Source organism: Hydra viridissima, unplaced genomic scaffold, assembly GCF_058129835.1.
Source record: "Hydra viridissima isolate aposymbiotic clone 2 unplaced genomic scaffold, HvirCarnegie_v1 scaffold_7, whole genome shotgun sequence".
In the NCBI taxonomy this organism is placed as follows: domain Eukaryota; kingdom Metazoa; phylum Cnidaria; class Hydrozoa; order Anthoathecata; family Hydridae; genus Hydra; species Hydra viridissima.
Genome location: NW_028324306.1, coordinates 2911798 through 2982350, shown reverse-complemented (window position 1 = coordinate 2982350; position 70553 = coordinate 2911798). Strand labels below are relative to the sequence as shown.

At 30.2% G+C, this 70553-nt stretch overlaps 6 protein-coding genes, 1 long non-coding RNA gene and 1 pseudogene across 31 annotated transcripts; 5 read left to right on the top strand and 3 right to left on the bottom strand.

Moving 5' to 3' along the window:
• Nucleotides 1-6144: 6144 nt before the first annotated feature.
• Nucleotides 6145-20793, bottom strand: LOC145184854 (uncharacterized). Of its 6 annotated transcripts, none has more exons than XR_016454243.1 (6): nt 15344-15490; nt 13962-14262; nt 13754-13850; nt 12389-12981; nt 7382-8214; nt 6145-7305 (listed from the first exon to the last, which is right to left on the bottom strand). XR_016454243.1 is itself a non-coding variant. In XM_090093392.1 (5 exons), the coding sequence occupies exons 2-5, from the start codon at nt 15364-15366 to the stop codon at nt 12590-12592; spliced, it is 813 nt and encodes a 270-aa protein (XP_089949518.1). In that variant the 5' UTR covers nt 15367-15929; nt 16036-16627; the 3' UTR covers nt 12135-12589. The 6 variants fall into 6 exon arrangements, 2 of the variants coding, with proteins under 2 accessions (XP_089949518.1, XP_089949519.1); XR_016454242.1 differs by having other exon boundaries at nt 6145-7994; nt 8143-8214; XR_016454241.1 differs by having other exon boundaries at nt 6145-8214.
• A 5272-nt stretch (nt 20794-26065) lies between these two features.
• Nucleotides 26066-27558, bottom strand: LOC149885632 (uncharacterized). The gene is made up of 6 exons (XM_090094228.1): nt 27462-27558; nt 27194-27349; nt 26867-27055; nt 26418-26741; nt 26229-26331; nt 26066-26142 (listed from the first exon to the last, which is right to left on the bottom strand). The coding sequence occupies exons 1-5, from the start codon at nt 27556-27558 to the stop codon at nt 26246-26248; spliced, it is 852 nt and encodes a 283-aa protein (XP_089950354.1). The 3' UTR covers nt 26066-26142; nt 26229-26245.
• Nucleotides 27559-29315: 1757 nt separating this feature from the next.
• On the top strand, nt 29316-31431 carry LOC149885631 (zinc finger BED domain-containing protein 4-like; annotated as a pseudogene). The gene is made up of 2 exons (XR_016454299.1): nt 29316-31016; nt 31273-31431. The product of XR_016454299.1 is annotated as a zinc finger BED domain-containing protein 4-like (transcript).
• A 5238-nt stretch (nt 31432-36669) lies between these two features.
• Nucleotides 36670-41229, top strand: LOC145184376 (uncharacterized). Of its 5 annotated transcripts, XR_016454576.1 has the most exons (5): nt 36735-37865; nt 38273-38409; nt 38520-38697; nt 39174-39240; nt 40590-41229. XR_016454576.1 is itself a non-coding variant. In XM_080060032.2 (3 exons), exons 2-3 carry the CDS (start codon nt 38346-38348, stop codon nt 40976-40978), a joined length of 453 nt encoding a protein of 150 aa, XP_079916158.2. In that variant the 5' UTR covers nt 36735-37865; nt 38273-38345; the 3' UTR covers nt 40979-41229. The 5 variants fall into 5 exon arrangements, 1 of the variants encoding a protein (XP_079916158.2); XR_016454575.1 differs by lacking the exon at nt 38520-38697; XR_016454578.1 differs by lacking the exons at nt 36735-37865; nt 38273-38409; nt 38520-38697 and adding an exon at nt 36670-36728.
• A 2398-nt stretch (nt 41230-43627) lies between these two features.
• On the top strand, nt 43628-50427 carry LOC149885630 (uncharacterized). Of its 5 annotated transcripts, none has more exons than XM_090092778.1 (5): nt 43628-43755; nt 44051-44291; nt 47729-47861; nt 48309-48402; nt 48512-50363. In XM_090092778.1, exons 2-5 carry the CDS (start codon nt 44074-44076, stop codon nt 49789-49791), a joined length of 1725 nt encoding a protein of 574 aa, XP_089948904.1. In that variant the 5' UTR covers nt 43628-43755; nt 44051-44073; the 3' UTR covers nt 49792-50363. The 5 variants fall into 5 exon arrangements, with proteins under 5 accessions (XP_089948904.1, XP_089948901.1, XP_089948906.1 ...); XM_090092775.1 differs by having other exon boundaries at nt 43655-43755; nt 43946-44291; nt 48512-50360; XM_090092777.1 differs by lacking the exon at nt 43628-43755 and adding an exon at nt 43763-43841.
• Nucleotides 50428-53914: 3487 nt separating this feature from the next.
• LOC149885628 (uncharacterized) lies at nt 53915-58965 on the top strand. 8 transcript variants are annotated; one of them, XM_090092770.1, is made up of 8 exons: nt 53915-54042; nt 55216-55366; nt 55493-55536; nt 56206-56248; nt 56345-56587; nt 56712-56856; nt 57187-57280; nt 57525-58965. In XM_090092770.1, exons 5-8 carry the CDS (start codon nt 56367-56369, stop codon nt 58811-58813), a joined length of 1749 nt encoding a protein of 582 aa, XP_089948896.1. In that variant the 5' UTR covers nt 53915-54042; nt 55216-55366; nt 55493-55536; nt 56206-56248; nt 56345-56366; the 3' UTR covers nt 58814-58965. The 8 variants fall into 8 exon arrangements, with proteins under 8 accessions (XP_089948896.1, XP_089948893.1, XP_089948895.1 ...); XM_090092767.1 differs by having other exon boundaries at nt 55470-55536; XM_090092766.1 differs by having other exon boundaries at nt 53916-54042; nt 56206-56253.
• Nucleotides 54452-55183, bottom strand: LOC149885629 (uncharacterized). The gene is made up of 2 exons (XR_016454049.1): nt 55050-55183; nt 54452-54606 (listed from the first exon to the last, which is right to left on the bottom strand). It is a non-coding gene; the product is annotated as an uncharacterized LOC149885629 (long non-coding RNA).
• Nucleotides 58966-60673: 1708 nt separating the features above from the next.
• LOC145184152 (uncharacterized) lies at nt 60674-69579 on the top strand. 4 transcript variants are annotated; one of them, XM_090092771.1, is made up of 5 exons: nt 60674-60751; nt 62801-64351; nt 64909-65041; nt 65129-65222; nt 65293-69579. In XM_090092771.1, exons 2-5 carry the CDS (start codon nt 64131-64133, stop codon nt 66507-66509), a joined length of 1665 nt encoding a protein of 554 aa, XP_089948897.1. In that variant the 5' UTR covers nt 60674-60751; nt 62801-64130; the 3' UTR covers nt 66510-69579. The 4 variants fall into 4 exon arrangements, with proteins under 4 accessions (XP_089948897.1, XP_089948898.1, XP_089948900.1 ...); XM_090092772.1 differs by having other exon boundaries at nt 60701-60751; nt 62796-64351; XM_090092773.1 differs by lacking the exon at nt 60674-60751 and adding an exon at nt 62470-62703.
• Nucleotides 69580-70553: the final 974 nt, after the last annotated feature.

The window sequence follows — 70553 nt, the reverse complement described above, 5'->3', positions numbered from 1 at the left end:
TCATAGCATTGATTCCAAACATTCACGATTCGAGTTTGAAGACGTTCAACTAACTCTCAACTTCAGAAGGTAAATTACAACACCTACTAAAATGCTTATTTGATTCATTTTCATATACATTTTTATATTCCACATGGCTTTTAAATGTTAGTTTAGGAATTCCATATTTTAAACAAATGGCATTTGATTTAATACCAATATAATGATAAGCAAAAGTAGTTTTTTTATGTCACTTTTTCTCCATAACCCATATCTCTGTTTTAACTTTTCAAATTTAATTTTTTCAAGAGAAATTTTTTACACGCGTATTTCAGCGGTCAAAATTCTGCATTAAGATTTAATTTACGCAACTTATCTTAAGTTCAGTTAATTCAAATATTGAACTTCTAATAACAATGTATATTAAATTCTGGGTAATTGCCCTAGATCTTACATCCCAGGCACTTATGATCAAGAATTTTCTAATCAGACTCGCGACTTAGATTTTTTCTGAATTTAAATTGTTCTTAAAAAGTGTTCGAAACTTAAGTCATAAACGAAATTATCAAATAAAACTTGAGCAAAATTTATTTCATTTTTTCTTTCCATTTTGATTGTGTTAGCCTTCTTTTTTTTTTTTTTTTTTTATCTATGGTTGATTTTTATCGATTTGGAAGTTCTCTCCGTCCGTCATTGTTTTGGGTTTAGAAGATAAAACCAGGTGACCAAATTGAGCAAAATGATTGGATTAACGGAGTTAAGAACTTTTAACATCGAAACACTGGTCCCTAACTCTAACCCTTACCCTAAACTTCCTTTTTGTTCACAAAAGTTTGTGTTTCTTTTCTTTTGGTTTGCTTAGAAAGGAGACTTAAGTACATAATTATGCAGCAAAGTTGTAATGGTTATTTGGTTTGATTTTGACAAAAATGTAACTTATCTAATTTGGTCTCCAACATCAAACTATTTTTTAAGTTTTATTTTGTGATCATTATATTTAGAAAAAGGTATTCTTGGATTAAAAATTTTTTTTTGACGAATTTTACTTAATTCAGTGAAACTACCATGACGTACATTAACATTCATAAACATTCATAAGGGCCTGTTTATATGGTTTGTGCACTTTTATAGATGCAAAATCAGCAATCAGTTTGTTACAGTCAAGTTTGTTATTAAAGTTCTCAATGGATCAGATAATAACAACACAGCTACGTTCGCCACAAACAGAAAAGTTCGAATTTCCAATCCAATGAAAATTAAAGACAACAATAAGTTTTAACTCAAACTGAGTAATGTATTATCTTAAATCTTAAACATTACGCAAGATAACGATTTTTTTACATCAACAAAAGAGTTTTAATTGCTTTTCTTAATTCTAAGAGCTAACTATATTTCTGTCTGCAGCTTTGATACGCAGCTGCATAGCTTTTTAACGGTAATGTGCTTTAAAGTTTTGTATTACACTTTGATTTATGGGCTGAAAGACAGATACGGTGTTTAAGGGGAGAAATTGCAGGTTGATGCGCTTAACCCATCAATGTGTGTATGTGTATGACTATCATCCTCCGGGAGCACTATTTTTCTGTCATGAGCTCAGAAAGAAGACTCATGCTTCTTTAATCACTTGGTAAAACGGTCTCCGACCATCCAACCTTTTAGCTGATTTCGATATGTGGAAAGGAGTTGTTTGATATGCTTAAAAAAACTTAGGGCTTATATTTATTAATAACAAACATGGTTAATTTTTCTCGTTATATTTGCAGCTGCCATACTTGTTTGACAGAATTTTTTATTTTTCACTCAGAACATCTCAACAATAGATACTACATTTTGTTTGGTAAAACAAGGTAAAAACTCGTCAGATTTGGAAATGTTTTCAAATTAGCAATTCGAGAGAATTTAATTAATTGGAGGTTTAAAATATCATTAGGATTTTAGCTCAAACAAGTACGTAATCCCCCGATAGGTTAGGAAAAAGTTCGATGTCAAATATTCGAGATGTCGAGAGCCAGCAGTACTTATTTGTTATAATTCTTAAATTTTGTCTAAATAAATGATGTAATTTTACATTTAAAATCAAATGAATAGTATATTTTTTTAAAATTTAGTTACAAGTTCAAGAGAATGATATTAATTCAGGATTTTAGATAAGGTTTCTGAAAAATATTGTCAAACCCATTTCACTAGAAAATGATCAATAAAAATGTTTTCAGTGCGTGTCGTTCTCGATCAGCGATAATATCTCATAGTTCTCGATCGTTATTGATCAGCGATATTATCTCATAGCCATTTTCAACTAATACTTCTGCAATATAATTAATGATTTCAACAGGAATTGTTTTTCCTGACGCCCTTTCAAATAGTTCTTTTTTATCATCGTCCAAAAATTTTAAAACTGGAATTCCGATTTTGTATGCAGTTTCAAATAAACCAGCTGCAAAGTATGACAAGTAACCTTCATTCTCTTTATATAGCTTCATTAGATGTTGCTGCGATGAAACAGATATGTTCGTTGCTAGTACGTAGAAAAGGGTATTAACTCCAAACTTTTTTATGGTTACCGGTGGATGCATGGGAATAGCTATTTTCGTGGTAACTGAGTTGACGCGAACAATGAAACCTCTTTCTGTCTTCCAAGCAATTGTTTGTAGAATTATTGCAGTAACCTTACCGAGTAATGCAATCCCTTCATCAATATACGTATTTGTTTGGTCTATGTCTGTCACTCCAGCCTTTGTAATTACCCAACATATTGGTATTTCATAGCAGAACAAGTAACTCTCAAACATATAACGTATCAACTTCAAATCTGCATGCGCACCTGTCCCAACACAGAAAAGACAAAACGAAGGTAAAATGCGTTTAACGGTAAAGCGTTCTTGCCAAAAGTCATCTAATGCACTCTTGTCCCATGTTTCAAACCCTTTGGTATCCCAAAAAACAACTTCTTCATTTTGAAAACTGTATGCCTTAGCAAACTTTGTGTCCGGATTTAGACTGGCTGACGTAGGGACGTTGCAACCAGTCAATGCTTTTATAAGGCTTGATTTGCCAACTCTAGTAGGACCGCAAACAAGAAATTCAATGCGCTTGTTCACAGCGACGGCAGCATCGACGTTAATTTTGTTTTGTCCAAATTGAGTGAAAGCCAAAACAAGCTTTTGAAGAATACCGTATGGGTTCTTTAAGACCGATTCTCCTGATTTTTCGTCGTCGTATTGCACCGAAGAAATTCATAACTTCCTTTTGTAAAGTTTTGGTTTTGGTTAAACTTGAATTCTTTTTCACTCACATAACAAGCGCTTGATTCAATGTTTACACCTCGAAAAACCTTTTAGATAAGCAAGAATAACAAGCGCGTGATTAAATTTTTATTCGCAGAATCACATTTCTCAGAAACATAAAATCTTTTCAGCTGGAAAAGCTCAAGTTTTGTTTGTGTAAGAAATATGTCTTAACTTATTTAATGCATTGCGTTCTCTACTACTGGCCTATTCATTGTGCAACCGAACTTTTTTGTAAAGGCCTATTGTTTTTCGGCTTCACGGAATTATTTCTCCACGTTTAGACTAGTTTTTAAAAGAGAAACTGTAACGTCCTATATGATATATTGTAAATTGTTGTTACATGACATAATCTAAATAAATTTACATAATTTAAACGTGGAGTCTCAGAGTTAATTTAAAGCAAATAATTTATATTTTTAAATTTCAGAATAAATTTATATATCATGGCAAAAAAATGTTGTGTGTATGCTTGTCAGACGAATTATCTAAGTGAAAAAAATGGATACATCAAGTAAAGCTTGTAAAATATTAGTATCAAATTCCAAGTGATGATTCTAAGCGAGAAAAATGGATAAAAGTTTTCTTAACTCCAATGTGGTTATTACTAATAATACTGTTAATACTGGCCTACAAATTTTTAAACCCTTACAGTGCGTGGAGGAAAACGTCTACCAAAAAATGCAGCGCTATTGCAGCTTCTCCTCTCCTCTCCCCCCTATTTTTATTTTATTTTTTTGTTTTTTTATGATTGATTATTTTTTATGATAATTTATGATAATTCAAAAAAATATTAAAACACAGACATGCTGGCAATTTTTAAGTTAATTAAAAAAAAGTAAAATTTTTTAAGATAACTATTTAGCCTACAAACGAATTGTTGTTTATATGTACTATATATCTCATAAATTATTATATTTAATTTTTGACTGCAAAACGGTTTGCTATAGTTCGTTTTATAATTCCGATTTTGCAACGTACTATTTTAGCACGAAAGAATTTTTTCCTTTGCGCCAGATAAACTTTATTTAACTTACGTGAATTGCGCAAGATAAACATACTTCAGAATGTAAAAACCATGCTGTTTATGTGTTGCTTTTTTCTAAAACATGGATAATTTGTTATTCTCAAAATGGCGAATATTAGGGATTTTAGCATAGGCGCTGGAACATAGGGTGCAGGATGGGCAACTGCCCACCCAACATTTCTGCACCGGGGGCAGAGGATATTTTCTGCCCCCCCCCCTCCAAAATGTCACTATCCGCGATTCAAACAACGATAATTTTATGCACTCTGAAGAAAAAAAACTTTTGCATTCAAAAGAATGCAAAAGTTTTTGCATTCAAAAGAATGCAAAAGTTCTTTTTTTTTTGAAAGAAATTTTGCATTCGATAAGAAAGTATTTTAGCTTATCGATATTTGTATTTAAGTTCCTGATGTTGATGTGTATTACCGTGAATTTTCCTATGTTAGTTTGGAGTTCAGCTTTAAAAGTTTTAATAACAAAATATGTAGAGTCAAATACTTTTCTGTTATAAAAGAAAATATCGCCCTCATAAAAATCAGTCGCAAAAAAAATATTTTCAGTTTTGAAAATGTCAAAACGCAACTTTTGGAAATTTATTGTTTCAAATTCCATGACAAAAAAAGAGAACTAAATTAAGAATTTTTCAATAGAATTCGATTAGTAAAAAAATTTCATTGTACAGAGTATAGAGTACAGACTCCATGAAAATGAGATGAAATTTAAAAAAGCAGAATTTATTTTAATGTTTAATCGCACAATTCTTTAACAAATCAATGAAATGTCAGAAGCAAAGAAACCCCGTTTAAATACTATAGGCGTCTTCTTTTCAAGAGCGAGGTTAGTAAGCATTTAATATGTTAAATTTGAATCATGGAACAGAAGATTGTACTAAATAGTTGCCTAAGTTAGCTAGCATACGCAGTGTGATCATTTTACGGCAGCATTACATAATCGCAAGACTACTGAAAATATATTTTTTTAACAAATACTAAAAGGTGAAATGTATGTAATATCCTTATCCAAATCCATTAGGTCAGACACGGGCCATTTTGAAACTGGTGATTGTACTTGTGAAACCGCTTGTGGCACTGGTAGTTGTGTTTATCTGTTCCAATATCCGTAGCTGGTTCTGAAAGGTCTTTAAGTGCATTAAGACGGCTTAATACTTGGCTGCGGTCAATAATGTCACACAGTCGTCTCACTCACCTTGCTTTAATGCACATTAACAAAGATTACTTAGACAAGATTGACATTACAGCGCTCATGGAGGAGTTTGTGGATCCGTATCCGTGCATTTTTTACAGTAACTGTAATTGTTTTTGGTAGGTTTTGTTTTGTACCAAATGTTTTGTACCAAATAAGTGGTACATATGACTAACCGTTGTTTACCTACAACTTAGGGTTTGGAACTAAAATTGCTAAAATGAATTTATTTTTCTGATGAAAAATACATAGCAAGACCGTTCTTTTTTCTTACTGTTATTAACTTTTTATTTAATCCTATTTTATACAGGTATCATTACGCGGAATTTGTTTCAGTAAAAGGTTTTTCCCTTACAAAAAATCCATTACCGCTATTGGTTGCGAAGTGCATTTTCCGATAAACGCCCTGAATTCAACGCCTCGACTACTTTTCAAGATCGACTTTCTCAAGCAAGAACTTGAAATTTTCAAGTCTCGTTTACGCAGTCGCTCAAATCAATTTTTCAAGTCTGACTTGATAAAGTCGAACTTGAGATTTCAAGTCGAACTTTACTTAAGTTTGGTTCTTGCATTCCACCCTTCATCTACATGACAATTCAAACTTGTAAGTGTAAATATAGCTGCAAAATCTCGAGGATTGAAAACTGATCCTTTGGAGAGACTATGTATTTAAACTAATACAATTATAAGAGTGTCTATGCTGCTTCACCAACAGAATGTATAATAAAAAAGAGGTCTGTGGAGAGCACGCATCAATAAATTAACCATTAGTAAAAATAAAAATATAAGTTTACAAATGCCACATTTAACAACACCCACTCACAATAATTGAATAATAAATATCACTTTCCACATGCTCCTTTACAATAATTAAAATATTACTTTCACTTTTAACAATAACTGGTTATTTTACTGACATCATTCACTTTTAACTTTTAACTTTGTCATCTTATTAAAAAGCTAAAAATAATTTTTCAGTAATGAACTAAAGTAAAAAGACTCAACAAAATAAACAATAAATTATAAAAATATATTGTAATAAAGTGTTTTCTTACCTGATTCTTTGTAAAAAAGATGATAATATTGTTGAAAAACAAAAAAATACTCTATATTTAATATAATTTGAACTAATTTCATTAAACTTTTAAAGTTTTTTAACTTTTAGCTCTGTTTAAAACAAAACAATAACAATTCAGCTGTCGCGCGCGTCAATTGTTCCAAAAATTGCGTACTTTGTAGGGATTAACTAGTTTATCCCTTTTTTTTGACGAGCCATTACGAGAAACTCGTAATATCTCGTAATATCTCGAAATTCTCGCTCTATCTCGAAATGAAGTAAATACGAGATTCTCGTAACTAATCTCGAAAAGAATCTCGTAACTCTCGAAACAAACTCAAAAAAATCTCGAAATTTTCGAGACATTTTGGTGAATTTTCAAACCCAATCTCGTAACTTCTCGTATCATATTGTATCATCTCGAAATAAAAATGTCGATTGAAAATTCCCGAAACGTTTCGAGACGCCTGAGGTTAGTTGCGGTGATCAAATCGTCATAAAACAGTTAATGTCCCCCTGGTTAATATGTATAAATATTGCAGTAATGAAATTGTCATAAACGTAAATCATTTGGATTGGCTGCTTGTATAAAACAATTAATGTTCCCCTGGGGAATATTTATAAATAGCGTGATCATCGAAACCTCGCCTTCTTGGAGCAACCTATCAAGCAACAACGGACTCTAGCAACTTTTCTACCAATAGCTGTGATATAAGATCTCTTCTTTGTGTTTATCGCATCTTTGTATAGCAATACTATTATAATATATTAATAAATTGAACTCGTTTTACAATACGACTCTTACGTAAAAAAACAATCTCTTTAACTCACCTCTCCAGTATTTTATTACCTCTGTGCTCTAAAATGGTTTGGGTTAATATGAATTGGTTTGACTCCGAAGCTTTTAAAGTTTTGGCACTAGTAGTAATGTTTTCTTGCTTGAAGTCTACATTCAAGTATGGTTCTTATACTAAACATCAGCAGATGCGCCCAGCAATTACATTAAGATATTATAAAAACTCAAACATTATGGTGATTAAGCAAGATTGGATTACGAATGATAGATTGACTTTGTAGTACCTGGTGCAGCAACTTTTTCGCGTGAACAAGAAAAAAACAAGAACTGGATGACAACAAAATCTCTGAAGAACCAAATCCTATAAAAGGTTTACTACCAATTGATACTGAGCTTCAAGCATCTCGAACATTCTTTAATACAGCTGAATGTGTTGACAGCCTTCTTCACGCACTGGTGTAAGACTGAGCGGGATTATTATTAGAAGAACATGCGCTACCCCTAGTAAAACTAGTAAACTACGGGGGTATTGTTTATTGCAAATTTTAATATACAAAGGATGAAAAACAAAAGCTGCAAATTGTTAAATAACACCGGAAAATACTCCTCAGGCTAACAAGCCCAGAACTGCCAAAAACTTTATAGTTTCTACAAAAGACGAGTAAAAAGCTAATCATTGACCTATATTCTTACTTTATCAGAAATATGTTAAGAGTAGAGTGGCTAGATTATTTTTTTAAATATATCAATTGGAGGTATGCTGCTTAGCAATGAAGCAAATTCATCATCTACTCACCAGAGGTTTTGATTTCCTTTAGATATAGGCTGATTTTTGAAGCGTTAAATTTTTGGAGTCTCTCAAAGAACCCTAAAAAATGTTTCATATTACTTTAATAAATTTTTTTCGATAAAACAACTCAACTCTGAAAGGAAGCTTTTTAGTGAGCAGCAGACAATTGTTTAAAAAAATTTTTTTTTCTTAGACAACTTAGGATATCGCCGCATTATTTAAATCCAATTATCAATGGCCTGCTTAACTCTTTATCCAATCAATAAATATGAGTTTGCTAACAGAATGTTTTTTGCACGTGTGTTTTTCAATTAACCCAGTATCTTCTTTTAAAAGAACCATAAAAAGCAACATTAAAAGGTTGCAATAAATTGGGAAGAGTTTGGTGTTAATCAAACAAACAAAATAATATTTTCTTTAGCTAAATTAAGTTTCCTTTTTCACTAAAATGGCTGCTCAAGTTATCACTAAAACGTATCTTTGTTGCGGAAAGATGCATTTGAACAGAAGCTGAACCGCTGATCATGATAGATGTTGTACTTTTACTACTATTACGAAAACATTCAGGATATTTCATCTATTCTTTTTAAAATGTTTGGTTTTGGGGTAAAAACCTGAAAAATTCGCTCCATCATAGTGAAAAACATTTTAAATAGGTATTGTTGTAAAAATATACAAAAATCAAACATCAAATATTTATAATTTTATTCATATTTTTGTTAATCAAATATTTATGAAGTATTTATCAAATGTTAATGTGTACATCAGATATTTTTAATTATTCTATATATATATATATATATATATATATATTTATATATATATATATATATATATATATATATATATATATATATATATATATATATATATATATATATATATATATATAAGTACAATAATGTTATCTAGAACCTAAGTTTTAAATATATGAAAGGAAAACTAAATAATAGTTTTTGATTATTTCTTAACAACTATGACTAAGTATTTGTCTCTATTTTTCATGCTTAATAGTTTTATAAAAAACAGCTTCATGTGTGAGGTACAGCAAGAAAAACTTAGGTAAAAATGTGAAAATTCTTGTGAAAATTTACCAGGGAAAATTTCATTGTAAACGTTCAAGAAAAATGTTCAAATGATTGGTATGTTATATGAATAACAACAATTAAAAAATTTTAGTTAATTTAAATGTAACCCATTTTTTATACTTTTTTATTATACTTTTTTATACTTTTTATCTTTTTATATTTATTTATTTTTCAAAGTTCAGACATCAAAGAATAATGAGTAGGCTACTATTTTATAGATAAAAAGTAAGAGCTAACTATAAAAAATGGATGTTGTTTTTAGAACTCAATATATAAATATGAAAATACAAAAAATAACATTTAAAACTAAATAATCGCATAATAAAAGTATCATTTCACAAACTTTCTATAGTAACACCCAAAACACAGACTTTTAAAAGAAATAATAAGTAAAATAAATAATATAAAGTATTCATATATTTACATGTACATATCCACATATACAAAAATAAAAAATTGTAAAATGTACATACACACAAAGAAAAAGAGTTTAAAAATGAGGTCAAGTGTAACTCTTTTGGTAGAAAGGATGGAGTGACTTTGAAAACAGATTTTTGGACCAAAACATAAAATCGTTTTTTTATTTTCATTACATCCCAGTTTATTTTCTCTTAAAATCCAACACCGTTTTTTAGGGTGTTGGATGTTTTAAGAGAGAATAAACTGGTATGTAATGAAAATAATTCAATGTTTGTCTACTTCAGTGGGATAGTTATTGAAATGATTTAAACTAAATTTTAGGTAACCATAGTAACTACTAATACTTTTTGACCTTGTAAAAATATCATTTCACGATTTCATCTGATAGGAGATTTGTAGATTTCTTTTCCTGATTAAATTGGGTTTTTTTTTCGATTAGACGAGAGTTAAACTAAATATTAAACAAAAATTATTGACTCAGTAAGACAGAAGTGAAAATTGTTGACTAAGTAAGACAGGATTGACAATGATTTTATTCTAAGGAAACAATAAAAATGGAACAATAGCTATAAAGTAAATTTAGAAGATAATACTTCAAAGAAATAGTATTACATTTTAGCAATTTAATTCTTTCAAAATTAATTTTTACTTTTTCATTCGATTAAATTGTACTATAATAATATAGAAGTATAAGCAACAACGCCCAACTAAGAACCATCGAGTCAAAAAATGGTCACAAATATCAAATCAAAGTACGGAAATGAACTCCAAGTTCGTTTACGCACTCCTCCTTTGTATGCTCCTCTTTTATATCCTTAAGAATGTTAGTGAGAACATGGACCTATAAGAGATGGACGTGCAACCTATTGTTTTTTTTGCGAACCATGCTCGTTGCGCATTGTTACAAATCTTTTGTTTTAAACAATAGAAATTAAATTATATTAAAGTCTGTCGGATTCATCGAAAATATTTGGACTCGACTTGATAGATAACAGCAATTTTAAACTTAATTTTATATAGATAGACATTCTTAATATTTTAAGAAATCCCGCGGACGATGAAAAGAAATTGATATCATTTGCTTGACTTCTTTAGTACATGTATAACTTGAGATATAATAAATAATTCAAAAATCAACTAGTATTGTTGCTACCTAGAGCACAATGGTTTCATATCCAGGGAACTACTCCATCTTTTATATTGCTGTAGACCTCCAGTTTATGAATATTCTAAAATTTTCTATTTTTTATGTTTAACAACAGAAATATATACAATTAAGATAAATAACTTATACATAAAATGAATGTAAATACAATGAAGAAAAAAATAATTTTTCACAGTTTTAAAGAATTTTGCAAAACCAATATATGGCAAACCGTATGTATTTAATTTTAACATAACATGATTTACCAGCTATATATAAACTAATTTTTATTTGACAAAAAAAAAGGGTTATTATGTGCTTTTTATGACAGATGAAAAAATATATGAAATATGAAAAACGAAAATATGAAATATCTGGCCGCATTTTGCTAGATAATTGTAAATTTGAATACATTTATAAATTTATAAATTTATAAAGTTATTCAATTCATAATTTTTAATATTTATAATTTTTAAATTTGTAAATTTATAAATTTGAATAACTACTAAAAAATAATGCGTAGTGGAATATATATATTATGGATCTTCTAGAGTAGTCGAGGCAAAAAATGGCGGCATATTGGAAAAAATACTCAAAAAATACACAAAATTAAGGCTGGTGAATGAAGGACCAAGGAGTTGAATGAAACCAGACCTTGAGAAAAAATTTTATTTAAGCTTTTTTATATTTTGCGATACTTTTTTAGTCATTTTAAAATTATCCTTACAGATCCATTTTATTATTAACGGAAATTTGTTTACACGAAAAAAGTTCCAAAATTTACAATAGTTCATCTTGGAAAAATGATGAAAATCTGTTCGTGCCGACAACTAATTTTCTTTACCTTGGTGTTATTTGTTTAGTAATTTGTCAACGCATGAAGTAGTTACTTTATCCTGAACAGTTTTATTAAGCAAATGCTATAGAAGTTTAAACTAATACCACGCGATCAGAGTTTCTGTTTTAAAACTATGGGCAGCCATTTTAATAGAATTTTTTGTTGACGGAAAAAAAATTAGAGTTTGTCGAAAACTCGCATGGCTCGCTGATTTCTGCGGCCTCTTTGATGTAAAACGATAGGTTGCACGTCCATCTCTCATAGATCCATGGTGAGAAAAACGAAAACAAAATAACTGATGGTACGCGTGGTTTTTTACAGTTCATTTACGTATAAAACATATCATATACCATCAGTTTGTTTTCTTTTTTATTCGCCTCAAAAAATAATTTCAATTTTCAATTATATATTAAAAGCTTCATAGATAAGGGAATATCATCAATACGGAAATTTTGAATCAATTAATATTGCTGATGAAGAGATAAACAACTATAATGGCGCATGTATAAAAAGCAGAATGATTTTATTGCCAAATAGTACATGATAATAATGATAATTTTTATAACCGTAAAAACTCTGAAAGAAAGCTTAAAATAAATTCTAAGAAATTATTGAACAAACATTTCAGTTAAAAAAAGTCCACAAGAACAAATGACATAAATTGGAATTAAAATCAAATATTGTCAATGGATAAAATAAACCATTACGACAAGTTGTGATTACAATTTCGCCAAGTTATAAAGCATAGTACATATTACTTACAACTAGTAAAAACTGCTTCAAAGGATTTCATTTGTCCAAATGTTATCTGCTAAGTAACTTAGTTTAGGAATGTTATCAAGTGTATTTGCTTTGATAATAAGTTACTTTAATAATCATATTTCAAATATTTCTTCAATACATATTTACTTCAGCACGTCATATATAAAACTTTACAAATCAGCTTAAATTTTTAATTTGTATTTATACATAGACCTCTAATTCAGATAAATTGAGGTATTGATCTCCTGGAGTTTTTGTAATAAAAACGTATTTGACAAGATCTGTGCATTGGAAAACTTGTTTTATATCAGAATTTAATATAGCAATTTGCTTCTCGGTCTCTTTGTCTGTTGTTCCAATTAATAATCGATAGCCAACCAATCTTTCTGGTGAGCCAATACGGTTAAAGATGATAATAATCTTTACTCTAAACACGTAGCCTAAATCGAGCTTGACCCAGTTCGTAGATCCCGTATTTGTGTGAACAATTGTATTATAATCTCCATCAATAAGATCCCAATCGTTATGAGACTCAGTTGGAATCTTTGATGACAGGCTTACGACACCCTTTCGAGCGGCATTACTACTTGAACCTTGAGTAAAAATAATTTCAACTGTAAAAAATCGTTCACCTTAATATTCTTTCATTTGTTTTTGAGTGGTTGATTTTAAAACTAATATATAATAAAATTTATATCACTTTTATTTGCTGAAATTTGTTTGTAGACATTGGACGATTTTTTACAATTAATAACGATTAAAACAAAAATTTCAGCATAAGTCGTTCATAATAACTCTAATTTAAAATAATTTTTCAATTCAGACATACAAATTTACAGGATTTCAGATAAAAATTGCGATACCTCGCAATTTTTATGCTTTTTTTAAGGCATTGAGCGGAGCTGCTATTTGTTTAAAACCGATTTAACTTAATCAGATCAATTTTTAACTAGCAAATTTACTTATGAATGCATACGTCACACCAAAAATCTGACTGCGTTAAACGCAAAAAGAATTCTATTTTAATAAACATCAGAAAGTTAGATTTATTTTAAATGACTTACACAAAAAGTTTTATTTTAAACGTTATTAATCGTAGATATATCGAAAAACCAAAGTCCCGTGTCCGGTGTTTGAACAGATAAAAATTGTTATTGGTGAGATTATTTATAAGAAAGATAGCGAAAAGTTGTGTTCGAAAAGTAATTTAGCATTGTTGAGTTCGAAAAGTAATTATAAACCTTCGTTGCGTTCGATAAGTAATTTAGCAGCGGCGATCAAAAATGGTTAAATAAATTTCTGAAAGCATAACAGCTACGAGTTTGAATTGAGAGTTGTAAAAAGTTTGAAATGAATTTTGCTAACCTAAACAAACGTATGTGCGCTGATTATTTACATCACATACATCCCTGCAATAATCTTCACTGGCACAAGGATTAATTTGCTCGCAAATTGGACCAACCTATGGTTCAAATGCAAAAAAAAAAACATATTTAGTAAAAGTTTATAAAGCAGTCAGGTTTATTTTTGTTATGTCAATTACTAACATCATGAGTTGATAAAAACAGCTTACGAGTTTATCGCTGCCAGTGTTTGAATTGAGAGTGTTCCATTCGTTACTATCTGTTTCGTTAACATCAGTTGAAGATATCAGCTCACAGGAGGTTCCATCTTTTTTGAAGTTTGCTAATACACAAAGCTCATCAGTAACACATGCTAATGCGCATTCATTTTGTGTTAAAGAAGTTAAATGCTTAATAATTGAACCACTGTTATAGCGACTTTGCACCAGATTTAATTTACCGTGAATAATACACGGTAGACGAGTAATAAAACCTTTAACAGCAAGTTGACACGCAAGCAGGAGTAAAACTCTAAAATGCGACAGAAATTAATTTTTTTAAGGGCTGAGTAATATTAGTGTACAGATAAATTCAAAACTCAGAGCATGTAGTTTTTTACAATTAAGTTTAAAAACTTATTTTTGATAAAGTAAAGTGCTTCAAATCTTTTTCATCACTAAGTCTCTCCTGTAAATGTTTTTCAACTTTAACTATGAGGAATAATCTTCTTTATCAATTGTCTTCATTTTACGTGTACAAATCATTTACTATTTGGTGTAACGGTTACTAATTATCACTTTCTTAGTTTCTGTTTCTCTGCTTACTTCGTCCTACGGTTACAAAACTTCTGATTCTACATTTGCTACAGCAGGTTGTTAAACTGATGTCCTCTCACACAATAAAAATCTACTCACCGAGTAAAACCAAAAAAAAAAAAGAATTACACACTTTAACCTAAAAATTAGTTTACCTCAAACCACCCTGAATTTAAGATGCTGAACTATAGTCAATCAAATTATAAAAATCTTAAAAACACAAGACTTTATTTCCTCTGGTGTATTGTACACAACATAAAGAAGAAGAAAGACGGGGGTAACCATTGTAACATATGGAAGAAGTTTCGCGGTTGTTTCTTTGAGTAGTAAGAATTTTCTACTTTGCCTCATTTAAGAGATAGAATCTCTGGTCATAGCACTTATAAAGAGGTATTAACGAAATCTGATGCTACTGTAAGTTTCTGTTTTACTTTTATTTGCTCGATTGAGATTGAGTGACGGCCAATTATTTCTTTTTAAAAGCAATCAATTGATTTCTTTTAAAAAGAAAAAATTGGCTCAAGATAACTTTGCCCTCTAGCATTAAATTGCTTTTGCCTGAAAAATTTATTTAAAATATATTTTCAATTGCTGTTTATTTTAAAGATAAATAAGAACAAATAATTATAATGATGATTTAGTTTTTATTACACTTAATAAAAAATAGTATTAATTTTTTCATCATGCTCTTTAAACTTTCGAAATATAATCTTGTGGATCTTTAATATTCCTAGTTTAAGATAAATATAAATATTTAAAATTATGAAGAGAATTTTTGAAACACAAAATAATGTTACCTTATGAAAAATGATGTTTCCATGCTTCAAGGAATGATTGGCCAAAAGTAGTTTCATTAAAATAAACTGTTTGACTGATAATGAAAAGATTTCACGCAAAATAAAGATATAAAAATATTATAGTTAAATATTGAATAATTAAAACGAGAGCAATCCTATTGAATTTTAATTCATTGAGATGCTTTAATTTTTAATTATTTTGTAGGTTATCAAAAAATTCATTCAAGTTTTCAAAAAAAATTTCGTTAAAAAAAATTGAGTCTAAGTAAAAATAAGCCGGTAATTTCAGAAATTTATTTTGGATTTAAAGCATCATAAATTTCATAAAAATAATAAGATGAACTCCGTTTTGATATTACCAACGTTTCCACAGCAACAACTGTTTAATGATAGCGTACACATCACCGTAAGCAATCTTAATTTAGAGCAGAGTTGATAATGTCTCCCGGTGGCAAAGTAACTTTCAAATTTCAAATTTACCGAAAGGCCACCTTTTTTGAAAGCCATTGACGGCCGCCTCCCAAAGACTTTTGAACCTGTAGAATGTTTTAGCTTCTACCTCCAGTGGTTTTCGCCATCTACCCAGCTAACACAAAACGTTCGAGTACGTTTGAAGAACGTTTTTAGAACGTACCCAACTGTTTCTAACGTTCTACGAACGTTACTTGAACGTTTTGTGTTAGCTGGGTAACTAGCAGCAGCTTCTAGAATGTTTTTTTGGACGCAGAATAATTTGGAGGCTGCCGCCGCTAATCGGCAGGCAAAAGCCAATGACGGCCACCGCCAGAAAGTATTTTGGATGCGAAAGGATATGCAGCCGATTGGACAAATTACAATTACGATTTCGCCAAATTAAAACCCATAAAGAATATTATTTACAATTAGTAAAAATTACTTCAAAAGATTTCTTCGCTCAAAATGTTATCTGCTAAGTAACTTAGTTTCGGAAGGTTATCAAGTATATTTGCTTCGTTATTAAGTTACATATATCAACTTTATAAATCAGCTTCAGTTCTTAATTTGTATTTATACATAGACCTCTAATTCCGATATATTGAGATATTGATCTCCTGGAGTTTTTGTAATCAAAACGTATTTGACAAGATCTGTGCATTGGAAAACCTGTTTCATATCAGAATTTAATATAGCGATTTGCTTCTCGGTCTCTTTGTCTGTTGTTCCAATTAATAATCGATAGCCGTTCAACCTTTTTTCATAGTTAATACGGTTAAAAACATTAATAATCTTTACTCTAAACACGAAGCCTAAATCGAGCTTGATCCAGTTCGTAGGTCCTAAGTCTGTGTGAACAATTGTATTATAATTTCCATCAATAATATCCCAATTGTTATGAAATTCAGTTGGCATCTTTGATGACAGACTTACGACACCCTTTCGAGCGGCATTACTACTTGAACCTTGAGTAAAAATAATTTCAACTGTAACAAATCCGTTCACCTTAACATTCTTTCAGTTGTTGATTGAGTGGTTAATTTTAAACTTTATAACTTTATAACCAATTTATAAAAAAATTTATATCACTTTTAGTTGCTGACATTTGTTTGAAGAAACTGGACTAGGGTTTTTTGATTTTTTACAATTAAAAACGAATAAAATAAAAATTCCTGTATAAGTTGTTCATAATAGTTCTAATTTAAAATGCAAAACGCAAAAAGAGTTCTAATTTAATAAACTTCAGAAAGTTAGATTTATTTTACTGTAACTTTCACAAAAAGTTTTATTTTAATGATATGACAGAAACAGTATGTCCTAGTTGCTTCATCCAGTTGTATCAAGTTTATCATTTTAGCAGACATCTAGCTTAAAATTAAATTCCATATTTTAACTATTAGTGCAGAAAAAGTTATTCAGAATGATACGAAACTGACCATAAGAAACTGAAAGACTCTTGACCCTACACCGTTTAGCACCTTTACACAAGATTATGCATATCGGACACTGGGATATGTCCAGTAGAGAACTCAGAGATTCAGGAAGAAGGCTTAGCACCTTTCGAATTACTAAGAGGAGAGGTTTAATAACTTTATTGATCGTAAAAAATCAAAAAACCAAAGTCTGGTGTTGTTTGAACACATAAAAATCGACATTGGTGAGTTAATATTATTTATAAATTTGGGTTGGTAACAAGTAAAAACTCTTTCAAATTAATTTTTTCAACGGATAAGTAATATAGCAGCGGTGATCAAACATGGTTTAGGACCTGTTTATATGGATAAGGGAGAGCCCGTTTGCCGAGCTAGCCCGGAAAACGAGCCAGTTTTAAAATTGCGTTTAAATGAATTTTTACCAAAAAATTAAAAAATGATATCAAGGTCAGCCTGGCTTTTTCTAGCACGGCTGGCCTCTTTATCGGTAAAATAATAACTTTAAAGATGGCGGTTAGCGACAAAAAAACATTGCATTTTAACAATATGTTTAACTGGTATTATAACACAAATAATACTTCTTAAAAGCCTAATTGTATTATATAAGCTTCAAAAATTTAAATTTGATAATTTTTTAAATATTATTCTTTTACGAAAACGATCACAATCACTACAAAAGATGAAACAAGCAAGATGCCTTAAAAGAAAAAATCGTAGTTGCTGGTTTAAAACTGGAAGAACTGATTGATGTTGGCATTATATAATAACTGTTGTAGCTCCCATTGATTTATGGAAAACAAATTTTAGCCTTTCACAGTTTCTTTTCATGAATTTGGTTTTAGAGTTAAGCCCTTATTTATCTCCTGACCGTTTTCCGCCTCACTCTAGAGCTCTATCAGCAGATAAAAAAGTAGCTATTACTTTATATTACTTAAAAGATACTGGATCTTTGGTAAATAATAAAAGCAAAATAACTAAAATTTTAAGTACATGGAAGTTGCCAGTTTTATTATTAAATTTATTGTTTTAAGTTGAAGCTTTCAAACTTAAAAAATGTAAGAGTTTTTACGCGTGCGTACAAATTTATAAAAGAAATCAACCAGCCCGTTTGCCGAGATCTCGGCAAAAAACATTGAGATCTCGCTATCCGGGCCAGCTCGTTTATTCATATAAACGCAAAATGAAATTAAGTTGAAATATTGAAGATGTCGATATCTCGGCAAACGGGCTGGCTTGTTTGCCGAGCCAGCCCGCTTTCCATATAAACAGGCCCTAAATAAATTTCTGAAAGCATAACAACTATGAATTTGAACTGAGAATTAAAAAATTGTTGCAAATAGTAATTTTGGCTAACCTAAACAAACATATGTGTGCTGATTATTTGCATCACATACATCCCTGCAATAATCTTCACTGGCACAAGGATTGATTTGCTCGCAAATTGGACCAACCTATGGTTCAAATGCAAAAAAAAACATATGTAGTAAAAGTTTATAAAGCAGTCAGGTTTATTTTTGTTATGTCAATTACTAACATCATGAGTTGATAAAAACAGCGTACGAGTTTATCGCTGCTAGTGTCTGACTTGAGAGTGTTCCATTCGTTACTAATTGTTTCGCTGATACGAGTTGAAGATATCAACTCACAGGAGGTTCCATCTTTTTTGAAGTTTGCCAGTACACAAAGCTCATCAGTAATACATGCTAATGCGCATTCATTTTGTGTCAAAGAAGTTAAATACTGAACTACTGTACCACTGTTATAGCGACTTTGCACAAGATTTAATTTGCCGTGCATTATACACGGTAGACGAGTAATAAAACCTTTAACAGCAGTTTGACACGCAAACGGTAGTAAAACTCTAAAAAGAGAAAGAAAACAAATCTTTTTAGGCCTGAATATTATTAGTGCACAGATAAATACTTTTAAGTTAAAAATACGAAAAGTATTCATATTTTCGACTAAAAGATTCTCTTTGACAGAAACTTGAGTTTTAAGGAAGAAATCTAGCTATCTTTTTTTTTTGTTTTGCTTTTTTTTGTTTCTGTTAAAGTTTCAATAAGAAGTCATTTATAAATAGCATTAAATTTGCCAGAGATATTGGGCCTTTTTGGAACACTCATGAACTCAAAACTCAGAGCAGGTATTTTTAATGTTTACTCTCATGATTAGATTTAACAGCTTAGATCAGGTAAAGTAACAAAAATAAATTTAAAAAAAAAAAAAAAAATAGAAATTTTTTGCAGTGCTTCAAATCTCTTTCATCACTAATAAGTCACTTCTGCAAATGTTTTTCAACTTTAACTATGAAGAATCGTTATCTTCATCAATTGTGTCTTCATTTTACATGCGCAAATCATCAGCTAATTGGCCTGACGGTTACTTATTTTCACTTTTTTAGATTCTCTATGGGGATTATTTTAACCTTCCCTGAGACACTAATGAGTCACTGTTTTCTTTATGAACTTGATACTATTTTTCCCATCTGAATGCGAATCATACAGTTTAGAAACTTTATTCCCTTTTTATACAGTTTAACAACCGCTTCATTTTGACACATTAAATACATGAAAACCTACATGCATTACCAGCTTACATACATTAACCCGCTAATTGCATCTTGAAGACGTTATTCAAAACTTCTCTTTCTCTGCTTACTTCGTCTTACGGTTACAAAACTTCTGAATCTCTATTTGCTACAGCAGGTTGTAAAAATGACGTCCTCTCACACAGTAAAAATCTTTTCACAGCGTATAACCAAAAAAATGAATTACACATTTTAACCTAAAAATTCGTTTTCGTCAAACCTCCCTGATTTTAAGATGCTGAACTATTGTTGATCAGCTTTATAAGAATCTTAAAAATACAAGAGTTTCTTTCCTCTGGTGCATTGTACACAACATAAAGAAGAAGAAAGAGGAGACAAACTATAGTTGATCAGCTTTATAAAAATCTTAAAAATACAAGAGTTTCTTTCCTCTGGTACATTTTACACAACATAAGAAGAAGAAAGAGGAGACAACCTTTGTAACATAAAGAAGAAAATGTTTCCCGGTTGTTTCTTTGAGATATAAGACGTTTTGTCTTTTTTTTTTTTTTTTTTTCCATCTTTTAATAATCTTAGTAAAGTGACGCAATCAATTTTTTAAAATCAATCAATCTTTTAAAAAGAAAAAAATGGCTCGGGACAACTTAGCCCTCCATGGGCTTTTGCCTGAAAAATTTTCTTGAACATTTATTTTCAAATCCTTTTTTTTGTAAACATAAATAAGAACAAAGGGTTTTAAGGATGATATAGTTTTAATTGCACTCAATAAAAAATAATTTAATTTTTTTCAAAAAGCTCCTTAAAGTTTCCATATATAATCCGATGGGTTTATAATATCCCCAGTTGAGGATATATATATATTCAAAATTATGTTGAAAACATTTGAAACACAAAATTAAGTTACCTGATGAAAAATGATAATTCCATGCTTCATGAAATGATGGCCAAAAGTAGTTCCGTCAAAGTAAACTTTTTGATTAATAAGAAAAAAGAGTTCATACAAAATAAAGATAAAAAAATTATAGTTAACTATTGAATAATTAAATGGAGAGCAATTCTATTTACGTTTATTTATAGAGTTGCTTTAACTTTTAATTATTCTATGTTTGAGTTTTCAAAAAATTCATTCAAGATTTCATTTTGTTAAAAAAAATTTAGATTTTTAAGTCTTTGTAAAAAATGAGTCGTTAATTGCAGAAATTTATTTTGGACATAATGCATCATAAGTTTCATAAAAATAATGAGATGAAATTGTTTTAAACTTACTAACATCTCCACGGAAACAGCCATTTAATTATCCCAGCAGGACAAAGATGTCATTTACACCATCTAAGATAACTCTAATTTGTCACACCCTGTAAAAATGAAAATTAATACTAACTTCATGCCCTTTGGAAACTCCTTTAGGGGTAAATAGTACATAGGTATAAAGTGCACCGCAAGAAATTTCAAAATCAAATATGGCTGTCCAAGCGAGATATTCACATTCAAAGTTTTTGGTCCATAAATCTCATTTTCGCCATTTTTGGTTATTGTCAAAACTTAACACATTTTTTTGTTCTTTTTCTCTATATTGAGAAGCTCTTTATTGGTTTTAATAGAAAAAGCAAATATTTACAACATTGGCATCACAATCTACTTGGCAGAGTGGATATACAAGGGTGTAAGTTTTAACCATATCATGCATTTAAGCCAAAACATGAAACAGACAAATAAAGGTAACAAAAGGATATCTAACAACCATCTCCTTTTTTTTCAATTGAATTGCAATGTCTTTCTCTCACGTATTTTTGGTTTTACATTTTTTAGTCTGGCAGATTACATTTTTTCTTTACAACTCCTGCTTCCTGGAAAGGATGTCACCATTTTCCAGGAAAGGGCGTTCACCCTCCTTTAAATTTCTTAATAGATTAATTTTCTTTTGTGCATTGTTGGTTTTCTAATTTCAAAGTTCCAAAATTAAAATGCCAAACAAAAGCAAAACTCATGAGGACTGCAGAAAAACAGTTTTTTTTTTGTGCAATCACAAAGCCGACAGACAGCTTACTGCATTTACAATTAAAAGAGTGCATTTAGATATTGACTTCACCGATCAAACGGTACCTACGGGTGTCTGTAGTGGTTGGAGAAAAAAAAGTTGAACAACTTGACAAGGGTGCTAGTGCAAATCAAATACCCTGCATTGTTTAATTTTCATTTCATCTTAGTAAGACCTTTTACAAGGAGAAGCACTGCATGCAGTTGTTTGCTCTGTAAAATTGGAAAAATGACATCAAGAGACAGACATCCTTTGTCAGAACTCCACGATACAAAAATTCGCAGCAAAACTGATCTGGATAAAAGTGTTCAAAGTTCAAAACCCATCACGGAAAAACGCTGTGCAGGTTACCTCTCAAAAATTGGCCGAGGCCTACCACATTTCTGCACAGCAAGAACAAGGCATGAAAATCTAAGAAAACTTGCTATGGAAGAATCACAGGGTGCTGAACAAGTTGCATTTCAAGTAATTAAACTTCAGGAAGCATCCCCATGTGATTCAATCGAACTAAGCCAAGTATCTGGTGGAAGGCAAAAATAACACAATTGGTATCAATATTAATCCAATCTTCAACAGGCAAAGTCGTTGAGTCCCATTTTGAAAAACGTTTCACAGCTGTTGGTCGAGTTTTGAAAGATTTTTTTACCACCTCACAAATTAGTATCTCTACTGAGAGGACTGGCAAAGAACAGACAAAGAATGTTTGCAAAAGTCTTAAGCAACTTGCACAAAATGTTGTGAATGCAAGAAATTTGTTGAATAACTACTTTCTAAATATTGGCATGGATGGTGGTGGATCATTTTTTAAAGTCACTCTAGGAGTCATCCCATGTGAGACTAACCTAACTCAAAAAAGCTTCGGGCTTCTCACTCATCAAGCCTTTAAAGATACTGGATAAAGAAAACAGCTGCCGGTGGCAGTGGCTGAAGAGGTTCCAGAAGCTTATGAAAATATCAAAAATTTCTTAGGCGTTCTTCATGTTGACAAGGTACCTTTTTTTGTTTCTTGTGACCTGAAGGTTGCAAACATCATTTGTGAAATCCAGGCACATTCTAGTAGTCACCCTTGCTTCTGGTGTCAAATTGCATCAACAGATCTTGCCAATGTTGGTGCTCTCCGAACAATAGGCTCCATCAAGGAGTACTTCAAAGCTTTTGAGTTAACAGGATGCAAGGTGAAACAAGACCGAGAGTTCAAAAGTGTTGTTCACCTACCAATCATTCCAGTAGATGAATCATCATTGATTCTTGACCTGATTCCGCCCATGGAACTGCATCTCATGTTGAGAGTTGTAAATCACATGTTCAAGGACTTGCTTCAAGTGTGGCCAGGTGCCAAAGAGTGACCTTTAAAGCTGCATATTACCATGCAACCATACCATGGGGGTCAATTCAATGGAAATGAATGCAAGAAGGTTTTGGAAAACTTTTATCTGTTGGAGTCTCTTGCACCAATAGCTCAAGAAGTGGCAAAGCTCAAGAAGTGGCAAAGTTCACTGGTGTATTTCAAACACTTCATGCTGTTGCATCAGCCTGTTTTAGAAGCCATTTGGAAGCCAATTACAGTCAAAAGATTGAAGCATTCAAATCTTTGTACCTAAGACTTTCAATTACTGTGATACCAAAAGTTCATGCTCTTTTTCACCATGTTCCTCAGCTCATTTTTAGAAATAACTGTTCTTTGGGACTCTTTAGTGAATAAACAACCGAGGCAATGCATTCCAACTCTATGAGCAGCAATAAAGAGCTTCATAATATAGAAAAAAAAACAAAAAAGTTTGTAAAGTTTTGACAATAACCATATGGCGAAAATGAGATTTATGGACCAAAAACTTTGAATGTGAATATCTCGCTCAGACAGCCTTATTTGATTTTGAAATTTCTTGTGGTGAACTTTATACCTATATACTATTTACCCCTAAAGGCGTTACCAGGGGACATGAAGTTGGTAGTAATTGTCATTTTTACAGGGTGTGTTGTATCTATCACGAATGCATATATTTTAGACGTATATTACATTGCGTATATTTTAGACGTATATTACATTGCTTATATTTTAGACGTATATTACATTGCGTATATTTTAGACGTATATTGCATTGCGTATTTTTTAGAAGTATATTTTAGACGTATATTTTAGAGGTATATTTTAGACGTATATTTTAGACGTATATTTTAGACGTATATTTTAGACGTATATTTTAGACGTATATTTTAGACGTATATATTAGACGTATATTTTAGTCCTATATTTTAGACGTATTTTTTAGACGTATATTTTAGACGTATATTTTAGACAATTAAAAGTTGTCTGATTACAGAGATTCTTTTTATGTTCAATTGTAGACGTGGATGTAGATGTGTAAACTAGATTAACGCATAGATATATTTTTTTCGGTTCACTATCGGTGCATTTAATGTTTTTTGTAGATCAGTTATAAGTTATAACTGAAAGAAAATATTTTAACTGATGATAAAATCGATTTTAAAGACCGATTTCTATAAATGACCGCCATAATCGAATAAAGTTCACATTTATATTATAATTACATTTTAATTTACAAATAAAAATATCAACTTAAGAATAACGTTTTTATCTTTCAGATGAAGAAGTGATTTTGGTAAAATATTATGCACTGAAACCATGAAAATATTTCTTCGTTATAATAGCATGTAACTTTATTACTTAAAGCTCATTAAAAATTGTTATCATTATGATTTACGTCTTTCATAGGTTTGTATAAACTTAGCCTTGTTAAAGTTTTTATTCCTTTCTAGAAACAAGTTTCCGCCATTCAATATGCACATTTCTTTAATGGCGGTCATTTATAATGATCGTTCTGTAAAATTGATTTTGTCATCAGTTAAAATATTTTCTTTCAGTTATAACAGATCTACAAAAGACATTAAATGCACCCATAGCTAACCGAAAAAAAGATATCTAAATATTAAGCTGGAATTCATATCCTATTTGAACTTGGTGGAAGTAGTTTTAAGGTTCTATTTGGGTCAACACGTAATTGGGTCAACACGTTATTGGGTCAACATGTATTTAGGTCAGCATTAAGGATCTGCGTATCGTTTCATTTCTGTATCGTTATCAATCCGATATGATAGCGGAAAAAAAGTGTCATCGGATTGACAAGAGTTCTGGTATATACCGAGATTTAAACTAACTACAATACCGAAAAAAAATTTTTACCGGTTTTTTTGTTGTAGTTATTCCGGTGACACTTTTTTTTTCCGCTATCGTATCGGCATAATAAGAATACGGAAATGAAACGGATACGCATATCATGATACGCATATTATGCATTATGATAATGTTCTCTTAGTTGTAAATTTCTTTCTTCCTCTTGTTTTTCGAATCAAAATTCAATGCGTTAGCAACTATAGTTGGTTAGTATTTGACAATATGGTGAATTTCTTTACATGTTCCACGTTGTTTACGGAGGTTTCAGATCAGTAAAAACTGGCTTTTTAAGTTAAACACAATATTTCACAAGGAAAACATGATAGTCTTTTTTTGAAAAAAATTATTTTAGTATACTATTTATGTTTATGCTATTCTATTGCTATTAGCAACTTCAGATTTTCTTTTGCGCAGTGTTTTTATATTTATAATGAAATATTCTCTGTATTTTCCTGTTTTTTTTTTTTTTAAAAGAAAAATGTGTAAATTTTAAATGAGGAATGCCGGTAATTATTTTTAAAAATATGATGCTATAGTGAAAAATATTCAATTATACTACTTGAAATGTCATTTTACCCTCCAATTGAATACTTAGAGTAGGCAGAAACCCTTTAGAGTTTTAAAGAAGGTAGCCGTAAAAATTAAATGTATTTGTTTTTGGTTTTTGTTTTTTTTTTCCATATCGCAATTCACTGAGAATTTTCTTTTGGATTTTTTCTGTCTCCTACTTTCGTGGTTGTCAGGTGAAAAAGTCATAGAAAAAAATCATTAAAAAAATTTTAACAGCTTTTAAAGAAACTATTTTAACAATCAGTTTAGTTAATCATACAACCCAGATCAACCCAATCAAAAAACTAACAAAATTATTTTGACCGGAGTTGACATAAATACACTGAATGACATAAAACTGCTAAGTATTCTGTAATAGAGGCATATATAATCAATATTCAATACTTGGGTTCAAATAATCCCACTTTCTTTAGAAAAATTAATTTATTTTTCCACTGTAAAACATTACAAGTAAGTTTTTGTGTTCAAAAAAATCAATTAAAGATAACGATTTGCCCAAATGATGCAGATCCATTGGTTAAGAGATTTTTAAACACGTCTGTTTAAAAGCCATGCGTAGTTTTGCTATATAAAAATTTAATAAACAATTTAAACAATTTTTTCTTTTTTGTGTGAATATTTGCTTAAAAAAAGTTAAAAAAAATGAAAACCTTTATCTTTTATCCTTCTAATAACCTTTTCCTCCATACCCATAACCTTTATTGTACAAGCTTACACCATATCCCCCATATCCACCATATCCGTATCCCGTATCTGCGAAAATTTAGAAAGAAAAAAAAAATTAAGAAATCTAAATTTAAAATGACAGATAAAAAAGAAGTTTAAAATACAATTCTTACTGTATGAATTGTAATTGGGATCTGCTTTTGCTTTCATCGATTCATCGCGGTAATAGCCTTTTCCGTACCCATATCCTTTGTTATATAATCCACTGCCGTATCCGCCATACCCGCCATATCCGCCGTATCCGCCGTATCCGCTATATCTACCATATCCATAGCCTATGGGATCTTCTTTGGTTGTTTTAATTGATTCATCGCGGTAGTAGCCTTTTCCGTATCCATACCCTTTGTTATATAATCCACTACCATATCCACCATATCCACCATATCCACCAAATCCACCGTATCCGCCATACCCATTATATCCACCATATCCTTTATCTACAAAAGATTGGCAAAAATATATTAAAATATATGTTAAATGAAATCTAAAAAGTCATAAAGAAGTAATAAAGGAAGTGCAAAATGGCAAATGTTATTTATGGGAAATTAATGTTGATATTTACAGTATGAATTATAGATCGGATCTTCTTTTGTTTTTATCAATTCATCGCTGTAGTAGCCTTTTCCATATCCATATCCTCCACCATATCCACCATATCCTCCGCCGTATCCGCTGTATCCTCTGCCGTATCCACCGTATCCTCCGCCGTAACCGCCATATCCTCCGCCATATCCTCCGCCATATCCCTTTTCTGTAAGATTCGTTATAGTTGAAAATAATAAAAAGTTCCTATTGTGCACAGGTTTCTTAACATCGACTAAAAGAACTCTGACAAAAAGATATAAATTGAGATAAGAAATTTAGCAGCTTAAGCTATTGAAGTTCTTACTGTATGGGTAGAAATTTGGATCTTCTTGCGTAGATTTCACTGATTCATCTTTGTAGTAACCTTTTCCATATCCATAATTACCACCATATCCGCGATACCCACCGTATCCGCCGTATCCGCCGTATCCGCCGTATCCGCCGTATCCATATCCTTTTCCTAAGTAAATTTGTTTAAAAAAAAAGTTGAACATTTTAAAGGATATTAACAGATTTCAATCGAAGGTTCAAAATGATTACCTCATTAAACAGTTACGTTTTGAAACACTTACCATAAGCATAAATCGAAGGATCGCTGTTCTTTGCACATTTAACGTAGACAGACAAGTAAAGGAGAACTATCGAAAGAAGAATGTTCGATAGATGCATGTTGTATGCGTTCCTAAATAATGAAGAGTCTAAATGAAAAAGTGTAAATAATATTCAAGTTTAATAAGTTCTTTTATTGCAGCTAAAAGTGACCGTACTTTTTGATGCTGGCAGTATTAATATCCAACGAAGCAAGCTTTGTAATCAATTTCTCCACAGCACCTTTTTATACTGATCTTTATTTCCTCGTGAGTCATAGAAATTCCTCGTATGAAACGCATAGACACGCTCCAATGCGGAACTAAATGCCAAAAATGTTTTAAAGTAACTTTTATGCCTTTTTGTGGCTCTAAAGTACAATAAAAAACGGTTTAGAGAGAACCCGAGTGAGTAATAAATGGAGCTTAAAAAATACTTTGAACCTGTAGCCTTCTTTAATTGCTTTTAAAGTGGAATTTAATTTCACATATTATTTAAATTTGATGGCAAACTCTAGCTTTGTTTATGACTTTTAATGAGAAAAGATATCATTTGGTACCATTTATGCTTTATTTTTATACTTTTCAGAGCTTGTAGTATTAAGCACAGAGTAAAATATCTCGTTTGTATTGTTTAAAACTGGAAATGGACTTCTGTAATTTATTATAGTATTTTAAAGCATAAAAATAAAAAAAAAATCCAAAAAAAATATCCAATAAATTTAAAAAAAAAAAATCAAACTAAATAGTCAAAAACATTTTTTTAAATATTATTAAGGGCGCCATTCAACACCTTGCTGTTTTAAAATTTAATCGCTGCGACTATGAAAACCATATCCATTTGTATGATAGTTTTATTAGAACTAACAATACCCACATGTGTTGGAAAAAAGGCGAATATTTGCGTTTTGTTGACATTTTAATTCTCTTCAAGCTTAAGTTAAAGTACTTTGCGTTGGTCAGAAAATAAATTGGAAATTTCTATCATTTTGAACGACATTTTTTCATAATCTACATACTTGGACTGCAAAATATTGGGACATGCTTTAAAGTTTTATATAAAAAAGTGTTGGCAGAATCTTATGTGTTAAAAGTTTTTTGTGTTAAAACGTGTTAAAAGAGTTTTTGAAAATGATAACATGCGACAACTAAAAATCCGGAAAAACTTTGTAGCTTTAATATGTTTTACAATGTTTCGTAGTTTCATGATTTTACCAATTATATTACAAATTTAATCCTCTACAATATATCGGAGCTTTATTATTTCAGAACTTAATTAAATCTCTAAAAGCTTGATTAATCAAGAGGCACTCCGAAAACGAGTGAACACTTTTTTGGATTTGCAACCAAAAGATGGGCCGATTCCGATTCCGATTCTCCCGACTCCAACGATTCTCAAGAAATCGTAAGAATCGCGATTCTCTACCTTTTTTTAACGATTCCGATTCTTTTTAAAATGACTTTTGAACGACTTCACTTCTTTTATTAACACTCCCTTGATATTTGAAATAAAATATTTGAAAGATATTTGAAGATAATTGAAATAAAATATTCACTGTTTGCCGTTGTGACTTTTTTTTTGTTTAATTTACTTTAAATTTTCACTATTGCGTTTTATATCATTGTTGAAGTTAAGTAAACTGTGAAGGAAAACCTTAACAAAAGTAAGCGCTGCAAATACGCAAAATACTGCCACAAAATTTCAATTGATATTTAAACCGGTGATAAACACTATTATAATAATTTTATTTGCTTGTTTTATTATAACTATTATTGTTTATATTATTATCTTTTATTATTACAAATGCTGTTTTTATTTCAGAATGTTGTATCATTATCATGCCAAAACGTAAGAAAAGCAAGGTATGGGACTATTTTGCGATCGATTTAAATGACATTAACTCGAAATATGCAGCTTTTGCAAAACAGTTATATCCAGGGGTGGTGGGAGAATTTTTCAGTCATGCACAGCATCGAACATGCTAAAGCATTTAAATACTTTTCATAAATCTGATATCAAAAATCAGAAACAGGGTAAAGCTAGTATTATCGATTTTGATATATGCGCGGATAGCTCTACTGCAGGACCATCTTCTAAATCCATTCCTAACCCTGCTTGTGATACTCCGACGACCATGGCAAGGGAACCTAGATCTACTACACTCACATCCGTATTCACAAGTCTCGGGCCTAAGTCTGAGGATGCGGAGATTAATACTAGAAGCTCTTCTTCTACACTTAGTTCTGTAAAAATGAAGCCTAGATCTTCTTTTCCTAAACAACAGAAAATACACCAAGTGTTTCCAAAGACCAGGCCTTTCACATCTACTGATCCGAAGTCAATAAAAATTACAAGGCTTATTGCAGAAATAATATGCACAGATAACCAACCTGTTAGTATAGTAGAAAATCCTGGTTTCAAAAGGTTACTGCAGCTTTTGGAGCCAAGATATACAATACCAAGCAGAAAACATTTCTCGACTATTAAATTCCTAATATTTATCAGAAGGTATCAAATAAAATTCGTTTCTTGGCAAACAAAGCTGATCATGTTAGTATAACTACTAATGCTGATTACATGAGCCTAACAGCACATTTCCTCACAGAAGATATGAAACAAATTCACATTTGTCTTGACGTGTTACTTTTTCCTTACGAGTCTCACACTGCAAATAATCTTGTTAAATTTATGAATGAATCACTTGAGCGTTGAGGACTACTTGAAAAACTCAACGTAGTAGTAAGAGATAATGCCAGAAATATTGCCTCTGCTATGTAAGTAGGGAAGTTTTCAAGCATTCCTTATCTTGTCCCATACACTTCATTTGGTTGTAAAAGATGGCTGTCCTGACAATAAACGCATTTCTTTACTAACTGCTGCATGTAGAAGAAAAGTAGGACAATTTAAACATTCGGTTAAATCGTACAAACATTTGAGAAAATCTCCGGAGATTTTGCGACTTCCTAAACACAGCATCATTCAAGATGAGCCAAATAGATGGAATAGCACCTTCCACATGCTAAACCGTTTAATTGAACAAAAAGATGCGATTCTGTTAGTAACGCCACATTTCCCAAAAGCTGCTCGACAAAACAAAGAGTTGTCAACCGAAGAATTGGACAATTGGGTTTTTCTCGTTACTGCTTTAAAAGTTTTTTGAAGACGTCACGCTTACTGTAAGTTCATTAAAAGTAACCACATCAGAAATTATCCCAATAATAAATACAGTTAACATGTCACTTGATCGCATCAAGGACTACGGAAATTTCAAAGAATCTCTGTGTGAATCTTTGCATAGTCGTTAAGGTGACTGCGAGAACAAATATATATATGCTTTTGCAACAATACTAGATCCCAGATTTAAAAACAAGATTTTTAGGAGTAGGATGATGGCTGAGAAAGCTGTTACTTTATTGATCGGTGAGTTGAATGCACTAGAAATAGACGAAGGTCTTGAAACTAAAATTGCTGAACGAACCACACCTGCTCCAGGTGCTGTCTGGTCATTATATAACCAAATAATTAACACAAATTCTGTGGTAAGTATTGTATTTACTTCTATATTATTATTTTACTTTAGATATTGCAAAATATTTGACTATATTTCTCCGCGAAGCAACCTTGTTCGTCAAGGTCCGTGTTTCGGATTTAAAGAATTGAGAGAGGGCTATTACCACAATTAAGAACACAAAATAATTTTTAAAAAAATGAGTAGCCTCCTCAACTGAAGTGGCCCCCTCGGCCTTGGGTAGGTAAAAAAAATGTAAAAATTAATTTTTTTTTTTAATATTTTAGATACATACTGCGTATTGTCAGACGAAGTAGCAGTATACTTGAAAGAACCTCTACTCGCAAGTCACGAAGACGTGTTTAATTACTGGAGGAAATCCAAATTTCTTAATATGAGAAAACTAGCACAGAAATATTTAGGGACGCCTCTAAATACAGTGTTTTCGGAGCGGTTACTTAGTACTGCGGTTACTTAGTACCCTTATTTTGTAAAAAAAAAACCCTCATTTTCGAGGTCAATTTAAAAAAAAAAAAAAGTTTTCAATAAAAAGGAGTGGGGAGGGCGTGCTCCATAGAGCCTCGGTGTTATTAATGTTCAATATTTATTGTTTACTTTTAGGGAGTATGACAAGTATATAAATTTTATTTAAAATTTAAATAATCGCTTACATGATAAAGTTAATAACATTAAAAAAATTTAATAACTTTATTATTATCGTTTGCCTGCAAAAAAACGCTTAAAAATCTAAACTGGAAAATTAACACAAGCCTGGGTAAAAGAGAAGTTCATGAACTTTAAAGATTTTTTGATGGCGTAAAAAAAAAAAAAAAAAGGCCAATCATTAAAAAATTTTTTACGTCACAAAAAGTTATGACGGAAAAGTCAAACGTATTTACGTTAATGTAAAGTTGTAAATAAAGAAAATGGTTCAGTGACTCTAACTCTTTCTGGACAATTTGGTGGACAAAAATGTTTTTTTTTTTTTTTTTTTCGATTTTTGGAGTTTTTTATAGTAGATAGCCTATCTACGATAAGATAAAAAAATTGCTGATTTTTCAAACAGTTTACATTCCATTAAGGAGCTAACTTTTTTCTTGATTTAAAAGAAACGATATCTTGAAAATAATTACAGCTTGAACCATTATTCTTAGTTAGTTAATTATTAAAATAATTAACCGGGAAGCCCGCTTTCCATATAAACAGGCCCTAAATTTTTTATTTCGAAATAAGGATTGTTCTAATCGGTCTCTTATCGTTAATGTTTTCAGTTTTTAATGAAAATCTTATACTGACTAATTTATTTATTTATATAGAATTCTTTTAAAAAGTATTTTTTTGTCAAGTCATAAAATTATTTTACGTATTCTGTGTAACTGTGTAACAAGTAATATTACCGAATATATATATTTAACCGAATATATATATTTAACCGAATATATATATTTGCATAACGCATATGCAAATTTAATCTTATACCTTTGAGCTATTAAAACAAAAACAAAAAACATTCTGCGAACATTTGCGAACTAATATTATTTATTCTATTTTATAGAATGACTCCTTCAATTTCCCGGATGACTTTTTTTTTGATATATGGGTACGAACCTTGAAAATTTCAAAGTTTGATGCGTCGATGGGATATGTTCTTGAAGAAATATTGGAAAGTCTGAAGCCGCTTTAAAGTGTATAAAAAATAGAATTAGAAGTTTTTATCAAACATTTGAGAGGAAATGGACAGAAATATGGAGACATCACCAGCGTTTTCTGGACACCTATTCTTTTTGGATAAGTAAAAGTATTGCATTTACTGATCCTATATTTCAAAATGTACCACATACTTCCCAGCAGAATAGTATAATAAAGTCTTTTAGTGCTTATGGTTCTAAAGCTCTAAAGTACAAATTGCAAAATCTCCTGGAGCCAAGTAGCCCAGAGCCAAGTATGGCCAATGAAATGAAGCTAAGGAAACAAGGTAAAGGAGATTCAGCTTCAATTGTTAAAGAACTTTCGGTTGCATATAAAAAACCTCTATTTTTAATGTACGAGTACTTGTTCCGCCGACAATAACGCTGGTTGCTTTAGCAATTACTCCCATGTCTTTTTTAAAACTAGGTACAATTTTAAAAAAGACATGGGAGTCATTGCTAAAGCAACCAGCATTATTGTCGGCGGAACAAGTACTCGTACTAAAAGTGGATACTAATCTCTCCACTCAACAGTTCCAACGAATTCTTGATCTGGGAGCTTAAATTCCAATCTATATCCCTCTTACCATAAAGTTAAAGAAGCCAAAAGAAAAGAAATAAACGAACAATATCTTTCCTTAGGATTCTCACCTCTTTATACATAGAATAGAATTTTTGAATGCGTTCTTTACATTTCGCGAGGTTAGAATTATTTTGTTTTATCTCCAAGTTTAAATGTTGGGAGAAAGTTTTTGATTTTTTCTAAAAGTAAAAATTGTTTAAAGTTTTAGGTTTTGTTTTTAAAAAATATTAACTTTTGCTTTAAATAATTTATGTTTAACCAAATCATTTAGAAAAAAATTATAAAATAATGTGTATTTTAAAAGTTATTATTACTAACTAAAATTAATAACTCATTTTCTCCCAACTTAAAATTGGAGATCGAACAAAATAATTCTAACCTCGCTATTTCATATCGCTTAGAAATTAAAACAAGGTAAGCAAGTGGAAATGAAAATAAGAAAAGCTGGTATGAAAAAAAAGAAAAGAAAGAAGTTCGGGAAAGTTTTAAAGGTGAATTGGGTCTTTGATTGATGCACCCAAACAGCAAACTGGTAATACCAATGAAGGAACCTGTACTCGTAAACTTTTCAGAAATGCCGCGAAGTCGATTGAGATAGCAGGAGTGCGCTTAGAATTAATAAAGCGCTAAGGAATTACTCTAGAAATGCATAAACTTGGATCGTAAAATCAAATCGGATAAATTCGAAACGTACGCAAGAGATACCCGGGACTTATGCATTGAACAATATTGATGGTATCCTATGTCTGTTACCCATCATAAAGTTTTATTTCATGACAGAGCCATTACGGAAATGTACATTCTTCCAATTCTGTGTTCCGAGTGAATTTTTAATTTATGTTAAATTATGCGTATCCGCCATGTTGGTTCATAAACAAATTGTAACACTGAGCGTATTCAATCTTTGTCTTGAGTACGGCAGAGAGCGATTATTATAAAAACCTTTCAAACCAAAGTAAAACTAGATATAGAAAGATCTCAAAAATTGATAATATTGACCCATATACGTTGAAAAAGACAAATTTTCTCTCCGATCCAGAATTCTATCCTAAAATCTCCCATACTGATATTGTTACATATTTATTGTTTACACCAACCCCTGCCACCAAAGAAGAACTTAAATGCTTTAAAAGTTTAGAATCGTATAAATATTTTAACTATATAAAGACAATATCAAAGTAAACAAAATTCCAAATGAGACTAGAAAGAGGACATTTTTCAGTTGTGCAGGCTATTATACGTGTACAAAAATATCCTATAAATAGTTTTTATATGAATAAGAATGAATATATTAATATTAACTAACCAGAAGCAAAATGATCAGAACAAACTCTGTAGTGACCGGCACTTGTATCGATACCTTTACGTTTTATAACAGCAAACCATTTTGCTCTTCGTTCTGTTGACAACAATTCCGTATCTTTATCGTGGTGATTAATAACCTTTGGAATTCTATAAAACGACTTCTTGCAGTTTTCAGAACGATTACTGCAATTAAAAATGCAGCAGAAGACCATATTTGAAGATATAAAGAGTTTATGAGTTATTCAAATAAAACCTTTTCTGAAAGAACTTTATACAACACTTTAGTTTTGTTGTTAATAATTTTCGAGTTGAAACTTATACTAAAAGGAAATAGTAGCTAGGAAAATGGCTAACTGATAAGTTTTGATATAGTTAACTTAGAGAACCGCATTTGAATAAAGTTGAGCTAAAGTTGTTTTTGAACCAACATGGCAGACAAATGTATTTTGATTTTCGTGACGTCATCTCGGAACACAGAATAGGACAATATTCTGCAGAATCCCAAGAGGCTTGAAACAAACACAACAGGCAGTTTAGGGATTATTTTGCACAAATACGGATTTGTTAAACAGACTGCTAATTGCTTCAGATTTGATTATTGCAGGTTTGAAAGCATGCCCAAAAACTAAGCATATTAATGAATCCAGAACTGTTAAATTTATTAGAAAGTGATTGCTTTAGAAAGTGACAATTCTTTGTACATATCTGAGGATTCACTAGGTGAATATATTATTGCCAGTGATACAAAATAATTGAGTAATCTATTTTTGCCTCTTTTAAAATGTGTTTTTTTTATTTAATTGTAAAATCTAAATTTAAATGTCTCTTTCATAAAAATTCTTTTAATATTGAAATTAAAATCTAAAACCTTTAAGTTCATTAAGTTTGCTCTATTTTATAAATTTCAAAAATTGTTATGTATGCTTATTTTATTTTTATTATCTTCTATTTTTATGATTACTATACCTATAATTACACTTTAAATAAGCAAAGTTTATAGTCTATATTCGCGTTTAGAACTTTTTCCTTTTAGATTGTTAAAATGACACACTGTGCGGTCTACCGCTTCCAGGTTTTCTCTTAAAATCGCCATATTTTCATAACATATTGATCCAACGAAAAACAGATCTTTCGTTGTATCTCGTCACATATGAGCTTGTCAGATAAAAGTGTTGTCAGATAAAACTTGTCAGATAAAACTTGTATAACTCGTTTTTAATCTCATCGAACGTCAAATGAAACAACCAAAATAATTTTGATTACAATTTTGTTTTTTATTAAAATTTTGAAAAATCACATTTTCAACAAAAAAAAAGTTTAACATTACTTAAAAAATATGAACGATGCACAACTAATTAAAATGGCGGACAAATTTTATTTGCCACCTAACGCAGTACTTAAATTGATTTTTATTTCGAATAATTCCACATAATGGCGGAATTATTCAAAAATAAAAATCAAGCATTTCATCTTAAAACAATAATGATGTGCAACTAAGGAAGTAGAGGTCAGTAATTATAAGGCACAAGAGACGCTGTTACTACTTATTTCAACAACTTTTGATGGTTTATGGATTTGAGGTTTATGTCTTGAAAAACCTTTTTTCAAAGGATGACCAAGTTTTACGAATACTAAATATCAATATTAAGATTGAAAAAGAATAAACGGACGAAATCCTTATGTGGCGGAAACGTACACCCTTACATCGTTTTCATCGGTAATCACACCTTGGAATTAATAGTATGTGTGAACTTGTTCACTGACGCATAAATACTTTTTTCTGTATCGCAAAATACGTAAATTCTAATTGAATTTGTATAATTGGTGTACGTTTTTTAAACAATAATTATAATTATAATAATTACTAGATGAAGGAAAAACAAAGAAACGAAATGATGTTGTGGTGTGACCTAAGTCCTATGCTGTCAGAAAGTCGTATTATAAAAAATGATAAACTTTGCATCTTGTTAAATAAATATTTGGGGAAAATAATTTTGCTTTTTTAACTTTGACACCTTGTTAAACTAACAAAACTATTTTTCTCAAATATTTATTTTGGTATTTCACACCATGGTAAAAAGTTTTTCTACAAAAAAACTCTGCATCACCTTTTTTTAACAGTAACAAGAAAGATGCAGAACTCATTTTTAGAATTAAGTGATTATAGGTAATGAAATGGCTTCTTTGATCGAACTTATTTATTTACGAATATGTAATATTATTGTTAAATGAATTATACAATGGAACGCTTTTTGATTATTTGGCATAATTTTTATGGTTTTATGCTACTGTAACGAGCAGAATGAAGCAACCCAAATACAAAAGTGGTTTATTTTTGTAACGTGTTATTGCATGTTACAAAATAATGAACCTAGCAAAATAATAATAGATAACACTGTTGGTGATACCACCTATATTTAGGTTTGATGATCGATGTTATGAAATCGTCGGATATTCGCTGACAAAGACTTTTGCGTAGCAAAAGCACCAATATTTTCTGGTCAAATGTTTTAAGAAACAACTTTCAGTGATTTTTTTTACAAAATACATTTTTTTTACTTTTTAAACACTGCCTGGTGTTAAATTTTGCGGATTACGGAAATGTTCTTCACTTTCCTTTTTATGGGCATGAAAGTTTATGCAATGAAATTTTTACGGGTATGGAAGTTTTATGGGTATGGAAGTTTGGAACTGCAAAGCTCGAGATATTTTCCAATCACAGTTACAAAGCATTTCAAAGTAAGAGGCTTTGAGTTGAAGTTAAAGACTTTCCCAAGCAAAAAGTTTCCGCTTTGTGCAGATTTTTAGCTAAACTTTTGGAGATCATAAAATGCTTTAATAGCGGTAAACACGGTTTCAGCCAGTCATCTCCTAGCATTTTAGCTTGAGCACACAATTCTTGGGGTTATTTATTTTTATTAGAATCGGTTACCAAATATTTAATTATATCCAGAATTTCGCTCAAGATTACCAAGAAAACCTGGTTTTGGTATGAGCATAAGAAACGTAAAGAAAGTAAAGTTTTTGTTACTAATATGTTTTTACTTGCAAATTAATCTATTAAAAAAGCAATAAAATTCTTTTTAAAAAATATTGACGGCGCAAAGCATTACTTTTGAGCGATAATAATCGAGTGTAATCCTTAAAATTCTCTTTCGGCACATTTTTCCCGTAAAAAACTTCAGTCGCAACCAGCAAACTGTATCTTATTTTATATTTTCTTGAAGAAAACAACTAATGCTAAAGTTTGTGTCAAGATATTCAGTTTTAAGTTAATGAAACAAGGAAATCACCGACTGGGACGGTAAATATTTTTATCTGTAAAAAAAACCATGGTTCGTTAAATTATCTTCGATTACCATGCAACAACGCAGCTCAACGTTATTTTAAATTTATTTTTAAAGAAAATTTTCTTTGCTAATTTTAGGTACTTAATATTTGAATTCATAAAATTTAATACCTCTTTTAATTTCTTATTAACCTGTTCCTATTAGCCAGTCAAAATTTATGAACTGAATAATTTTCTTCGTTTCTAATTTAATGAAAACGACGCTTATTACAGTTTTATGACATTCCAAAAAATTGACGATAATTGCTTCGGAATTTTCGATCTTTTATGATAATTTTCTTTCACATTTTGATTGAAACGCATGAGAATCTGGCGCATCTGTTTTTCTTCGTAATTGCAAAGTAATTTACAATTTTCAACAGGTTCCATTGATCTCAAATAGTGAGAAACGTCAACGCGATCGGCAAAAGCAGAAATGTTACCACGCGCTGTAATATGAAAGATATTTTTCTCAAATTATATGTTGTTTATTTTCTTCTCGCTCTACGAATAAAGCAAGGTATGTTGGCTTTTATATACTTCTATCTTCAACAACTTTGATCAACTTTTTTATCGGAAACGTTTTTAATGAGTGAAAGTATGTTTATGAATACATTTTTCTGAATAAAGTTGAGCACGTGCGCTACATTTTGAACTCGTTTTTCAAGAAATTGTGCAATTTTCAATGAGTTTATTGAAGAATGGCCTGAATTTTAAGTCTCATATAGTGGTAACTGGAATGTTTAATGCATTTTGGTGCAAAAATGAGAAAAAATTAAAATCTATAGAAGTAGAAAGTTTCCACTTCGTAAGTTATTATTTGCTAATTTTTATCAAACTTCAAGTGTGCTAATTTAGTAAAGAGAAGTGTTCTTAATACGCTGGCTAAATTGGGTTTTTCCAAGTGAACTCAATTCGTCGTTTAGCCTAAAAAGATTTAATGCAACTTTACACGGCGGTTTAAATTCAACTCATATTTTCATTTCTATCATTTTAATCAGCAAACTTTTCTTTGCATTTATAAAATATAACCAAAAATTTTTTTAACAGTTTTAATTAAAAATGAGTCTAGTTTACTAAAATTAAATAACTTGTTTTAACAAAGTAAAAAAACTCAAAATCTATATTTTAATTTGCTATGTTATATGCATTTATTTGCTTGTTTTTAAAGTAGACGCATGACTTATCGCTTCTTCATCAGTATAATAAATTTTTTTTATCTTCTTATAACTAAAAAAAGGTGTTTGTGGATAACGTTATAAATTGCTTGTGTCTAATTTATAGATATTAAATCGGGTCTGAAGTAACTAAGCTTTTGGAGTAACCGAGGCGTTCCGAGGGGGAACTTTCCGTAAGTAGTTTTACTTTTATCCTCGAAGTTCAGGAGTAATTTGCTTGACTTGATCTCTCAAATCGTTTTCTGTAAGCAAGCTGTCAAGCTTCTGTGTTATTTTTGTTGTTCTTTATTTATTTGTTTGTTCCTTTCTTTACTGTTTATTTGTGCCGAAGCGTTAGAACCTTATTTTCTTCAAACTTTCAGCGCTCGTAATCGTTAAGGCTTCGTGTATAAAACGAAAGCATTTCGTACGTTAGCTTCATATAATGTGCGAAAAATAAGTAAAGAGGGGGTGTAAAGTTTAGAACATGCTTTTTTTGAGTGTTAAGTTTGCAAGACATTTGACAGCTCAGAATTAGCGAAAATAAAGATTTGGGAGATCAAATTTGTGTTCCGATTTTACACCCCTGAAATTCTGTTGGGTAAATGCAAAACTGCTTTACTTTGTTTATCTCTTGTTTGGTTTTTTTTTTTATACATACCTATGTACTCAAACTCTAAATGTAAAAACTCGTTTTCCGCCTTTTGTTTATTCTTTCGGTCTGGATGCGAAACCTAGCAACTGAAATTTATGAGTCTACACAAACCGAATAAATCTGCTTTTATAATTGCTAAAAGTACACGCATTTACATTATATGTTATAAAAATTTTAAAAAGATATATAGAATGTATAATATTATAAAACTAAAAATGCACCAATTTTTTCTAAATTTTTGAATAGAAAGAGAAAATTTTTAAGTTGTTAAGGTATTATCTTCGTATCTCTTTTCGAGGAGGGGGGGGTATTTATCATTTAATTGAAAGTGAAAAAATAGCTCGTTATCTCTCACTGGATCAAAAGCATCCATATATTTATGTACTTATTATAAAATAGGATTGCCACATTAACATTAACATTTTTACTTAAAACGCCCTTGTATTATTTATACTGTGGTTGTGAATTTTTATTACAGTTTCTTGCGGCATTAAGGATCTTTTCCATTTCTTTTTTTTTTTTTTTCTATTTCGTCGTTTTAAACTATTTTATTTCTTCATCTTATTATTCAGAAGGCTGCTTTAGTTGATATTTTATTTCGCCAATGCCTCTTGTTTGTTACAAATAAGGTCGATGATCAACTATCTTTAATGCTGGTTTCCGTGGCTTAAAAACGCGCTGCGTTTAAAAAAAACATCTTTTAGCTGGGTTTGGTCGCGGGAGAAACTTTTTCTTTCTTTAACGGGAATTTGGATACATTTTTACTAACTAAAAGTGAATTCTAAACATCCGAAAAATATACTTAGACTTTAAATTCAGTGTTAGAATCGTTGAAATGTCAATAGAAATACGAAAATTTGAAATGGCATTTTTGTTACTTTATTACAGGCGTGTCAAAGCATTATATTCATCATCGAGAAGTACGCACCATTCTGAGTTTACCTTCTTTATCTGACAGTAAAAAGAACAAATCCAAGGAAACCAAATCGATGCCGTCACTTTCAATTGTCATGACGTCTTCAGAGAAAAAATGCTGTCAACTGGGAAAAAAAGAAAAAATGAGCAGTGGGAACTGTGATATAAACGCGCTTATTTCTAATAAAAAGTTGACTTTGAAAGGAATTGAATTTCAGTATAAGCTGCAAAGGGAAACTGATCCCATCATATATTCTATAGACAAAGTAAATAAGAAAAATTTTAAATCGCTTAGAAAATGTAAGACTCTTGGAATGATAGAGATAGTTAAAAGGTGTTGTTTAAACCCCAATTTAAGGTGAAATCTTTTCCAGTATCAGTTTCCATAGCGATATTCTCAACCAAAATTACAATCCCGTTCTCGGGTAAATCGCACGCACTCATCGGCTTCAGTTGTACATGTTGAAGCTAAATCAATGACGTAACTTATTTTCATTACAAAAAGACTGTCCAAGTTTTTATACATTTGGTAGAATTTTGAATGAAAAACCTGGGTTCAGCAGGATTTTTACTTATTCGTGATTTATATAAATATGTGCTCATATTTTTAAAGCCTTTCTTTTTTTTTTTTTTTTTTTTTTTTTTTTTTTTTTTTTTTTGTTGCCAGTTTTTAAATTTCTAATTTTAGATAAAGATGCTGTAATATTAATATGAGAGAAAGAAAATAATGAAAAAGAATTTTGCTCGACGCTTTTTTTCAAATCTTGTTTCTTTTTAGAATTTTACAACTCTATTCTTCCCAATCTGTTGATTGATTTAGAATAATCGGAAGCTAAAATAATTGTTAAGTGAATGGAAATTAATGATATTATGATGGTTATTATAGTATTATTATGTATTGAAATATATATTTTATTAATGAATTTTATTGCTGACCTTGTTTGTATGATATAATGGAAGCTTTTTTATATATAATTAAAAATAATGTGACACTTCTATGCTAAAAAAATAATGTGACACCTCTATGCTAAAAAAGACTTCAGTGAAGCTAGGCTTGTATACGCAAACAACAGTTTTACTGACTGGGCAAAATCTTTAGCAGGCAAGTCAAAATTACATCACAGTATTGCAGAATTCACTAAATTCATTTTTAATAAGACACTAATAGAGAAAGGTTACAGATACTCACTGTCACCATAATATTGTAGGCTTGTCCACCTCTGGTAAATTGAAATATACCATCTTTAATGTTACTTACTCTGATGTTTTTCCACAGTATAAAGGACAAAATTATAAATCTAACAGTTGAGGAAAAAATGACAAAATTTAGAAAATTTCAAAGGTATAACTGCATTTTTAGACTGACAAGGGCTCCCAATTAACAAATAAAACTTTATACATGTGTGTATGTATGTATGTATGGATGGATGGATGGATGTTTGCATTTTTGTTTATCAAATTGCTTAGGCTGCAAATTAACTACTCCGCTTATGATCCAAAATCATGTTTTGATGTCCTGGTTAAGCTGGATTGTAGATTAAGCCATCGATATGTGTATATATAAGGATATTGACCTCAACAGTAAGATAATACCCCTTTCTTCAGACCGGTAATGTTTAACCAGCAAAAAAGAAAATATTGCTATTTATAGAATTAGCACCCCTAACTTTTAATTTGAGCTTGGTATATGATGTGGCGACAACTGATTATCACTTCAGCTTTGGCGCAGTTTAATTAAACGAAAATGTCGACTACCTTGTAAAGATTAAGCTTTTTCCTCACTGTTAGAGATTTTTAAATAACTCAAATTCTTTAAGTGATATTTTCTGAACAGTTTTACTATGAGACGAACACACTTACATGAAACATCTATTTAAGGTAATTAAAGGCTTCTATGTGGTGGAATTGAACCATCTTTCAAACACCATTTCATACTATGTTCAATATAACGATAAACACATATCACGTTAATCTTAGTATTTTATTATAACAATGCAATTTCTTAAATCGATAACATGATAATTTAAATTTTTACAATGAAGAACATTTGAACATTTTTTTATTATTGGGGCCCAAGTTTCCGTTGGTTTTTGTTAAAAGCGCACTTGTTATAGATTTTTTAGATACATTACAAACAACGACATTTAAAAATGGGTTTCTACTCTACCCACATTTTTTTCCGACTTGACCTACTTTCCGAAAAGATGTAAATACTTCCTTGTTTACAAACCTGAGATAATAGGTGTACCCTTGCGACCATCGCTAAATAGCGGCTCCGTCCTTTTCTTGTATGCTAGACAATTTAAATCACTTTTAAATATTTTGTAAATTGAATTTTTTGAAGCTGAACGCTCAACGGGCTATCACTGTGCGAATGCTCGTTTTTGTACGTGCAACCCGTGTTTGACCAGGTGACTGTTATAAGCCGATAGTAGATTTGTTCTAGAACATTTTTGCACCATCGTTGGGCTTTGTGAAAACCAACTGAATCATTTAAATCATTAAAAATCTCTGATGGTGTGTCACCTTTTTTGGTTGATACCTTTCATTATTTAAAATCTAACAAAACAAATATTTGCTAAAATTGAAAATAAGTTTTTTTATAGAAAATAAAAAGTGAATCTTTTTTAAAAAGACTTAATCAACATTACAAAAATTGAGAGATTGCTAAAAATTTTAAAAAAGCACCATTCTTTTTATCTTAAAGATTCACAAGATTTAGAAAGGTTATATACGCATAATTCTAAAAGTATCCTTCTATCGCGTGACTGTACAGAATGGAATTTATTTCTTTCATCGCAACTTTAAAACATTTTTGCTCAATTTTCCGCAAAATAACAAGATTTGAATAAAACTTGAAAAAACATTTTAGCCAACGTTTTCCAAAATGTTTTTCACTAAAGTCGATAAAAAAACATTGTATAAGCTATTTTCACATTCTTTTACTAAGCTCGTACTTTTCAACGTCGGAGAGTTCATTTATTAAACATAGCATCAACGTCGGAGAGTTTATTTATTAAAGCATCAGTCTGTTAAAACTTTAAATAAACGAAATTTGAAGCTTCAAGATTTTTAACAATGAAACTGAAACCGATACATTCCATTTTTTGAACTTTTTTTATTTAGATAAAGAACTTAGGTAAGTTGGCCTTTCCTTACAAAATTTCAAAATTTGTTAAGGAGAATTTTATGAGATAAAAAGATGTTTAATTTACACGAGCTAAAGTAAATATTTGATTTTAAACTCTTTTAAAAGCGCTCAACCATTTTATTATTGTTTTTTAATTTTGTTTTTACTTCAATGGAAAATTAATAAAGATACATTTTAGACGTTTATTTGAAGTTGGCTTTCGATGAGGTGGAAAATGTATATTTAATGTACAAATTCTAGAATTTATTTAAAATTGGGTTAATTTGAGTATTATCTACTCCAGATTAATTTCATTAACTACAAGATATGGCAGGAAACATGAAAAAAAGGCCGAGCTTTGCTACACTTCTTCTAAAAGCATTGTTTCCCAGGTTTTTATTTCTCGGTCACGGTTTATTATGCATTTGGATAGTTTCTAACCAAGAGCAAGATAAGAGATTTTGGTATTTGTTAATCTGTTTATTCTTGTTGGTGTTTGAAGGATTATTTAATGCAATTGTCCGACACGGAAAAGAGTTTCATTTGTAAGAACTGTTTTTAATAAAAAAATATTAAGTAAATAGAATAAATTATCTAACATATGTTGTATAACTTATAACAAATGATGTATATCATGTAATAAATAATATATAAATATAACGTATAATACATACCACAAGTAAATAACATACGATTAGGAATATATATCAAATAACTTAAAGTAAATAACATTAAATATATTTTTACTTAAAATTGCAAAATTAAAAGCAGTAGTCACTCAAGGCTTCTTTGAAAGGCATTCTTAATTGCATTCTGTTCTGTTTTAGAAGATTTTGAGAGGCAATGTTACCATTTTATCGTTAAAAAACAACTTTAAAAAATCAATGAATGTATGGTTTATTCGAATAAAACTTCTTCCATATAGGGGAGGACGGAGTAATAACGATTATGAGGTAATAAGGGCCGTATGACCTTGGATTTATTAAAAACAGGTTTTTTTCTCATTTACTTGAATCGAAAAATTTTTTAGAAGAGGTCAGTATAAGTTGCAAACGCCATAACGTCCAGGCTGTAAAAACAAATGTAATCATTCTCGTCTTTCATTAAACAAAATGTATCAAACTAAAAAGCAAAAGTATTGGCCGGTCAATCCAGTCCAGGCTGGTCATTAGAACGTAAACTTGCAATCAACGATTTGATGATAGAAACTACAGCTATTTCCACATGAACGGAGCAGAAAGTTGCTAATCAAATCCTTCTGAGTCGCCCAACAGATGAAAAAAAAAATTTGGATGTAGTTGAGTTTTCAAACCTGTTGTCTCGCCCTTGATAAAATCAACTTTAAGGTCTTCTATAAAAATGGTTAAAGTTGCGAGTTCAAAATACTTTTACGTCCGGTATCTGCTTGAAACGAAAGCAGAACAGACTAACTACTAGAACCAATCACTCTACCTTCTGAAACCTTGTTGCAATGTAAGACGTGCTTGGATTAGTTTCATATGACCTGGTCATATCGAATCGATTTCATTTGCGATAATCGAATTTTAATGTACAATTGAAATAACTGAATAGACCTGAGTTTGACTGCTCTTAAAGCCAAAGGCTTTTGATAACACTTGAGATTTTTTTTGCTTTTTCAAACTTTTAGCGAGATGTTCTTTTTAATTAGAATGATATCGGCCACTCATTTTTTGTATTTCTTTAATAGTAATGTTACTTGTATAAGAATACTATTTCTACAGATACTAAAATTGCAGCTTTCGATGGCAGCGTTAAGATATTACTAATTTTAGCCAATAAAACGAAGTTAATCGTAAAATAATTGTTATTACCCCCGTTCTCCTCAAATTAGATTTATCATTTAAGTATGTGATATATTTCAATCAATTTTACTTTTTGAAGATTGATCTACAGAAAGCTCTGATTCCCTGAGAACATTGAGTTTAAAACAGCAAATTTCAAATTACACAATTTTAAATTTGTATTCTAAAATGAGTTTTTTAAACTCTATGTTTCTGAAAAAACGGCGCCTAACCCCATTCCCACTTCTAAATGATCATTTTCGTTATAAACCTTGAGGTTCTAAATAACTTTTTGTAAAATAATTAAATATGTTGATTAATAAGATGGTATAACTATTTGCTATAAAAAGATTTTGTCCCGAGAATTCATTTACTCTAATGCAAATAAAAAGCCGATCAAATATACATTTAGTAAAACACATAGAAACGTACCAACATAGTTACAAAGATAACATCTAAACATTAAATATGTTCTTGAAAATGATAATTGTTGGTTCAGTATATTTTTTTTACAAACATTTTGTATATATGTAGTTTTGTCTGCCGCGGGGTATAAACGCGGAACGACGTGCAACAAATACAACAGTTACATGCAACTGTATGTAGCAGCTCTGTAACTGATAGTTGTGTAATACCTTTTTTAAGGTGGTGCATCCCCATTAATTTTGAAATTTTTTAGAAAAAATCATTTTTTTCTAAAAAAGGTTACATAGATATTGAAAAAGAACTGGAAAAGGACCCACAATATAATAGTGGAGGTTTTTAATTGGGCTCGTGCTTCTTTTCCTAATATAACGAACTTTTATTTTGTTTTTTGTGTTTTTCTCAAAATCTCGAACTTTTATTTTGTTTTTTGTGTTTTTCTAAATTTTAAAACGCAATATTTTCAGTTTGGGACCATATGCTGACTTGAAATTTTCAGGGTGTTTTTATTATAAATTGACTTAGGTAATGAACCAAAACTACAAATAAATATGATGTATAAGTATGTTTAAAATCTTTTTTTCTTGCTTTTTTTGTTAAAAATTTTCTTAAATATATAGAAAATTATTTTTAAAGTGTTCTATGCATTTTTAATGCATGATTTTGGTTCATAACCTCTTCGTACCTTTTAGGAACATAGTGTGAAAATGTCATAGTTAAAAGATATATAGAACTGGAGATATCTTGTTTTAAATTACAACCATATTTTAGCAATTCGTATGGAATAAGTGAGGCAAAATTTGGGCAATAAGATTTCTTGTTTAAAAAAAAAATCAACATACTTGTTTTAACTTGTGTATTGTAGTTTTAATTTTGTATTGATTATTTTAAGGAAATTTTTTAGAATGGGGGTGTACCACCTTAAACATGAATTCCGAAAGATGTCTAAATATCTATGATTTTTTCATTATGGAATATCTATGATTTTTCCATAACCAGCAGGAAAAATCTTATTAAAAACAAAGCGACAAAACTAATTACAAGTTAAAATTTACATGCCGTTTATTCCATCGAAAACAATTTTTAACCATTATCATTATGCTTTTTTTTTTTTTTTCTAAAATTGATCCATAACCAATTTCAAGAAAAAATCTCCTTTTCAAGGAAAAATCTCTTAAAACTTGCGGTTGGTTTACTTTCTTAAAGAGAATCTCATTGTGATTCATTTTTGTGAATTTTAATAATGACCCAGCTAACACAAAAAGTTCAAGAAACGTTCGTAGAACGTTAGAAACGGTCAGGCACGTTCTAAGAACGTTCTAAGAACGTTTTCAACGTTCTTTGAACGTACTTAAACGTTTTGTGTTAGCTGGGGAGTGTCCAGAAAATTATTGCGAACGATCCCTAAAAATGAAATCAGATAATTTTGATAAAATTTGGGAAAAAGAAAATTCTATATTTGAAATATCTCAAAACTCAAAAGCAAATGTTTGCAAATATTTACAGTCTTAAAGTATCTGAAAAACGCTACTTTTAACTTTGCTATAAACAATTTGATTAAATTTTATCCTTTAATTTAATGATTTTTTAAATGCGATCGGGCCTTTATGGACCAATGCTTTTTAATCTTGCTATAAGCAAAGTAATATCCTAGGTACAAAATTTTTTTGGTTGATTTAATAACAATGCATTTATATGAAAAAAGAAGGCAGTTGATAAAGTTTTAAACTCTTAAAAGTATTATTTCTGTTCTTTAGGTTCTGTCCGAGCGCCTTCCTTTACTGTATCGTGTTAATAACAACTATTTCTTTTTTGCGCGAAAGACAAATAAGATGCCTAATTAACGGTTCGTGTTCTTTTGTATTTACTGGTGATGACGTCATAACAAGGGTGAGTTGTGTGTAAATTCTTTTTCTATCATAACTTCCAAAGTCTATCAGTATGTTATATAATTTATAATAATATGATTAAAAGTCCAGCTTCCAAACCCCACAAACAGTTTAACAAAAATTTCTGAAATGCTGAAACTCAAGATTCTTTCATAAATTCACAATCAGTGGTAAAATCTCTGACACAAGAGAAATACGTCGTGTGTCATATGTCAGAGCTTTTGCCGATGAAAAATGTGGTCGTTTTCATTTCAGTCCACAGTTTCAGGAACAGACGTTCGAAATATTTTATGTCTTCTGCATGTTGAATTAACGTCCAAACATTACCTGAACAACATAAGACATCTTGCAGAGCTGATCTTTGCCGTCATTAGAATATCTTAATGTCTTAACAAAATTTTAAAACTGGTTTTAATTTTTTTTTTACATTACGTTTCTACTTTTTAAGGCTTTTGGCAAATGGCCTTATTTCAAGAGAATAACCATTATCGAGCAGACTGGCCTATTAGTTTTGATTATTGGAAGGTGGTTACTACCTTCAGGTAAAATTAGTCTTAACTTGAAATATCTCTGAACAGAATCTAAGTATTGTTTACATGATAAAATTATTTTTTAAAACAGCCACTTAGTATAAGTTTATTTTTATCACAGGTTCGATATCACGGGAGCAATTTTCTCAGATTTTGCTAATATATATCGGAACTGCTGCCGATATCGTAGAGTTCAATGAAATTTACACTAATGATGTCATACAAGATGTGGTAAAAGTTGGAGGCGCTGACAAGTTGTTACATGGCGTTATGGCGGTATGGGCTTTGGCTGTGCTACAGTTTTCTTTTACCATAATTCTTCCAGAAGAAGGTTTGAAGCATGAAGAAAAAGAAGAACCAGTGAAATTAGAAAAAATAGGTTACTTCAGTAAAATCAAAACTAACCGAGTTGCACCGATGTCTTACATGCATTATAAATCAATGCTTCGTGATGAATTTCAAGATACCAGCGAATTTGTTTCAATGCAGAAAGATCCAGTTCAGATCCAAAATGCTTTTTGTCAAAAATACAGTGATGTTTCAAAAACTTTGTCAGCAGTTATTAACAGCAACATAGAGAATGATCAATCGGTAAGTATTAATATAAAGGATAAAACAAACATTAACGAAGTAACATTTTCGCCTCGTTTTAAGCCAGAAGAGAGATACTCGAGTTCTAGCTATATTACCCAAAAAACTGTATCAATGCCGAATGGATTAAGAAATCCTCAAAATATTGGCTCTCCGCCATTTTTTAAAAGAAGCTATTCGCCTATCGCTTCCCAATCATCGCCATCGATTATGCGGTCAATTGGAACAAAAAATGAATTTAAAATTCCATATAAAATTAGCAATCTTTCATGCAGCAAATCCGATATTTTAAAATTAAATCAATCAAACAAGCATATCAAAAGTAAACGAAAAGACTCTGATCAAGAAGACAATAGCTTAGGAATTGGGAAAAACGAAATTAAAAACTGTTTCGTTAAACACATAGAATTTTTAGGAATTTTGCTGGCATTATGCATGCAAGACGGACCCTTTTTCATTTTTCGTTTTGTGTTAATTGCTCGCTATCAAGTTGTCACAGAAATGATTATTTTACTGACAGTAAAAAATGCACTTGTTATAATAGTGCAAGTTTACCGAATGATAAATTTGAACTGTACCGAACCAAAGCACGATGAAGTGGATGTCGAGGATGCATCTCATCGCGTTAGGAATGCTATTCAGCAAAACGAAAGAATGTCTTCGAAACTCTCTTTAAAACGTCAAAGGGCAGGTTTGGCTCTTACAGCTCTGGCTAGAATGCAGATGCTGAGTCGGGATAATCCAACTGCTAAGCAAAATAGAGAATCAAGTAAATGCGAAGAACAGGTACATCATGACAATACCACGTAAATGAATTTTTAAAATATCAAAAGTTCAAATTTTAAAGTAATTTTAGACCGTCTTTAATAACATATTTATCATTATATTATACATTATTATTTATGTTTTATTATATTTTTTTATTATTATCATTTTCGTTTATATTATTTTTTGCATTTATTTTATTAAAAGAAATTGTTTATATATTAAAAAGAAATATTTATTTTACAAAAGGATTTTTGTAAAAAAAATCATTTTTTTAAAGCATTTTTTCTCTTAATGACGTCACAAAAAGAAAACGGCATATGGGCTTTCGTATATTCCATTGTTAATAATTCATTTCCGTCATGATTTTTTGATCGTCTCTGTCATGATTTTTGTCTTTAATGAACCTCATGGTACTTTTCTTGATAAAAAATTTGATGTAAATTTTTCACCAGGACAAACTTCAGTTACGATTACTAACATTCGTTTAAATAAGTTAATTAAGCAAATTCATGCCTCATCTCACACTGGAACCAAATGTAGGGTAAAGTAGGGTAATTTCGGCAGGGAGATAATTTCGGCACCCCTTCAAAAAACACCTAGAAATACTTATTTATTGGAATATTCAAATCATAGTTGGGTATTGTAGCAAGATAAACAATTTTCCTAAAAATATTGCTTTAAGCTTTTATTTTTACATTACAGGTGCATTAATTTATGATTATTAGCTTTTTCTTAACATTTTTACCTATTTGAAAGTGTTAGATAAATGATATTTTCTCGAAAATTTTTACCAAAAGTTGTTACTTATTTTATTCAAAAATATAAACTGAATAAAATGTGAGCAACAATAAGATGAAAATCAAAGTATGTTACAAGATATAAAAGTTTCCCCAAGGACTGCTCTAAGGAGATATTTTCGGATTATAAATAGTTTATAATTTCGGCAGTGCCAAATTTGCCGATCTGTGCTTTCTCTGAAACCAAAATGGAAATAAGCGTTTGAAATATTATGCATAGATGTTGATTTTAGTAATTCAGATAGTAATAAGATGATAACGAGTTAGGAAAAAATTGAATTCGTTAGTGTCTCTGTGAAACTTAACAAAATGATAGTTCCCCACAATATAAATTAAATTTATGTCATATATAATAATATGTATATAATAAATTAATAATTTATTAATTATATATATATATATATATACATATTGTGTGTTAGTATCATATAATGGGTTCAAAACGTATAAAATATGGTAATTGGTCAAATGAATCATTAAAACTAGCAGTAAATGCAGTTTTAGTCGATGGTTGCTCGAAACATTCTGCTGCTAAACAGTATAAAATACCAAGGCAAACACTACATGGCTATATAAAACGAGTGTAAAAAGATGTAAAACAAATGGTATTCCAGTTTTGTAAAGAAAATGGTATTATTCACAAGTTTAATTATGCAACTAAGTCAGCAGGAAAAGATTGGTTAAGGAATTGGTTCAGGAAAAGATTGGTTTAAAATGGTTTAGGGGTTTTTTGAAACGTCATAATAAACTCTCTGTAAGAGTTGCTGAATCAACGTCATTGCATCGAGCCATTGGTTTTAATAGAATAAAAAATAATCATTTTTATGATGAACTAGAAAAAATATATTTAATGCTAATGAAATGCAGATTATTCCACTATCAAACTTATTCAATGTAGACGAATCTGGATTTTCTATATGTCATAAACCAGGAAAAGTTGTTGCCCTGAAGGGAAAACATAGTGTTGGTGGCTTAACAAGCTCCGAAAGAGGAAAAAAAATCACAACAGTTTGTTGCCAATCAGCAAGCGGATTTTTTGTCCTTCCAATGTCGATTTATCCACGTATTCGAGTGAGACCTGAATTTTTAGATAAAGCCCCAATCGGTTCTATTTCTGGTGGCAGCAAAAATGGGTGGATAACAACTGATTTGTTTGAAAAATGGTTTGATCATTTTTTACAAGCAGTCCAGCCACAGACAAGAGACCAACCAGTTCTTCTAATTTTAGATGGACATTAAAGTCATAAAAAAAATCTTAATGTTATTATAAAAGCTCGCAAGACAAATGTTATTACTTTATCTTTTCCGTCTCACTGCACGCACAAACTGCAACCACTTGATGTTTCATTTGTTAAAAGCCTCAAAATATTCTATGATCAAGAAGTTGGTACTTGGCTTCGTCACCATCCAGGTCGTCCTGTAACTGAATTAGAGGTTAGTGAATTATTTGGAATAGCTTATGGGAAAGCTGAAACTGTTCAAAATTGTCAGTCAGGGTTTAAAAAATGTGGAATATATCCGTTTGATAGAAATGTGTTTACTGAAGAAGACTTTGCTGCAGCTAAGGCTACTGATCACTCATATGTTGTATCAAAAATTTCAAAACCAAATATTACCTCTGAAATGCACCCTACTCTCGACAATGGATTAGACTCTGCTAAAGATTTAGATCATATTGATTTTGTCACAGAATGTGTAATTGCTTCTCAGAAAGGTAAATCATTTTAAAAGATGTATTAATTTTACCATCTTCCACCATTTATCTAAAACACAAATGTAATTTTTTTTAAAATCAAGCAAAATAATAACTTATCTGTTGTTTTATTAACCTAAAAAAAAGTTTCTTAAAAAAATAGTTCAAATTTTTAATAATTTACATGTTGCCTAATTTTATTCACCTTTTTTAGTTAAATATTTTTATTTAGAATCTGCTTCACCAAACTCATCATTTACACTGCAGAAGTCATTAGAATTAGCCACCACTGATGAAATCTCTCAACCTCATGGTGCTACATTCGGATCACTAGCTGGACTTGACATTAAAAATAAAAAACGAACAGCTATAAAAAGGAGGGTAAATCATGCTGAAAAAATTACTGGATCACCATATAAATCTCAGCTAGAGGAATCCTTAACTTTGAAATATAAGAACAGGCAGCCAGGTAAAAAGTGCATTAAAGAAAATATATCTACACATCAAAAGACGTGTTTGAATAACCTTGATGCTAAAAGTGCAATTAACAAACAACTTTGTGGAATCTGTCAATACAGTTATGGGGATCCTGTCGATCGATACTTAAAGGATAATTGGGATAAATGCTATAAATGCTGTAGATGGTAGCATGAAACATGTGCTTCTATATGTGGTGCTTATGCTAAAAAAGTATTTACTTGTGATGACAGTATGAAACACTGATTCTTTAAGCTGTTTTTTAACTTTCTTAAATAAATCTCTTTTTATAAAGTTTTCTTTGAGTTTTGTTTTTTATATTTTTGTGTTTAACTATTGTAGTTATGTAAAATATTATTTTATGAACTACTTATGAGCTTATAAACATGAGTTCTTATTTAAACAGAATTTAAAAATAATCATCGAAATCATAGAAGTTAGTAATCATTTTATTTACATTTTTACTTTGGAGGCACATTTTTCTAATAAGGTTTCTGTTTTGGGTGATGTATTCATACTTTACTAAAATAGGTGGTTTAAAAAATATGAATCTTTGCAATTGCAACGCCCTTAATTAATTGCCAATTAGGTTTAACAAATTCCATTTAAGAGACAATTACTTTATACAATGCAGGTTTATAGCTGTTTATAATATTTTAATTATATTAATGCGTTTTCAACTAACATTTTAATTTTCTTAAGTATGCCGAATTTACCTTATCATTTTGCCGAAATTACCATACTAGATCGCTAATTTAGTCACTTTTGAGTATTTTGTAAAGCAAATTTTACATAAAACTTTTTAAGTTTAAAACAATTTTTTAACTATTATTTAAAAGATTTATCTGCAGGACATCGATATGCATGATTTTTTAACGTTATTAAAGCAACCATTGTCTATAAACAACAAAAAAGCTTAATACGCCGAAAATACCCTACTTTACCCTATATTTCCAAGCGTTTTATTTTTTTGTTCCTTAAAATTGAAATATAAGCAAAAGCGCTCAAAAATCCTTTGTTAGACTTTCATACAAAAAAAAAATTACACCGACTGTTTAACATTTAAACTCAACAAGAACCATAAAGAATTTTCGACGCTATTGAATTTAATGCTTCGATGTTATTGTCTTTTAGTTTCAATGTTATTCTTCAGCAACATAAACAGTGATAAGATAAAGATATTTAAATAAAAGGAAGCAATCAACTTTGAGAAAAAAAAAATATAAAAGTTCTTTGAACCAACTTGTTATTTTTACGTTGTTTTAAAATTACAATATCAAGTTTCATATAAAATGTGAACTGAAAAGACAAAGATCCCTATAAAAGGTTAGTTTGAGGAAAGTTTTAAAAGATTTAAACAAGAAAGAATCTTTGATAATTATTTATCAAAATCACCAAGGAAACTAAAAGTGAAAAAAACAAAAATTTTTTCAAATCATTTAAATTACAAAGTTTTAGCATTGTCTTCTTGCTTGTAGCTGATGTTGGTCGTAAATTGGATTTGGTTGATGTAGTGGAATGAAAAATTCGGTGACAGATTTTTTTATAAACTTAGGCTGATCAAAATTTTTTCTAAACGATGAGTTTTAGAAGATCTGGAACCAACTGCTCCATTCATAATTCTATTCTGAAAACACATCCTCGCTTAAATTTAACATCACAAAGCCAATATTTTCCCGCTTAAACTTTATACTCATAAATGGAAAAATAAATAGATAAATTTAAATATAAAAAATTAGTTTTTTATTAGCATTTTATTCAAAGACATAGAATTATGGAAATATTGCATGTAGATTTAATGTTTTCTTGACTGCGGTTTTGCTAACTCCATAAAACATTGGAAAAACTGCTTTGGAAAAGTGTGCACAAAATCACTTCCTTCAACATATTCTAAAAGAAATACAATCACTTATTTTATTGATGTCAAAAAAACGAAGATGGTACAATTCACATGGGCAGCTGGAAAACTGAAACTCTCTAAAGAAAGACTACTACACAGAGTAATGACTAAAGATTATAAGCAGCATTTGTTTCTTTTTTTAAAATGGTGAAATTCACACGTAAAATGTGTGGCCCCCCCTCCCCAACCACCAGCTCAAACAACAAACTGACAAGGAATCAAATTATCCGGTTGAAAAACGCAAACCCTGCGAGTTCAAAAAATTAGGAATGAGTGACTATTTCAGTACAAGTGTACAAAACTTCGATATGAAGAATCGTTGGTTTTAGCTGATTATTTTACTTGCTATTTTAATTACATTTGAAATTTTGCAAAAAAACTTTGTAAAACACAATCAAAAATTAAGTTAAATAAAATGAAACACTTAACCTACTTCGAAAATGACGTGAATTAAAATTTTAAAGTTTGCTTCAGTCACGTTAGAAGCGATAAAAAAAAATCGTGAACTAAAAACTGACATTTTTGAGCGAATTGACATATATAAGTTTTACCAAGCAACGTGTGAAATCTTGTTAAAATAAATCTGAATACTTATTTAGGGAAAGAATACAGTTAAAATATTCATGAACAATTGATGCATCGCAATCAGAATTAAAGTCATGATAATAACGGATTGACTTCCCGTGTGGAATTATATTTCTTCTGTTATTTCCTTGAAGATCTGATGCAACGAAAGCAGATATTAATTTGGTAATAATATTTTTATCAAAGCTTTATAACATCAAATAGAAATGATGTTTTTACTACTTGTTACATTTTAAAATCTTTTTATATTTAATGAAATTTTAATTAGATAACAGGTTCTTTACAAAATAGTGTTTCGAATGATAATGACGGATGATGTTGATGTCGATTTTTAGGTGCTGATTTTTCTTTATACTAAATTATTTTTTTATATTATTTTTCTTTATATATGATTAATATGAATATCATAAAAAACAATTTTGTATCTATTTGTATTTTATATGAATTAAGTATTACAATAGTATTCATGTAACTTTAACATAAACCTTTGAAATAGCATACTATTATGTGCGGGTGCCATATTAAAGCCAGGACTTCCAGGATCTGACCTGGATTTGACTTGGATTCCCAAACAATTTTTTTTAACTAACGGCTAGTTCCCAATATGGATATTTATTTCCTCTAAAACAAAAGATATAAATAAAAGTGAAAACGAAATGGCATGAATTTTATTTGATTAAACTTAGAAAGACGGAGAGTAAAAAAATATAAGAAATGTGCAAATAACTCTCGAACGTTATGGTATTCCTTTAACTCGATTGATACACATGTACACCGTATTTTTCTATATTATTTTCTATATTATACATTTTATTTAGTTTTACATCTTTAAAATCATAAAAAAATTATGAACATTTTCATCAAACCGTTCGTTGGAGAGTTTATTTATTCTTTATTCAAAGAGTTTTTTACTTTTTTTAAATAAACAAGGATTTTAAAATTTAAGTCATCTGAACAATAACTTAGAAACATATCCTATCTATTTTTTATGTTATGTATACTAGATGTTGCTGCTAAAATAGATACACAGAAAAACTACGCAAAGAAGTAAGGTATTGTCTTTAAATTCAATTGCCTATATTTGGTATATTATATCCTTAGTGAGATATTTGTAAATTTTTTTTTAATAATTATACTTTAAAGTTTGATTTGTGCTATTGGAGCAATGGTTAACATAAAAACGAAGAAAAAACCGAACTTAGCTGTTTTAATCCTTAAAGCTTTGTTTCCAAGATTGTTATTTCTCGGTCACGGTTTGTTATGCATTTGGATGGTTTTTAAACACGAGCAAGATTCTAGACTTTGGTATTTATTAATTTGCTTGCTCCTCCTGGTGTTTGAAGGACTTTTTAACGCAATTGTTAGGAAAGGAAAAGAGTTTCACTGGTAAGCGCATTGGATTTTAATGGTTTGTGCTTAAATCAATCCGATAGAATAAATAGATGAGTATTGAATAAATTTCGTCACGAAGAAGGTTTTAATTTGCGTGAGCATGGATTATCTATTTTAGGTTCTGTCCAAGTGCATTTCTATACTGCATCGTGTTGATAGCTACCATTATTTTCTTTCGCGAAAAACAAATACAGTGCATTGTAAACAGTATATGCATTACCGATGATAATGACCCTTTAATTGGAGACGATGTCTTTACGAGGGTGAGTTATAATGGCAATAAAAAGCTCCCAATCCAAACTCTAATAATGATTTTTTTTTTATTACTTTTGTTCACATTCAGTTTGATTCATATAACATTTTGATTGTGATTCATATAACATTGGATTCATATTCATATAACATTTGATTCATCACAACATTTTGATTGTAATTTTTACATTTTTGTTTTTGTACTTTATTAAGTCAACTATTTCATGAATATATTACTAATTACAGCAATTATGATAATTATTATGAAACCATATTAATGTGTACTATTAGTTTTTTCATGCAGAACAAAAGTCTTTCAAAATGCTTTGTATATTTATCAGATGTTCAGGAAATTGAGTTTTCCTAAAAGAATTATAGTTATCGAGCAGACTGGTCTATTAACTTTGATTATTGGAAGGTGGTTACTCCCTTCAGGTAAGTCTGAACAGCTTGTTAGTGATTCATTTCAATAGCGTTATTAGTTTACTTATTCTTTCATACAGAAAAGTTTATTTACTCTTTTCGCGTTCAGAAAAAGATTTAACCTCCATGTGTTTTCTTATTAAATCGTATAAATTTTTGGTACTTACGCGAAAAAAATATTATTGCTTTAATTGTAATAGTTATAACTACACTAGCACTAAAAAAACTAGCTTTACTACATGTATAATTATGGCAGGTTCGATATCTCGAGAGCAGTTTTCGCAAATTTTGCTGATATATATTGCAATGGCTGCAGACATTGTAGAATTCAATGAAATATACAGTAATGATACTGCTATTCAAGATATAAAACATATTGGCGGAACTAGTAAGTTGCTACACGGAGTTATGGGGGTATGGGCTTTGGCTGTATTACAATTTTCTTTAACTATAACACTTCCTGAAGAAGGTTTAAAACAAGAAGAAAAAGAAGAAGAAGTTGAATTACAAAATATGAGCTATTTCAGAAAAATCAAGTCAAATCATGTAGTACCCATGTCATACATGCATTATAAATCAATGTTACGAGAAGAGACTTTAGATGCCAGCAAAATAGCTTCACAACGAAAAAATCCAGTTCTGACGCAAGCAGCGTTCCGTCAAAAGTATAAAAATGCGTTAAATACCTCAACATCTTTTCAAACAAGCAGCTTAACCAATGATTTGCATTCTTTAAAAGTTGATAATAACGAGGAAATCTTTCTACATGACGGGTTAACTTTTCCTCTTCCAATAACCTCTGAAGAAAAAGCATCTGCATTAAATACAAAAAATTTTGTCACGCAGCCAAATGAATTAAAATATCTACCAAAAATAGATTCTCCATCTATAAAAACAGATTTTTCGTACACATATTCTCCCGCTACAATTAGCCCTCAATCTAACAAATTGCAAGACGGTCTCCAGACTTTAAATAAAACAAACAGCGACTCAGATATTGAAGATACAAGTTCCAGGCGAATATCATTTAAACCGAGTTTATCGAAAAAACCTCTGATCAATCAAGGACAAAGCGATTCTGATCAAGGGAATAGTTTAGACATTGGCAAAAGTGAGGTTAAAAAATGCTGTATGAAGTACTTAGAGTTAATAGGCACTTTACTAGCCTTATGCATGCAGGATGGTCCCTTTTTTATATTTCGTTTTGTGCTTGTTACTCGTTTCCAAGTTGTAACAGAAATGATGATTTTGCTGACCATAAAAAACGCTCTTAATATTATAGTTCAAACTTATAGATTATTAAATATGTATTGTACAGAACCGAAACAAGAAGAGCTTGAAGATGAGCACGCATCTCATCGCCTTAGGAACGCTTTACAGCAAAACGAAGAAATGTCAGAACTGTCGTCAAAACGCCAAAGAGCAGCTTTAGCTCTTACAGCCTTAGCTAGAATGCGGACAATGGCAGAAAATAAAGGATCAGGTGTCAAGCAAAATTTAGAATCGGAAATAAATGAATTTCAGAGTCACGGTCAAATTGCATAAGCATAATATAAAATGTAATCTAAAATTTTCTACCATATTTATGTATCTTTTTTATTTAATTGTATATTTTATAACAAGTATTTATTTTAAACAAAATACAATAGATACTTTAGCCTTAACTAATTCTTACTAAGAACTTGAGATTAAAGAAACTTTCTTTCTTTTCTTTCGTCGTTATGATTATTAAGTTATTTCCAGACTTTTAGAGGCACAAAAATGTTTCAACCACAAAAGCAGGATTTGATCCCACAATTTTAAAACTTGAAAGAAGGAAAAGGTTTTGTTATTATATATACTTAAATTTTTCTTAGTTAACTACAAAACTACCAAAAATAATGAAAAAAAGCTTCTATCTTTACAACCAATCAATAAACTTCTAACCTTACAACCAATCGATGAATTTCTACCATCGCAACCAATCAATGACCTTCTACCATCACATCTATCAAGTTTTGTTTTTTTGAGTAAGATGCAATTATGCTTGGAAACAGACGACAATTTCTCAATAAGATTCATTTTTGCACACAAATTTTTATCTCAAAAAAGTTCATTTTTGCACACAAGTTTTTATTTATATGTGTATGAGTCTATAAATGTGGGTAGTTAAAACAAAAAAAAGTGGATTTGAATTTATTTATCCTGGGTTTTTCTAAATCATTAGAAAATCATAAATTATAAGCTAAGAATAAAAAGTTGATAAAAAATAACAGAACAGTAAAGTCTTTTTATAAATTTTAGTGGGAAATTTTAGTAAGCATAAAATTATATAGAAACTATTTTCTGTTAAAAATAAATATTTTTCATTTGTTTTTAAGTTTTATTCAAACTTAGTTCACGTTTAATTCAAGTTTAATTTAAGTTTAATTCAAGTCTAATTCAAGTTTAATTTAAGATTAATTCATGTTTAATACAAGTTTAATTCAAGTTAAATTCAAGTTTAATTCAAGTTTAATACAAGTTTAATTCAAGTTTAATTCAAGTTTAATTCAAGTTTAATTCAAGTTTAATTCAAGTTTAATTCAAGTTTAATTCAAGTTTAATTCAAGTTTAATTTTAGATTAAGATAATTTTAAAATATGAACCGACGAAGTGAACAGCTTGACTAAATCACTTTTTTTGTAAAAGATTTAAAAATTCGCATCGAAGAAATTTATTTGATTTTAAGCATCATAGGATTTATGAATTTGTCTTTTAGAACTTGTAAATATCTAAAATATTTTTTTTCCCAATTGATCTAGTTTGAAAGTACTATTTGAAAAGTTATTTATAAAAAAATTTTTCCAAATTGTTTTCAGTTAATTTTCTGAATTTTGAAGTAAGAAGAAAAAGAGACTTGATAAAAATTATTCTCAATTAGATTTAAGAATTTTGAGAAAAATAAAAAATTTCGATCCAGTTGTTGGGATTTTTTATGTTTTTGGAATAAGGAGCATTTACTTCAATTGGAGTGCCTAAATTTTTCAAAAGGTTCGGTATCTCAGGAGCAGTTTAAAAATAATTTTCTTTTACAATTTCCGATTTTATTTACCTTACAACATTGCTAAATTAAACATCAATCACGCCTTCAGCTTAAAAAAATTTAAAGTTTGGATCGGTCTGTGATTGATTGTTATGTTCATTTAAAGTAACTTGCCAATATTTAACGACAATGAAAATTTATTGTATAGTTGTAAAAAGGTAAGGAAAGAAGTTTGTATTTGAATTTTACAATCAGTTTTTAAGGAAAAATTTGATAAAAGTAAACTAATGTCACTAGGAAATAGGGAAATGGTATCCATGGTAATCCCATCTTTGAATATTCCCACACCTGTCGCTATTGGTGACATCTAGCTTAAACCCAAACCTCTAAAAGTTTTCTTTCTTATTTTGTATTTTCAAACTTGGTTCGGATTCGAGCTCTACTCTTAACATAGAGGAGACAGTTGGAAACCATTTACGGTAAGACACCGTTATCATGATACGTTTTTGGCATAATTTATTTTTTCCAGTTTCCATTTTTCGTTTTTCTTTTGTCAAATCACTGTTATTCATGCAACATTAAATATAAAGAAAAAACATGAAATATTTTTTTCAGTTCTTGTCTTTTTCAACAGAAAAGGTAAAATTTTAACATCCATTTATGAGTTGAATTATTCATCGAGAATAACTAATGATTTTCTCTCATGTCTTATTTTGTAGTTTGTAAGTATAAAATACCATGATTATGTAAGATGTCGACACATTAAGAGCTATTGTCTGAGAAATCTAGGCAAAGTCTGGAAGTGATGTCTTCAAATTGCACTCATTTTTAGATATTTTGTAAAAAACAATGAAAGTAGGCCAACGGTAATTTTTTTTTTCTAAAATTTTTATTGGTTTCGGAGATATTGGGTCCCAAAATTTGGCCCGTTTTGAGAAAATTTTGCGCACGGAGTGCAATTGCTACTTTGCGGAGTAGTTTTAGCAATAAGAATATGACAAAAACATTTATTTTTAATTTTTTTTACTAATCTGGGTAGATTTTTACAGTAAAAGTAAAAATTCAACATGATAACATTTTCAGTATTCTAGAAACCGTTGTCCGAAACCACAACATTTGAAATTTTACCCTAACTTTGAGCTCTTATATCTCTTTAGGCCAATACTTGTACGTAGTTTTTTTAGGTGTTTTTGAAAGACACTAAGACATGCATTGATTTTTCGGAACAAAAACCATGTACATGCAAGGACCTGGGAAGGAGTAACCTGCCAAAAATCACTTTTTGCGTTCAACGCGCTTTGATAGATTACCCATAACAACCGTGGCCTTAGGTCCACCATGAACAGTATAAGCTATTTATTTTCCTTAAATATGCATCTTCCAATATCTGAAAAAAAAATCCATGTTCTCGGGTGATAAAAAGCCTACAGAAATCCTAGAAGTAACCTAATTTTGCCAATTTTTTAACTAAAAAAATACCCTAGCAACGGTATAGATATACTTAGCAACGGCTACTTTACAGCCTTATTAATTAGTACTGCTATTAAAAATTTTAATATAATGCTTTTTTAAAGGAACTGTACAAGAGAACTTGAAAAAAAAATTTTTTTTTTAACTTTATCAATGAAAGAAGGAACCATTAAACTTCAAGATCGTTTTTTCCGTTTAAAACTGATGGGAAATACAGTTTTCTAAGAATTACCAAAAAAATATAACAAATTTATTAATTGCCAATCTGTATCTCCACGTTGTCAATATCATCTTTTGAGAGTGAATAATCTCCTCTTTGATTAGTTAGTGTTGGTGCATCAATCTTACAAACAATGTCAAGAGACGAACATTGGAGAATATTTTCTTTGGTTAGCCACTTGAAGTCTTAGTGTCTTTCAAAAACACCTAAAAAAACTACGTGCAAGTATTGGCCTAAAGAGATATAAGAGCTCAAAGTTAGGGTAAAATTTCAAATGTTGTGGTTTCGGACAACGATTTCTAGACTACTGAAAATGTAATCATGTTGAATTTTTACTTTTACTGTAGAAATCTACCCAGATTAGTAAAAAAATTAAAAAGAAATGTTTCTGTCATATTCATGTTACTAAAACTACTCGTCAAAGTAGCAATTGCACTCCGTGCGCATAATTTTCTCAAAACGGGCCAAATTTTGGGACCCAATATCTCCAAAATCAATAAAAATTTTAGAAATAAAAATTACCAGTGGCCTACTTTTGTTGTTTTTTACAAAATATCTAAAAATGAGTGCAATTTGAAGACATCACTTCCAAAATTTCTTCATTTTGTCTACATTTCTCAGACAATGGCTCTTAAACATGATCATGATGACCCATATTTTATTATAACCCAAATACTATTTTGTGAATTTTTTTAGCTTGGTGTGTATAAAAAGCATTTATCTTAACTTTTCCAAAAAAAGGTGGTCTTCTTTTTGTATTTGGTTGAGAGTATTTTTCGTTTTCTATTTAACTTTTTAAATATTTAATTTTTATGTCTTTCATTTTGTTCAAGTTTAGAAAGAATTTAGTGTAAGTGGAGGCAACTATGGCAGGTATCAATTGAAATCATTGAAAGGATAAACATCAGCTGAGTCAAAGAAGCACTGGACGGGACGGGAAATTCATTCAACTCAGTTACTAAAGCATTTGATATCGACAGGATGACTCGTTAGTCATTATGTCAAATAACATTACTTTTTTTTCACACCAAATTTAACAACATGATTTTTTAATAATCTAAAGCAACAACTTTTGTCCTACATTTTGTTTCAAATGAGTGATTAAGAAAAAAATGTCGGTAGATGGAAGAAACAAAAAAAATGTCGGTAGATGGAAGAAACAAAAAACGTGAATTCCGACTGATAAACCAACTTGAAGTTCAAACGCAGAGAAATAAAAAAAAACCTGGCAAAATAAATTCTTCCAAAGTTACCTATATAAATGAAAACAAACAAAAATTAAGAAGTAATCAAAAATAAAAACCAAGAGGCGTAAAACGAAGTTTTTGAAATTCAAACTCAAAATAAGACCTATCTGGCAAATTCTGTCGCAGTGTTGTTTTTTAAAAAAACTTTTAACAATACTCCCCGCAATCACTTGTTAAAAAACTACTTTTTCCTTTTCAACTTCTTTAAACTCAACTTTTCCAAAAATCATTCCTTTTTCTCTAAAGTATTATAGCACTAGGGCTATCACTTTTTCTCTTTATTCTGATAAATAACAAAAATGGTTTGTTTTTTTTTCTTCATTTTTTTTAAATCCATGAATAATAAATTTGTTTCCGTTTTTTGAATAAAATTGTTCTAAAAGTTTTTTTCGGAATCAAGTTGATAATTACTGTTTCCAATACAAAAAATTATCACTTACAAAGAATTAAACCTACTGCTAAGTTTATTTGAATCGTTAAACGAATTTTTTTCATTTTACCTACCTCACCTAACTACAGGGCTGCACCAGTTGCTGCTACGTAGCTATACGAAGCTATTTTCTATACAAAGGCGTTCTATTCTGAAGCTGTCACCATAACCATATAGCAACATAAAAAGTATTTCAAAGTCGATTGCATCAAAATTGAATATCTCATTAAACAGGTTCTTCAACATCAACAACATCATTCGACTAAAAAAAAAAAAGTAAAAAAAAAAAGTAAAAAAAAAAAAAAAGTCCAACAAAAGTTTCAATTTTTTTCTTTTTTTACTGCAAAAAAAAGTTTTTTTGTCGCAAAAAAAGTCTGCTGTTTAATTTTGTACGTAAACAAAAATTCTGAATTTAATTTTTTGACGGAAAGATGAAATAAATTGATTTTTTAATTTTTGTTTTAAACTTTTCTTCGTCGACCATTAATAAAATGGTTAAAATTAAAACGAAAAAAAAGTCCAGCTTTTCCACGTTATTTCTAAAAGCTTCTTTTCCGAGGTTAATGTTTGTCGGTCATGGATTTTTTTGCATATGGATACTTTCAAAGCAGGAACAACAAAATAAATTTTGGTATTTATTGACTTGTTTATTTTTGTTGGTAATTGAAGGCGTTTTCAACGCAACCGTTAGGAGAGGGAAAGAGTATCATTGGTAAGAACCTTTATATTTCAAAGAAATTTAAACGAACTTAAAAGATTTTAAACTACTTTAGAGTCTAGAGAGAACCAATGAGATGATAATTTTAAAAAACATTCTAGAATGTTTTAAATTTTCCATCATGATATAAAACAGTATTCCATTCCATATCTAAAAAAAAATAAGGTTCACCAAAACCTATAAGTAAATTAACCATGGATACTAAATATGAGATGATGTTGATGGATATTGATTGATGACCAAGATGGATATTGATGACCAAGATGGATATTGATTGATAATCCTTAAACTTTAGATCTTTCCTCCGATTTTTTCTTCCCTTCCATAAACAATTTAAAATATTTTCTAAAAAAAGTAAATTGAAAATCTTTACAAAAAGTTGTTGAGATTTAAACATTTTGTTCATTACAATTATTGCTCCTTCTTAATATAAATGATGTTAATGCTGGACCAAGTTAGACTTTAAAGTACATAGTTGACCTCTTAAAATATCTATAGGTAAACAAAATGTATATCTATAGGTAACTTAGATAAGTATATTCTATTTTTAGGTTTTGTCCAAGTGCATTTCTTTACTCAATTGTACTAATAGTAACTATTTCATTTTTTCGCGAAAAACAAATACAATGTATCATTAACGACAAATGTTCAAATACACTTCGTGGAGACGACTACATAACAGATGTGAGTTTCCTTTCTGAAATTGTCAGTGTCAGTAACGGCTTCACGTTTTATCAATTGAGTAATTAAAGTCGTACTGTTCTTTTTTAGATCTTCAGTAAATGGCCGTTACCTAAGAGAATTATTGTCATAGAGCAGACTGGGCTTTTGGTTTTGATTATTGGAAGATGGCTTCTTCCTTCAGGTAAGTCTTTCCAAATATTTGTTCTTTCGGAAGCTTACATAGAATAAAAAAATATATTTCATTTTGAAAGGTTCGATATCTCGAGAGCAGTTTTCTCAAATCTTACTCATATACATCGGAACAGCTTCGGATATAGTGGAGTTTAACGAAATTTACAACAACAAAGATGATATAAATAATGTGAACAAAGTTGGCAACGCTCGTGTTTTATTACACGGAGTTATGGCTGTGTGGGCGTTTGCAGTATTGCAGTTTTCATTCACAATCATACTTCCTGAAGAAGGTTTAAAAGAAGAAGAAGAAGAAGAAGAAGAAGAAGAGAAAGAACCCATTGAATTAGAAAAAATAAGCTATTTTAGAAAGATAAAGACTAATCAGGTTGCACCCATGTCTTATATGCATTATAAGTCAATGTTAAGAGAAGATTTCTCAGAGAAAGATATTTCAAAAAACAAAAACCATGTTGAGGTACAAGCATCAGTTCGTAAAAAAACCAATAATGATATTCTTTATTCTACCGGTGTAACTCATAATAAGCAAAATCTTTGCATGAACTCAAATCATCAATCAAGTAATGTAGGGAGTTGTTTATCAGGTGCTTCGCTAGAAATAAACACATTAGTTCTTAACTCTAATCCACTAAACGCATTACCCAGAAAATTGGTTCCTAACTCTAATCCACTAAACTCATTACCCAGAGGATTGGGTCCTAACTCTAATCCACTAAACTCATTACCCAGAGGATTCGATAGATCTTTATCGATTTCAAAAAGATTTAGCTCACCGCACACTAACTTATCGCCTCGATTGTTTCTGCAACCGTATAGTACAAAAATTGAGTACAAGACTGCTCATAAAAAAATTGATTTCATAAATAGAGAATGTGTTGGAAATGAAGTCACATCTCGACGAACGTTTCTCGAACCAGTTTCATTAAAGAAGGAATCAGTTGATTTACAAAAAAGTACTTATCAAGAGGACAATAGTTTAGGAATCGACAAAAATGAACTTCAAAAATGTTTCACAAAATACTTCGAGTTAATAGGCACATTGCTGGCGTTATGTATGCAAGATGGAACCTTTTTTATTTTTCGATTTGTGCTTATAACACGTTATGAGATCGTTACAGAAATGATGATTTTACTGACCATAAAAAACGCCCTTGTCATAATAGTGCAAGTTTACAGAATGTTAAATATGTATTGTACCGAACCGATTACAGAGGAATTAAATATTGAGGACTCGCACCGCCTAAGAAACGCAATGCACCTAAGTTTCGTTATTTAGTTTTGATAAAAAAAAAAAGTCAACAGCAGCTTTTATTAAGAATTATAAAAAAATGTAAAGATGATCAACATTTTTAAATGCGAAAAAATATACAAAAATGAAATAGCTCGAAGGCTCCTCATAGGCAGAAAATATATTTTATAACTACTTTCAATCCTTCTATGACGTCTTTTTTTGTTGGAGTTTTTTTTAAATGTGTGTGTGTACTCGTGGATGTTGTGCTTTAAAACACGAGAAAACTTTGCGTTGTGACACAAAGTAGAAAAACTCAAAATCATTTGCCGATTTTACTTAAATTTACTTGAACACATACATCAATACTTGAATTACATACTGAATTGATTGGTGGAAATGAACAACTTGGTCTTTATACCTGAAAAATGATTTTTATTATAATACTATGAAAAACAGTTTCTTAACAATAGTCTTCTTAGACTGATGTCAGTAAGCTTTCCAGCAAAAAAGTATGAAATTTGTTTTAGAGCTTAAAAAGGTGATGTAATGTGATTTATGTGATAAACTGTTGGGGTTGTAAAAAAAAAAGTTATGATACTAGGAGCTCCCGTTTTATTTTTTCAATTTATATTTTGCATTAGATCTCCCAGCCCACTTTATAATTTCTTTATTATCAATATTTTGCGGAATGGTTTCTTGATTTTTTAAATTTTTTTCTTGATATCACCAAAAAAGCAGAGCTTGTAATTCTTTCAAACATTAATTATGCAAGTTGATTAATTATTCTGTGTGAAAGAACATTTCTCACCAGTTGGAAATATTGTTTCTTCTTTAAAGACAAATATAGAATGGTGAAATATCTATTGCAAGTTAAAACCACACATTTTTTCTCAACATAACAAAGAAATCTTGTTAAGCATAAAATTTAAATACCAATCTAGCTGTAACAAAGAAATATTTTCTTTGCCTAAAATACCCTACCGGTTTTTCTAACAAGTTATTAATGACCCATTAATCGCTTGTACTATGTGTTCCCCTTGTTAAAAATAATCATCAAACTGCTCAAATTGAAATCTGTAAATAAATTTCAGTTTATTTGACTACGTGTCAGTCATGATGGAACGCGTGACTTTGCAGTAAAGCAGGATGAAACGCGTGACATGGTGGTAAAGCAGGACGGAAGGCGTGTCTGCTACCAAAACATGCATTTCTTGTTTTTTGATTAACTGAGAAAAGGAGTGCCTCACTGTAGCACAACTGGCAACAAGTTAGCCTGTATAATAGCTTGCTTTCTTCTACTTCTTAAAATGACCTCGAGAAAATTAAAGTCTCAGTTATTACAGCTCATGCACCCAGTAAATAAGGAACCAGCGTTGTCTTGAAGACTCCAAGAAATAAAGTATTGATCACTGTTTGATTCAACTGAGCAATCGAGCATTTCTACTGTTTATTTAAAATAAACCGGAATGTTGACATTTTTCATATATTCAAAAAAATTTCAATTTTAATCAAGAAAAACTCTTCTCTCCCAATTATCATCTCCTTACAGGTCTCGTGTATATCTCATGCACAATGAAGCAGAAATGGACAAATGCAAAGTTGCAGCTTAAAGGATTCAATATGCAACATGAAGGTTGATTTACGGTAATTCAAAAAAAATGTTGCTCAGAAATTATTTTGGTTCAATTATTTTAATCAAATGTTCATAGGGTAAATAAATTTGCCCTATGAACATCCTACTCCGTGTATTTGAATTCAAGAGGACAAACAGAATAGTTTTTCTATGGTCTCTTGCTATGGTCTGGAAATTTTATCGGATTTCTTAGGTGTCATTAAAGATTTCAAATATGTTTGGGTCTTTTAATCAAAGTGGTACCAAATATTCACACAGTACTTCGATTAAGCTAAAAAAAGCTCGAATCACCCTGGCACTGCATTTTGAGTTTGCTTCGAAATCAGTTCAGAACCACTTGTTCTTGCTTTTGGCAATGCTATGAAGTTAAATACAATATTTTGATTGAACTTCAGTTTCCTGGATAATGGCGTAAACTAAAAAGAGAAAATAGTATTTATAATAATTATTAAAACATAAATATTTTTAGCCAAGTAGAATTTTATATTGTGTTTACACAATAATGGAAAATTTAATCAAAGTTTAAATTTAAAGCTGAATTCTGATGCCAAAAGCCAATTTTTCTGGCTCATGGATCAGGCGCTACGTTTAGGATTTAAATTTTTTCTTTATTTTTGAATATTATGGAGGGTGTAGTAATATTATGGAGGGTGTAGTAATATTATGGAGGGTGTAGTAATATTATGGAGGGTGTAGTAATATTATGGAGGGTGTAGTAATATTATGGAGGGTGTAGTAATAGAATCAACATAGATATTTCATGGGAATTTTTTTTTAACCACAGACACACTATGGGTTAATTCGTAGTTAGTACCCGAATTTCTATATTTTGAAATAAAAAACAAAGTTGCCTTCAAACGTTTTTTTTGCAAAAAGTTCATTTTGGAAAAAAGTTTTATTAGCGGGTATTTTAATCTTTAATTTTATCTTTTAATCTTTAATCTTTCCATTTTAGCCTTAAATCTTTCAAAACGTATGAATGTTATATATGTCGATATATGCACATTTTATGTTACTTTTCAATAATTTTCATACCATAAACGAAGTAACGTACTGACTTATATCTCACTCTGCGCCATTAAGCTGCACAACGCCAATACACAGTATAACAACGCTCCCGTCAAAATTTTCTTTTTTACATATTCCTTGGTACCAAACATTTTAAAAGCACAAAATCCTTTCAAAAGTTGCCACACAGCAATTACACAATCATATTGGTAAACAAAACGTAATGTAAAATTCAAGTATCGACTTGATATTGCGAGGGAGAGGTTTTCTGAGGGCAAAGATGATGTGAGTAGCAGGGATTTTGCTTGAATAGCTCGATGATGGTAGTTAGGGCGGTGATTTATGAGCGTAGCTAATTGTTTAGCGAGGAAGATATTTTTGCGAGGGAATAGTGTGATGGCGTCAATAATGTAAGGTCAAGGTTTTCTGTGCGGCGCAGAGATTTATAAGCACCGCAGAGAGAGAGAGCGTGAGAGTAGAAATACTTTTCAATAAAATATAATAGTGTATATAGTGTATATAATAGTAATAATTCTTAAATCGAAATATATTCAAAATAATAGTATTTGCCACTGGTTTTCTTTTCTTATTTATAGTACTTAATAAATATTCTCAACAATTTATCTCATAAGTATATATGTAAATATGTGAGTATATACATGCATCTCAAGGTTTCAAAGTGAAAATAGTTCTAATATAGAAAAACACTTTTGTCACGAGTCCGAAGGTGGTAAAAGAAAATTTTCGAATGACTTTAATTGCATGCTGCTAGCGGTGTTAATATATTATTATTTGTATATATATATATACATAGTTACACTGCACTTCTTCCTATATGTAAAAAAAAGTGCGCTTTCCGAATTCAATTGACGGAGTTAAAATGTAATGCAGTATTTTTCATAAGACGTTCATAAATTAAAAACTAATTTATTTATTATTCATGTCGTAAGCTGTTCGGAGTTATGGTTACACTAAAATGTATCTGAAAACAAAAAAATAAACGAAAAATGTCAAGCTGAGAAAATGGTTTTGCGGATTGAAAAAAATTCTAAAATGGAACGTTTGTTTTGACATTAGTTCTAAAATCTAACATCTGTTTTGGAGTGAATTATTTAAAAAAACCTATAATATAGCTGCAGCTTTTCCTGTCCGAAATTTCTCTAGAATTTTTCCTCCGACCAAACGTTTTTTCTTTAAAAGGAAAATTTGTTAAATTAACGCACGAATATATTTGATCAAAATATTGCTTTAAACCAGAATTGTTTTAAATTATATTTCAGTAGATCTCTTAAACTTCTATTTTTTAATGTTAAGACGACCTTATTAAAACGCTCTTCAACTTTTTACCGAATAATGTCTTTAATTTAGAGTAGGAAAAAAACAACTAACAAAAAACAATTTTTCTTTTCGTAATTTCGTTTTCCGGTGCGTTTTTTGAAACGACGTTT

Bases quoted from the DNA above. Each gene is read 5' to 3' on its own strand.
- LOC149885628 (XM_090092769.1), top strand. From the start codon at position 56,367: ATGGTTAACATAAAAACGAAGAAAAAACCGAACTTAGCTGTTTTAATC. The intron at 56,857-57,186 runs GTGAGTTATAAT...TATATTTATCAG, and splicing joins GAGACGATGTCTTTACGAGG to ATGTTCAGGAAATTGAGTTT. The intron at 57,281-57,524 runs GTAAGTCTGAAC...TAATTATGGCAG, and splicing joins AAGGTGGTTACTCCCTTCAG to GTTCGATATCTCGAGAGCAG.
- LOC145184376 (XM_080060032.2), top strand. From the start codon at position 38,346: ATGAAAGATATTTTTCTCAAATTATATGTTGTTTATTTTCTTCTCGCT. The intron at 38,410-40,589 runs GTATGTTGGCTT...ACTTTATTACAG, and splicing joins CGCTCTACGAATAAAGCAAG to GCGTGTCAAAGCATTATATT.
- LOC145184854 (XM_090093392.1), bottom strand. From the start codon at position 15,366: ATGGAAACATCATTTTTCATAAG. The intron at 14,263-15,343 runs GTAACATTATTT...GTCGCATTTTAG, and splicing joins GAAACATCATTTTTCATAAG to AGTTTTACTCCTGCTTGCGT. The intron at 13,851-13,961 runs GTAAGCTGTTTT...TTTGAACCATAG, and splicing joins ACACTGGCAGCGATAAACTC to GTTGGTCCAATTTGCGAGCA.
- LOC145184152 (XM_090092771.1), top strand. From the start codon at position 64,131: ATGGTTAAAATTAAAACGAAAAAAAAGTCCAGCTTTTCCACGTTATTT. The intron at 65,042-65,128 runs GTGAGTTTCCTT...GTTCTTTTTTAG, and splicing joins GAGACGACTACATAACAGAT to ATCTTCAGTAAATGGCCGTT. The intron at 65,223-65,292 runs GTAAGTCTTTCC...TCATTTTGAAAG, and splicing joins AAGATGGCTTCTTCCTTCAG to GTTCGATATCTCGAGAGCAG.
- LOC149885630 (XM_090092778.1), top strand. From the start codon at position 44,074: ATGGCAGGAAACATGAAAAAAAGGCCGAGCTTTGCTACACTTCTTCTA. The intron at 47,862-48,308 runs GTGAGTTGTGTG...CTACTTTTTAAG, and splicing joins GTGATGACGTCATAACAAGG to GCTTTTGGCAAATGGCCTTA. The intron at 48,403-48,511 runs GTAAAATTAGTC...TTTTTATCACAG, and splicing joins AAGGTGGTTACTACCTTCAG to GTTCGATATCACGGGAGCAA.
- LOC149885632 (XM_090094228.1), bottom strand. From the start codon at position 27,558: ATGCATCTATCGAACATTCTTCTTTCGATAGTTCTCCTTTACTTGTCT. The intron at 27,056-27,193 runs GTAAGAACTTCA...CGAATCTTACAG, and splicing joins TCCAAATTTCTACCCATACA to AAAAGGGATATGGCGGAGGA. The intron at 26,742-26,866 runs GTAAATATCAAC...AATCTTTTGTAG, and splicing joins TCCGATCTATAATTCATACT to ATAAAGGATATGGTGGATAT.